At 44.7% G+C, this 60,948-nt stretch overlaps 5 protein-coding genes and 1 pseudogene across 8 annotated transcripts; 4 read left to right on the top strand and 2 right to left on the bottom strand.

The window, feature by feature from the left end:
- Positions 1-431: 431 nt before the first annotated feature.
- LOC133902882 (uncharacterized) lies at positions 432-3,967 on the bottom strand. 2 transcript variants are annotated; one of them, XM_062344204.1, is made up of 3 exons: positions 1,883-3,967; positions 1,005-1,338; positions 432-867 (listed from the first exon to the last, which is right to left on the bottom strand). In XM_062344204.1, the coding sequence occupies exon 1, from the start codon at positions 3,695-3,697 to the stop codon at positions 2,810-2,812; it is 888 nt and encodes a 295-aa protein (XP_062200188.1). In that variant the 5' UTR covers positions 3,698-3,967; the 3' UTR covers positions 432-867; positions 1,005-1,338; positions 1,883-2,809. The 2 variants fall into 2 exon arrangements, with proteins under 2 accessions (XP_062200188.1, XP_062200187.1); XM_062344203.1 differs by having other exon boundaries at positions 1,883-2,812.
- A 12,083-nt stretch (positions 3,968-16,050) lies between these two features.
- Positions 16,051-19,659, top strand: LOC133903852 (probable protein-S-isoprenylcysteine O-methyltransferase). 2 transcript variants are annotated; one of them, XM_062345321.1, is made up of 5 exons: positions 16,051-16,526; positions 17,674-17,917; positions 18,032-18,160; positions 18,341-18,449; positions 19,204-19,659. In XM_062345321.1, exons 1-4 carry the CDS (start codon positions 16,307-16,309, stop codon positions 18,429-18,431), a joined length of 684 nt encoding a protein of 227 aa, XP_062201305.1. In that variant the 5' UTR covers positions 16,051-16,306; the 3' UTR covers positions 18,432-18,449; positions 19,204-19,659. The 2 variants fall into 2 exon arrangements, with proteins under 2 accessions (XP_062201305.1, XP_062201304.1); XM_062345320.1 differs by having other exon boundaries at positions 16,054-16,526; positions 19,252-19,659.
- Positions 19,660-22,945: 3,286 nt separating this feature from the next.
- On the top strand, positions 22,946-26,496 carry LOC133904035 (putative glucose-6-phosphate 1-epimerase; annotated as a pseudogene).
- A 141-nt stretch (positions 26,497-26,637) lies between these two features.
- Positions 26,638-29,652, top strand: LOC133902902 (uncharacterized). 2 transcript variants are annotated; one of them, XM_062344224.1, is made up of 2 exons: positions 26,638-27,423; positions 28,137-29,652. In XM_062344224.1, exons 1-2 carry the CDS (start codon positions 26,985-26,987, stop codon positions 29,369-29,371), a joined length of 1,674 nt encoding a protein of 557 aa, XP_062200208.1. In that variant the 5' UTR covers positions 26,638-26,984; the 3' UTR covers positions 29,372-29,652. The 2 variants fall into 2 exon arrangements, with proteins under 2 accessions (XP_062200208.1, XP_062200210.1); XM_062344226.1 differs by having other exon boundaries at positions 28,130-29,652.
- A 5,086-nt stretch (positions 29,653-34,738) lies between these two features.
- LOC133904034 (uncharacterized) lies at positions 34,739-36,079 on the bottom strand. The gene has a single exon (XM_062345517.1). It carries the CDS (start codon positions 35,852-35,854, stop codon positions 34,739-34,741), a length of 1,116 nt encoding a protein of 371 aa, XP_062201501.1. The 5' UTR covers positions 35,855-36,079.
- Positions 36,080-43,027: 6,948 nt separating this feature from the next.
- Positions 43,028-48,643, top strand: LOC133904033 (uncharacterized). The gene is made up of 5 exons (XM_062345516.1): positions 43,028-43,032; positions 43,270-43,291; positions 44,360-44,692; positions 47,152-47,244; positions 48,178-48,643. Exons 1-5 carry the CDS (start codon positions 43,028-43,030, stop codon positions 48,358-48,360), a joined length of 636 nt encoding a protein of 211 aa, XP_062201500.1. The 3' UTR covers positions 48,361-48,643.
- The last annotated feature ends 12,305 nt before the right edge of the window (positions 48,644-60,948 follow it).

The following is a 60,948-nucleotide window of genomic DNA, read 5'->3' as shown; positions in this document are numbered from 1 at the left end:
TTTGAACTGATAAAACTGGCCATTGGAGGAAGGTTGACCATGGTCAGTGCAATTACTAACTGTTTTACTCTTTACTCTTGCGCAAGTGATTCATGACTAGCCCATGGTAGGCCATGTTTAGTGCAGTAGCAGCTTGGAACACCGGAGCCGTAAAGCTAGGGCGTAATGGACATTAGGAAGCGAAACAACTTGCTTGTTATCAAGCTCCAGCACAGGTTCTACATTGGAATAAGTGGGAGTCCACTGGTCAAAAAATTTGTGGCACAGATACTACGAGAACTCGGTGCTACATGCTACTGTGCAGAGACGTTACAAAACCATTGTAAATTTTCAGGACAATCATTATAGATTTTCGGTAGATAGTCGTTGCAATACCAGCAGTTGGTAATGAAAAAAATATCAGACAAACGAAACCAACACATTCCGACATATAAAATACCATACCTCCCATCATAATATGGTTTAATGGTCTCATAAGGCCACACAAAAACAAAGACAGCAGTAGTAGTATGGAGTCCATGAGTACCTCTCCACCAATGCGACTGATTACATTAATGAGTCTACCTTTGGCACAATGCAAACAACTTCAGTAGTCAGTTCCTCCACCTAATTAGGACTAGCGGATGATCAGCTTCTTCTCCTCCAAAGAGCGGCCGTCATTGAGAACTTTTGCAAAGTTGGTGTCCCTAAGGCAATCAAAGTAGACAAAATCTGACTCCGTTATGCTATCCGCAGCAGAAGGAATTGTATCACGCAAATTCAAATATTCTAACTGTTCTCCAAGTTGACTGTAGTCTGCCCCAATATGGTTCCCAGATGGTGGATGCACGATCTTACTCAAAATAGGCTCACAGATGTAGCAACGCCCTGCATGTTTATAAAAGGAGATTAAGACATGCATGAGGCAGGCCTAGCAATGATCTCAACTCGTTATAATCGATTCATTAAAGAAAATCAATCCAAAATTATATTCCAGGAAGTTTAGAAGACAGAAATGCACTTACCAAGGTATGGATGATCCGGACTGTAATAAGGTAGCGGACAGCAAAATGAAGTTTCCGATTCCTTTCGACTAGATTTACAGTAAACCTTGACGAACTGTGCACTAGATTCAACTCGGCGACCATTTCTAGTACATGGCACGGGAACCACATTCACAGATGTGTTAGGTTCTGATCGTTTGGCCTGAAAGCTTGACTCCCACACTTCAGCAAAAAAGAGCACACGGGCTGAAGCAACATCATCATAATACACCAAGAAATTGACATGGTAGGACTTTGAATGTCCGCGGTCGTTTTTCTTCACACCACAAATAACATCTAGCCTTGGAACAGGTTCCTACAGCAATCAATTTAAGCTAAGTGAGGTAAGGTAAGGTTACAATTTGTAGAATCTATCCAAATAAGCAATCAAGAGATAGCATGTGCTCCTAAAGCAAGCACCTTTTTTTTGCGAACAAAAAACAAGCAATTCGAAAACAATTTTTGAACAAGAATCTGTAGAAACTAGACTAATGGAGATGAAATATATTCCTACAAGAAGCAATTCAAGCAAGCTTTTCTATGAATAGATTTTGTCCAAGCTTAATTCAGATGAAACAAGAAGTTCAAGCAAACTTTTCTAAGAATAGACTTTGTCCAAGCTTAATTGAGATGGAATATATACTCCAACAAGAAGCAATTCAAGCAAGTTTTTTCTAAAAAAAACTTTGTCCAAGCTTAATTCAGATGACATACATTCCTGTTGTCCAAGGTACTACAACAAGCAATCAAGATCTCACAACGGTTGTTGTAATCTTTCCAATGTATTTTTTTCTCTTCTTAATGCAATGATACGCATCTCTCCTGCGTATTCGAGAAAAAAAGAGCTGAATTATAATTACCCAAGGATGATGATTTGAGTAGTCAAGCAGCAATTCTTCCAAGGCTTGACCAAGGAACTTCTGCTTCTGCACGAAGTCATCCTTCCTAGATCCCAGCATCTTCCAGGCCGATGGGCATAGCCTAGGATGACCAACTGATGGTGAAGTGGATGAGCTTTGATCTTCCATTATTTTGTACACTTGCTCCAGAACTGCATCAGAAATGACATAGCCTTTTCTCGTTGCTTCGTTGGTCAGCAGGGACCTCAAGTCTTGCAGGACATTACGGGCCATGGACATAAGAAATGATGCCAGCTCCAAATGCTTGGGGTGTTTTCCAGCTTGGCCTGCACAATCACAGGCTTTATGACATACCTCCTTTGTTGCCATCTGAAACACCACAGATAGGTCACATTGCTTGTAGCAAAGGTATTCCACGGCCATGTGCTCTGAAAAACCAGTGGCTGTGCAGACCATGGCAACAAGGCTGTCAAGGGAGCGGGTCTCCATGCGAAGCATAGATTGGCTGTCGAGAATGTCCGGCTCAATCTCAGCATCCATCTCCAGCAGAGGGAATACACTGTCATACCAGATGGCATTGAGAATTATGTTGGACACGGGGTCCATGGGGCCATAGCAATGCCCAGCAACCAGGATACCACGGAGATGCTTGTGGAGCGCCTTGTGCGGCATGCAGCAGGGACACTGCCTTGATGTAGAGAGCGTGGATGGTATCGGCGAGGCACATCTTCAGATACCTGGTGTGCTCACACTCGCATGCGGTGGTGGAGGGTGCAGCAGTAATAAGATCCCTTCTCATGTGTGGAGGACTGTACTCGCCAATCGTGGTGGCAGCAACGTCCAGACAGTTAAATAGCATTTGCTTCATCTCTCTCGGAGTCCGCAAGTCTCAGATGCTAGATACAGGTCCATCATAGCGTGAGACGACTACATCGGCGATGTGGTTTTCACCAAAGACACAGGAGAAGTGGGCAGGTCGCCGACGCTGAGAGACCGCCCTTTCTGCAGCACAGCAGCGAGAGGCTTGTGATCTTTGAAGGGGACCAGCGACTTTGCGAGCCGCGCCAGATCGTCGGGCACGGGGTGCCCTGCTATGGCCGCGGCGACCTTGAGGGCAAACTGGGTCCTGCCGCAGCAGAGGTCGGGGGCTCCAGTGGTGTGACGGTCCTCCGGAGCGAACTGCTGGTGCTCGCCGAGCTGGACAGCGACGGCGAGGTCGGCACCAGCCAGGCGGAGGTAGCGCATGGCCTGCCCCTTGGATAGGTACCGGAAGTAGGTCTGCATGAAGGCAATGAGGCCCGTGTAGGAACGAGAAGCTATAATAACCCAGGAAGGCTCGGTGGGCGGCGCCTTCTCCTTCTCCTCCTTCCTCTTGCTGCTGCTGCTGCTGACTTGCACCGCGCAAGGTCGCTTCACCTTCCTGTTCCTGCTGCTGCTGGTCTGCACAGAGCCCCCGCCGCATTTGCGACGGCACAGGAGATTGAGGGCGTTGAAGATGATGTTGGACACTGGATCGAGGAGGCCGATGCAGTGGCCGCCGCGGATGACGCAGGCCAAAACCTCCGGCATGTCGGCGATAGGAAGCCTGCTGAACGCCTCCTCATAGAAGTCCATTATGTCCTTCAGCATCGGCTTCCCCAACTCAGCGAGGATGGACGCCTCCCCCTCGGCGCCGGCGTCGTGGAAGCACGACAACCGCAACTTCTTGGGGGGCTCCTCGCCGATTGTGAGAGACATGAGGCCGGAAGTAATTGTCCTCGACACCATGGGCGTCGGCGGCAAATCCTCCGTCGGCTCGCTGGGCGATTCGCCCATTCTTCGCTGGATGGAGGGTTCAACTTCGGCTGCGGCGGCCGCGGCGGCTAGGGTCGTGGTCCGGATGGCTCTGGGTGAGAATGCTGAACGGATCTACGTGTCGGGGGACCGAGTGCGCCACGTACTGATGAGGGCGGGCGGCCGCGTGGGCAACGAATCAGTTCTCCAATCTCCATGCCTCAGAAATCAATTAAATTTCTACAAACAAAGAAATCGATTATTAAATTCTGCTCTCAGTTCAATTCTCCTCCCTCATCTCATAAAATTTGTCTTCCATATCCCAAAATCTACATGTTAGAATCGCTTTATAACGGTAGTTTCGAATGATACATGTCTTATCTAACAGAGCTCTAGCTCCGATATTTATATAAAATTTAGAGTTTGTAAGATAAATTAAAATGGTTTAGAACTCTTAAGTCTAAAATAGAAATAAAATAACTTAACTAAAGAGTTTCGATCTGCCAATGGTTTAAGTTCCAAGAATTTTTAAAGTTAGAGATGACCAATCTTAAAAATTCCTGAATCTAGAGCTTGCTAAATAGGGCCATAACAACTGCCTCATAAATTTTTTTAAGATAAACTAAAGTGGTTTAGACCTCTATTTTATTATATTAAAATAAAAATAAAAATAAGATGATTTAACTAAAGACCTTCGGTCTGTCTATAGCTCGAGTTAAAAAAAATTAAAACTAGAGATAATCAACTTTAAAAATTCCTGAATCTAAAGCTTACTAAATAAGACCATAATAACCGCTCATCATTTTTTTCATGCCACATATGATCCCACGTGTTAATAGCATTGTCTTTGTCTCTTCCTCTTAAGCACTTGCTCTCAGATAAACCCATCCCTCGCGAAACTTCTTTTGGAGCATGTAGTTGGAGCGTACAGGTCTTCTTCGGACTCTCTCTCGTGCTCTGCAAGATTTAAAGTATTAGATCAACCCTAAGGGTTTTATTTTAGATTCAGATTTCTATCGTAAAGAAATTTTTGTTTTATTTAGCGTTTCAACGATTTTTTTATAGTTTTTATTATGAAGGGATTTTTAAGATCATTCCCTTCAGGACGAGATTATCTCTCTTTTTCCTTCGCGGTTTTCCTCGAAGGAAAGCTGTTTGGGATGAGAGAAAATAAAGAAAATAAGAACGTGGAAGGAAATCGGGAAGGAAACAAAATGAAGAGAATATAGTTGGAGATGGTCTTAGAGGAGTTAGAGGGGCTATTGAATGGTTATGAATGAGTTTGTCTCGAGTTAGTTCAGCAGGAAATGAAGAAGTGGGTAAGAGAGGTATTTAAATCCAACCCCTAAAACTAGTCGTTACAGTACCTTTTGTACTGACTCGGAGTATCCGAGTTCACCGGAGAGACTTCGATTTGACACTTAGAACATGCAACCGAGAGCTTTGTCCGGAGTCTTACCCGAAGTGTCCGGACCAACTACAGAACCCGGAGACTCCGGTTGGGCACTCAAGCCCAAACCGAGAGCTCGGCTCGGAGTCTAACTCGGAGACTCCGGCTACTATCCAGAATTGGGTTCAGACAACTTTTGCAACTATCCCGGTGTTCGTGTGTAATTATGTCTCTCAACCTGTAGGTTTAAAAAGGTACTTTGAGCACTGAGACACCTTTAAGACTATTAACACGCATCTCTCTTGATAGAACGGTATTCCTAAACTCAAATTTAAAAATAAAATAAATTTAAACCTATGAGTAACTACATGTCGCTTCTCTTTTCCTTTTGAGGGACGCCAACGCCTTTTAACTTCATTGATAGGACTAAAACCTGTATATAACCTCAATAAAATCTTTAGTCCCTTAATCATTTGTCATCAATTATCCAAAACACACGTAGAGGGTTTAGATGCACTTTCAATCTTTCCCTTTTTGGTGATTGATGACAATATGATTGGAGCTTACAAAATATATTTGAAATAAAGATTTTGAATTTTAAGATATATGTGAGCTCCGCCTAAATGTGTGCATTAGATAAATTTGAATTTGAGATCAAATGCACATATTTAAAATAATTTTTGCGAGAGCTCCCCCTATATCTTAGCATCTATGTAGTGCAAAAAGTGTGAGTGAACATGATAATATGTGATGCGTATGGTATGGTATATCACATAATAAAAGAAAGAGAGAAACAAATATTATACCAAACATCTCATAGCATCATACTAACATACTTAAGTTCTTACAAATTAAAGATCAACGACAAGCACACCACATAGTTCATCACACAATATTACAATAGTCTTACATATCCAACGGAAGTGATAAAGAGTTTCTCAAATGAGTATGAATTGTTTTTTGTCTCTTCTCAATCTTCCTCAATCTCAAATTTATCTTGTCTTTGTGTTCCTTTATCTTCACAGTATTGTGGGTACAAACATTGAAAATATCCTTAAGGGCACTCTTGGTAAAGGATGGTGAGCCATTAGAGGAAGATGCACACCTCGGTGCTACCCTTTGTGCTGTGCTAGGAGCTGACCTTGGAGAAGAGGGTGGCATAGATGAAGTTGATTTTGAGCTAACCAATATTACCCTATAAGGCTTATGCTTTACTTCTTTGAAGAAATTCTTTTTTTGACTTTCTCGATTATGAACATAATATACGGAGCATAAGAACAACTTCTACTAGGTGTGTGTGAAGTAATATGTATTTATTCCCAAAGAAAACTCACCACACTTAAAGATTCACTCTCATTGGACATCCTACCAAGTAGGTTACTTGTTATACCTTGGACAGTAGTGGCATCGCCACTTTTAGGGATTAAAGTAGCACGGAACAAGAAGTTGATGCATTTGTAGAAATGTCTCATGCCTTTGGTTGTGCCAAAAGTCATTTCACCTTGGTTCATATACATGAACTCAATTTCTTCAGAAGAGAGTTGTTGCTCAATATGGATTTTGGTTTTGCTAGTGTCACGGACATCAAATCCAAACAAGTGACCAAAATTTCTATACTTGATCTGATATCTTTCTCCTTCTATCATCTAATGTATTGTTTGGTTCTCCTCATGATCATAGTGGAGTGTGACATAAAATTGGGTTATGACCTCAACACTCCAGTCATACTTCAAACCCATGATTCTTTTGACCCTTTTGTCCTTACAAGCTGCTATGACCTCATTGAAGGTAGGATCATACTTGTTGGCTATATAGTCTCAATCAATCCATTGCATAGGAGTGATCAGCTTCTTCTTCTGGAGAATCATGCTTTCATAGAAATTCGCTTGAAATTCATTCCAAAAAAGATGATCCGTCGTACTCTTCTCATATTCAAAGGGATCTTCATATATCTCCTTCTTGACCCTGCCAGCATTTTTCATGTAATCTACCATTTTTCTGGGCATCTGAGTTAATAGGTTTGTCCTGTATAGTTTGTGAAGTTTTAATGGTCCCAAGACAGGAATATCTTCCTGTTCATCCACATCCTCTTCTATCTCCTCATTTTATGCCCTTGAGCCAGATACAACTGTTTTGCCTTTGCCTCTTCTTGTCCCTGCTGCACTCCTTCCTCCCCTAGGTGGCAAAGCACTACCACGAGGCGTATTGAATGCTTGAGCTGCCTTATCAATGTGGATTCCGCCTGAAGAGGCCCGCACTTTCCGAACAACTTTGCGAACACGGCCTTGGCCACCACCGTTGCCACTGTCGCTGCCACTGTCTCCAGACTCAGTTAGCTGTGGAGAAACGTTGCTTTGAGCTTGTGGATCAAACTTAGCTTTTGTCCTCCTTTGATAGGTTTGAGAGTCAAACTTGTCACAACCCATCTTGATTTTTCTGAGATAGATAAGAATAACATACTTGAGATGCAAGAAGGATTTGCATAAGAATTTGAAAGAATGAGCAAAGACTTGATGAACTGATGCTGGACACCTCGGAGTGTTCTGGTCAACCCGGACACTCCGGGTTGCCCGACTCTGGGGCAAAAAGGCTAGGGTTTAAGGATATATCCAAAGCATTGCAAAACCCTTGTGAGACATGATTCTAAGATGGATAAGCATCATCTTTGCCAAATGGATTCGACTCTAAAAGCACGACTGTCGGTGAAATAGGATCGGGGGGTCCCCGACTCCCGGGGCCAGGTCAGCAGCAGTGCCATGTGGCGCCATGCCTTAGGGGTCGCCTCCTCGGGAGGCCCCCGAGGGCCCAAGGAGGGCAAATTCTGGGAGAGGGTGCTCGAGGCCTGGGTCAGTGGCCCCCGAGTGCTCGGAGTCCCCCGAAGACCCGACATGAACAGTACCGGGAGAGAGTGCTCGGGGCCAGGAGCGGTGGCCCCCGAGCACTCGGTTCCCCGAGGACCCAATCACACAGTACCGGGAGAGAGTGCTCGGGGCCAGGAGCGGTGGCCCCCGAACACTCGGTTCCCCGAGGACCCAATCACACCTCGGGGCTGTGAATAGTGGCCCCCGAGCACTCGGTTCCCCGACGGCCCAGGAAGCCCCCCGTCAGTGGCCCCCACAGGGGTCCAGCGATGAGGTGTCAGTCAGTGAAAGGCCCGATGCCGTATTTAAGAGCGCGCGTGGCCTGTCACCTCCAACTGCTTCCGGACGCTCGGTGTCAGTCCCTGCCATATTCTGGCAGAAGGGCGTGGGGACATTTAATGCACGGGTCCCATCCCGTGTCATTCGGCGCGCCTCGGGATAGCATCGCGAGGCCCGAGGCGCCCCGTCTGCCGCCTTGCTGTGGCAGGCGTACAAGACAGAACGGGCACGTCGGGCGGGCCCTCTCCACGGTGCCCGTTGCCATCGCCATTATGATGACCGAAGACCGGACGGGGGGCGCGTTTTCAACCCCCCTGTCACTTCGCACAGAGGCCATGATGACACCCTTTCCATTTATGGCGCCTTGAAACTCGTGCCCTCCCTCTCAGGGCACGCTACTGCTGGCGGGTATTTAAGGCAGCCGGCCGGCACAGAGGAAAGGAGACCGAAAAAAGAGAGTGAATCCCAGACGACGGAGATCCAGAGATCGGAAGCTCAGACAAGCACGCACAAGCCTACAGAAGGACTTAGAACAGAGGGCGCTCGAACTCTCAGACTCGCTCCGAGATTGAAGAGCCCGAAGCTCTAGGATAGACAGACATTCTTGTAACTAGCACATTCCTGAGAGTCATTCTCAGAGCATTTATAGCATCCACACAGGAGTAGGGTGTTACGCGCAGTACGGCCCGAACCTGTCTAAAATCCCTCCAGTGCATTTACTCCTCTCTGCATTAGATCATTCCACCTCACCTGCCATCGCATTTATATCCATTTATTTCTCACGCAAACATATTCAGAATCATCCCCCCGACCGAATCTCTAAAAAGGGGTTCCTCAGGATCCCTGCGATAGGAGTTAACCCTCCGACAGCTGGCGCGCCAGGTAGGGGAAAACGGGGCCCAGGGAGGGGCCCCAACTCCGGCTCATACTCAACAGCAACAACAGTTGGACAGGCGGGCCGTCAAACCCACAGCAAGCGACAGACGCACCTACCGCAAGATCGACATCAGGACAACGCCAGGCGCCGGCACGGCGCAGGCCCAGCTTCGGCAACGCCAGTCCTGGGAGTGCTTTGCTTGCAGCGCAAGCACTCCCGGGGCATTCGCCTGTCCAGGCGGTGGAGCAGATGCCAGGCTTCGACGGAAGGCTGACAACAGTCCTGTGAGTGATCACTCGTTATTTATCACTTCAGTATGAGTCTTTTTCCATATGTCTATAGCACTCTAGTTCCAAATTTTATTTCTTCTGGAATCCATATGTTTAATATGTCTGGTGAGATGCTTGATTGTGCGAGAAAAACTTGCTCTCTCATTTCCCCCGTTAATAAAAAGAATCCCGATCGGTATGCGCGCAGGCAGTTGCCGCTGACCTATGTCTGTCGTGGTAGGCTGTGGTGTTCGGTGCCGTGGCAGTGCCCCAGGCATCACCGAGCCCCTGGGGTCCTCGGGTAATCCTATCGCTCGAGCAAAGAGTAGTCTGGAGCCCAGGCCCCAGGGGCGGGCTGTCGGTGCTCGGTCTGGTCTGTCATGCCCGGGCGCCACGAAGCCATAGGACCTCTGGGTTATGCCCCTGCCTATATAGTGCACCGGTCCGGGTATTCGAGAGGTCTCGGGCTGAAAACGAGAGCAGTCTATAATGAGTACCACACTAACAGAGCGCACTAAGCAAAGAGTATTTGCCTATCTTTAAGCTTGCAGAGAAACACCTGAGCCTCCGGGGTCCTCGGGTAATTCTACCGCTCGAGCATGAGTGGTCGGGACCGCCTAGCCCCTGGCTCCACCATCAAAATTGCAATACTCAGGTGCCAAAAAGGATGTCCCAAGGGCTTAAGAGCCCTGTGCAAGGGAATCCGTGCTCTTGGGCGCCCAACCACCGACTCAGTGAGTCACTAAAGTTATGATTTTCCTTTCGTACATTCGCAATAAACTTTTGTTCCCGAGTTGCTCCTCGGAACCCTTGTATTCTAATCTGTTCAGTGAGGCAATCTCCTCGCACGCAAAAACCCCACCTTCATGTTCGCTTTTTCGGAACGATAAGAACAAATAGTAGTCGGTGTACCGCACAGGCGACGATCGCTTACATAAGTCCTTCATGGTGGACGTGGTGTCCGGCTGTCGTGGCAGTACCCCGAGCACCACTGAGCCTCTGGGGTTCTCGGGTAATCCTATTGCTCGAGCAAAGAGTAATCCGGAGCCCAGGCCACAGGGGCGGGCTGTCGGTGCTCGGCCTGGTCCGTCCTCCTCCGGGCACCACCAGACCGTGGGGGACTCAGGGTGGTTTTTCCATCTGCGCGTGTCTCCGGTCTATTCGTTTGAGAGGTCGCAGGGTGAAAAGCGTTCACAAGTCATGGCGTGTACCGTGCCAGGTGGATTTGTTTCCTAGGCAAAAAGATTTTTCTTTCTGTGTATTTTTGATTCAGCAGCATCATTCCGGCGAGCGCCCGGGGGCTGCGCGCCCCTGGCACTGGATTCTCAGCGCAAGCTCGGGGGCTGGGGCGAGGCCCCACCCCCGGCGTGGCGGCAGTCGGAGCTCGCCGGACGCAGCGACCGGCGTACCTCGTCGACGACACCTTCCAAAGCTCTCTACATCATCAAAACAACAGAAGGTCACGTGGCACCCATGCTGAAGTCGGCTTCGAAGAAATAAAGGCCCCATCCGCAGACTCCGAAGCCATCGAACACAAATGAGCCCGGGGGCTGCTGTCGGTGAAATAGGATCGAGGGTCCCCGACTCCCGGGGCCAGGTCAGCAGCAGTGCCACGTGGCGCCATGCCTTAGGGGTCGCCTCCTCGGGAGGCCCCCGAGGGCCAAGGAGGGCAAGTTCCGGGAGAGGGTGCTTGGGGCCCGGGTCAGTGGCCCCCGAGTGCTCGGAGTCCCCCGAAGACCTGACATGAACAGTACCGGGAGAGAGTGCTCGGGGCTATGAATAGTGGCCCCCGAGCACTCGGTTCCCCGACGGCCCAGGAAGCCCCCCGTCAATGGCCCCCACAGGGGTCCAGCGATGAGGTATCAGTCAGTGAAAGGCCTGATACCGCATTTAAGAGCGCGCGTGGCCTGTCACCTCCAACTGCTCCCGCACGCTCGGTGTCAGTCCCTGCCATATTCTGGCAGAATGGCGTGGGGACATTTAATGCACGGGTCTTATCCCGCGTCATCCGACGCGCCTCGGGATAGCATCACGAGGCCCGAGGCGCCCCGTCTGCCGCCCTGCTGTGGCTGGCATACAAGACAGAACGGGCACACCGGGTGGGCCCTCTCCACGGCGCCCGTTGCCATCACCATTATGATGACCGAAGACCGGACGGGGGGCGCGTTTTCAACCCCCTGTCACTTCGCGCAGAGGCCATGATGACGCCCTTTCCATTTATAGCGCCTTGGAACTCGTGCCCTCCCTCTCAGAGCACGCTACCGTCGGTGGGTATTTAAGGCAGCCGGCCGGCACAGAGGAAAGGAGACCAAAAAAAGAGACCGAATCCCAGATGACGGAGATCCAGAGATCGGAAGCTCAGACAAGCACGCACAAGCCGACATAATGACTTAGAACAGAGGGCGCTCGAACTCTCATACTCGCTCCGAGATTGAAGAGTCCGAAGCTCTAGGATAGACAGACATTCTTGTAACTAGCACATTCCTGAGAGTCATTCTCAGAGTATTTATAGCATCCACATAGGAGTAGGGTGTTACGCGCAGTGCGGCCCGAACCAGTCTAAAATTCCTCCAGTGCATTTACTCCTCTCTGCATTAGATCATTCCACCCCACCTGCCATCGCATTTATATCCATTTATTTCTCACGCAAACATATTCAGAATCATCCCCCCCCCGGCCAAATCTCTAAAAAGGGGTCCCTCAGGATCCTTGCGATAGAAGTTAACCCTCCGACAACGACATTAAGAGATCGGATGAATCGGTCTTGAGATGTACCTTACGTCAAACGAAGCACCTGGAGACGATCCGGAGGGTGGGCTGGAGAATCTGACCAAGAGATGAGGTCACTTGATGAAAAGCTTGGAAATCCCACGGTGGAAACCCTAGATCGCCGGAGCGGAGGTGTCCACGTTGAGAGGAAGAGAGAGGAGTGAAAGAGATAGAATGAGATGTAACTCCTCAGGGTGGAAGTTAAAGCCTAGATAACCCGGAGTATCCGGGTGGACCCGCAAACTCTGGGTTGGAATTTAAATCCAAACCGAGAGGCTCTCCTGGAGGGGAACTCGGACACTTTTGGTTGAGTGACAGAATCTGGAGTATCCAGGTGAACCTAGAGACTCCGGGTTCTGTCAACTCGACAGAACAGGATAGAGACTAAGGGCCTCTAGAATCCGGATACTCGGGGCTAGGCTGGACACTCCGAGTTCTGGAGAAAGCCAGAACTGATTTTAAAGATGAGATTCGATGCGGATCCTTTGAAGATTGGGTAGTTAGACATATAAGACACTTTCATCACTTGTGATCAACCAACAAACAACAATACATAATTATGATCACAAGTAGCAAAATATGATCAAAAGATCAAAGAACCAAATCTTTTGAAAAATAACACTAAAATGACATTTTTGCAAACTTTTAGCTACCAAAGCTATAAAACTAAAACAATCAATTGTATGCAACATATCAAGCCATGTTGTGAGAATCTAGGATATTTAGTTCACTTCTCAACTTGCAAAACCTTTGCTCATCTAGTGGCTTATTGAGGATATCGGCTAGTTGTTTTTTGTTCTCACATGATGAATATCGATATCCCCTTTGGTTGAGTGATCTCTCAAGAAATGGTGTCGAATACCTATATGTTTGGTTCTTGAGTGTTGCACGGGATTATTGGTTATTTTTATGGCACTCTTATTGTCACACAAAAATAAGACTTTGGTCATGTTATAGCTATAGTCTCTCAAGGTTTGCCTTATCAAAAGTAGCTGAGAACAACAAGCGCCCGTGGCAATATACTTAGCTTCGGCAGTAGATAGGGCTATAAAATTTTGTTTCTTTGAGAACCAAGACACCAAAGACCTACCCAAGAATTGACAAGTCCTCGAGATACTCTTTTGATCCACTTTGCAACCGGCATAATCAGAATCTGAATAGCCGATAAGGTCAAATGTTGAATCTTTAGGATATCATAAACTAAGGTAAAGGGTATGAACCAAATATCTAAAAATTCTCTTAACGACCACTAAATAGCACTATTTTAGAGCGGCTTGAAATCTTGCACATATGCACACACTAAACATAATATTGAGTCTAGATGCGCAAAGGTAAAGTAAAGAGCCAATCATGGAGTGATATACTTTTTGATCCACAGCCCTTCCATTTTCATTGAGATCGAGATGTCCATTTACTTGCATGGGAGTCTTGATAGGTTTGGCATTCTCTATGTCAAACTTCTTGAGCATATTCAACAGCGCAGGAACAAGGCGAGAGCGGCGACGCCGTGGGCGACAGGACGCCGTCCAGCGTGCGATGGAATCGGGGGCATGGCAGCGGTCGTGCACATGTGGCTCGAAGCGGCGGATCTAGGGCTACGACCTGGCAGCGGCAGCGGTTTCCAACAGAGGACAGAGAGAGGTCGTGGTTTCCGCGGGTGCGCCGTGCGCGGCGGGTATTTTGGACGTGGGAGGTTCTGGTGCGCGAGGAGAGGAGGGAACAGGTGAGGGGGCTGCCTGTCTTAACAGTATTATTAGGTATTTTTTAAATAGTAAAGATATTAATAAAGATAGAGATAAAGATAAGATTGGTCTTCAATTTTTTCTCATTGTCCTCTGGCCGGACCACAACCAAATTACGAGAGGGTCCTTCCTCCTCTTGGCAGTGGCAGTATGTTTGAAGTAGCATTTCGTGAACCAGACGGTAATTACCTGTTAAATTTACATGTTGCAGCTATTTATATAAGGGACACGGCTAATGCTTGCACGTGTATTCTAAGGTCATTCCGTCCGCACACACCAAATCAGGAAAATAACTTAATTAGGCCCATTCCTAATCTGATAAACTACCTGAAAAGCACCCCACACGAGAGCGCACCCGTGCCAGCGCTAGCGCAAACACCCCACCTCACGAAGCGAGCTCATCTGCTCATTGCAGTTGAAATGCATGGACCAGTGCATCCCATAGTCCATCACAATAAGCATACTTGAGACATAACAAGTGTTTATTTCAGGGAGACGGGAAAATTGAATTGACAAAAGTAAATCATTATCACTTGAAAAGCATTTAAATTAATTCAGTGAGCAAATTAGAACAACTTTAAAAGCAAATTAGATTGTGTATGCCATTAGCTCTCACAGCGAGATACGATCTGACAAAAAAGTCAATTGTTAAGCAATTTTTATCATCACTTGAAAAGCATTCTTATTAATTCTGAGAGCCATGCGGCGGTGGCAGCGGCATAGCGAAGAACACAGCAAGGTGGGGGAGAACCACTCTCGTGTCCATCTTGTCCGTGTGTGAAAAAAAAGAAAACAAACAAAAATCAAACCTGAGAAATTTTGGGGAGCAAAATCAGGATATTTAGAAAAGACAAATAAAATGGTCCTAAAAAGCAAATATAGGTATAGTTTAAAAAGGCAAATTAAGATCTCAGAAAGAGCAAATTGGTTTAAAATTTATGAACAAATCACATCGAAACATTTGAATAAATCACGATCACATGATGAGCAAATTGATTGAACAAATCAAATCTACATAACATTTGAACGTAAATAGTTGATTTCAAAAACCAAATTAGGATTACTACAAGCCAAATAAAAAATCAATTTGATTTTTTTTGCTCAGCACATTTGACTCTGTGTATAGGCAAAATTGGCTCTGTAGATAGGCAAATTTGACTATGTATATAAGCAAAATCAATATGAACCCAGAAAAGGCATATTTGTTTTAAATGAATAGCAAAATCAACTAAACCGAGACAGCAAATTTGTTTCAAATTACAAGCAATTTTGCATGCTATCGCCGGAATTCCACTGATTTTGCTTATAGCATGGAAAAAAAAAGGTGGCTCACCACTCCACAATGGACTCGCCGCCTGCCTCCCGCTGGTCGAGGCCTCAACGCATCGCCGCAGGGCTTGCTGCCCCATCGTGGCCTCGCTGTGCTGCTGCTGATGTCGTCTCCCCGCCATGGCCTCGTCGCTGCGGTCCGCTCGCCGAGGCCTCGACGTGTATCCGCAGGCTGGCTGCTGCACCACCGCGGGCTCGCAGCTCGCTGCCACGGGCTTGCAACCCCGTCGAGGCCTTGCCGCGCCACCACGGGGTCACCACCCCACAATGGCCTTGCCGGTTGCAGATCACTTGTCGAGGCCTCGACGCATTGCTGTGGGCTCGGGTCACTGTGCGGCCGCAGGGTCACCACCCGACAGTAGCCTCGCCATGACATTTCAACAGAGAAGAGCGAGAGATGAGAGAGGAGAGAGATAGCCGAGATGGAGGATGCTTCAATGGGAAAATCGAAGTGCGTTGAAGATAAGCCTTGGGTAGTGGACCCCACCAAACATCTGGAGCCTTCCGTTTCACATCAGTGCATCATAGGCAGCGTGAAGTGAATTTTGCAATGGGACGCACATGTTTCTCGAATTTAGATCGGGCAGTCCACGATATGTGCATGCTGAAAGATAAACGTAGGCACGGTGGAAAACTAGTCTTTACTTATATAAGTTATGTAACAGTATGTAACTCGTGAACTGAATGTACCTGAATCATTCTGCCTTTTACTCGCTACTTGAGTATCTCCAACTTTTTTAGGAGACTATCTGCATTTTGGTATCTAGATGACCATTTTCCATTATTTTTTTATCGTTTAACCCACATGGAATTTTCCATCAATTTTCTACCTACCATTGCTATCAGGTCCGGTCCAGCCAAGTTTGGGCACCAGCCGCACCCAACTGGCCTGGCCCCGGCCTCCCCGAGCCCTCTTCTTCTCCATTGCAGTGGGCCCATCTCCAACAGCGCCGCGAACCTGGCGCCTTCGCCGCCGCCGCCGTCTCTCAGTAGCACCGGTACGCGGCGGCGCTCACCCGCGCTGCCCGCTGCCGCGGTACGAGAAGCCCAGACGCCGGCTCCAGCTTCGCTTTTCCCGTACAGGCGCGTGGCGAAAAGCCGCCACCCGCATACCTTTGGTCTAAAAGGCCCCCGCATGCGGCATCCCCTCCTTGACACACCTCGCGGCGAAGCATCTCCTCCTAGCACAACAGCCCCCCTGAGCCCTAGCGCAACCCTCGGGCTCCAGATCCCCGCTCTGGCCATGTCGGCCCGGAGACAGGCGTGGCAATTCGCGGCCGCTTTGGTCTTCTTCCACGGCACCGAGTACGTCCTCGCCGCCGCTTTCCACGGCCGCCAGAACGTCACCGCCACCTGTGAGTGAGCCATGGCCCCATCTCTCTTGCGATTTGAGCGCGGCTTGGACTGTGCTCGTGAAATTTTGGTGGATTTGAATGTGGTATTGTGCAAATCCTAAATTGCAACGCAGTTTTGTTACTAGATTCTAGCGCTGCACTGAGAAGTTGAAGCAAATCGCTGCGTGAGTAAAGATGTGCCAATTAAACTGTGCTCGTCAAATTTACTAGATTTGAAAGTGGTATTGAGCGATTCCTAAATTGCAACTCAGTCTCGTTACTTGATTCTAGAGCGCCACTGAGTAGTTGAAGCAAATCGCCGCATGAGTAAAGATGTGCCAATATGTCTTGGCAATTTCTCTCTTGGGTTTGAACTGACATTTGGCCTAGCCAGAGTATTTATTGTACGCTTTTGTAGTCTGTATTCTGTAAACTGCTTTTGCTGTCTGATCTATGACAACTTTAGCAACTATCTAGAAACAAGCTACCAAGTCTTAACCCTAATGAATTTAGAAAATAAGGAACGTTTCGCAATGGGCCAGGATTTTTGAGTTGAAAGCACCAAAATTAGAAAGTATGATCAAAGTTCATCAATGGAGTGGGTTTTGACAAATGAAAATTAACTAATTAATTGCTTCATAAATCATTAGATGTGTTTAGTTGTATGAATTGAATAGTTAATTTTAACTGGGCTTGGGCAGCTTGCATTTGGCCAGCTCATGTAGTATGGGATCAAACCATAGTTTCCTACCAAAACAGGGACTAGGTTGAACCGAAGTTTACGGTATTCCCATTTCAAAACACTATGACGTACAGAAATAATTCCTGAAACATAACTTAGTGTGATGCTGGTTTTGTTTTAAACTGTCGATTCTTTAAATTCTGGTTCCGATGGCAATAATGAATATAGCAAGAGTTCTCAAAGTTTTGCTGATCTTTTGCGGACAAAATGTCCAACCCACCAAAACCGTAGGATGAATCGATATATTCAAAGTATTCAAACAAAAGCCTAAAACCTCTATTTAGCAACTGGGTACTGACCAAACATCATATGAAAAAGTATCTGTCATGACTATGTTGATACTAGTGGTTGTTAGGTTTTTTTGGTCCTTAATTCTTACAATTTAGATTGGCAGTGTTTTTAGTAATAAAGTTGCTTCTCATGCAGCACTTCTTATTAGCAAGCAGTATGTATTGGCAATGGGTTTTGCAATGCTGGAACACCTGACAGAAATTCTTATCTTCCCGGAAGTAAAGGAGTACTGGTTTGTCAGTAATATTGGCCTTCTAATGGTGCTTATCGGTGAAATTATCCGTAAAGTTTCTGTTGTGACAGCTGGACGCGCCTTCACGCACGTTATAAGAACTTATTATGAAGATCAGCATCAGTTGATTACCCATGGAGTGTATAGGTAAACGATTCTTTACTTTTTTCAAGAGTTCCAAACTTACTGAGTTACTGCTCTACATTTGCACTACAACTATTCAAAAGTTTCATTTGCTAAATATTCTGCTTAATTATACAGGTTTATGCGCCATCCTGGGTATTCTGGCTTTCTTATATGGGCAGTAGGAACCCAGGTTATGTTGTGTAATCCAGTATCAACAGTTGCATTCACATTGGTGCTGTGGCGATTCTTTTCAAAACGGATACCGTATCCTGCTGAAAGAACATTTTATTTTTCCCTCCTTTATGTTGTAGTCTCTCCGTCTCGATTATTGACCTTTCCAAAGCATACCTCTTTAAGTGTTTTCATCACCTGTTGAATATGAACATCTTCGTGAAAAGAGTAAAATTAGTTTTTTTTTTCTTGTGATTCCTTCACTCAGAGCAGGTATGAAGAATTTTTCTTGAGGCAGTTCTTTGGCTCTGAATACGAAGAATACGCACAGAGAGTGCACTCTGGATTACCATTTATTAAGTGAAAGTATCGCACTTGCAAAGTATGCCCTTGAATCCTTGACTTTTAAGTTTTCATTTGATACCATGTGCTTCTAAGATTTAACTAACTGCTCTATCATGTTTTCTTTAATTGTCAAACCTTGAGGTAGTGCTATAATAAAACTGATGGATACATGCTTTCTCATAAAAGAAAGAGAAGTCGAACAATAATAATCTCATAACTTGTTTCTTTTCTCATAGTTACATGTGTAGTTTGAATATTTGATTCCTGACCCAGAACCATAGCTCTGTTTGTCCACAATAACTTCTCACAACTATTTTTTTCACATTTAAAGCGCTTTTTGGCACTATATTGGAAAGTATGTATGGTTCATAATCAAACCTGGCCTTGTGGCCCGACATCTCACATTTTACTTACACATTGTGTTACCCGGACACCCGTGTCCAAAATTTTTTGCCGAGTCGGACACTCGCGTATCCGTGTCGGATTCCAAGTGGTATTTGGCGTGTCCCAATTTTTTTTGCCGAATCGGACGCCCCGACACCCGCACCCGTGTCCATGTAACACAGCTTACACATGGCTTGCTGAGCAGATGTGGCTCATTTTATTTTGCTACATTTATTTCTACTTTGTGAAAGAAAAATATTTTCAGGATCCACCAATAAGATTGCAAATATACTATTACTTGAATGAATGTGGCATGACCAGCGCTTCAATAAACATGTTTTGCAGTCTGCGTGTACTGTGGTGACTAGCGAAACGGACGTTCTTGTTCTTTTTTTTTTTAAATGCAGCACAAATCTGGAGACGGGATATTCATATTATGCTTGGTTTTGCTATAGGTATGTCAAAGTAAAGCACCAAACAATATGAAATCAAGAGATAACAAAGAAAGGAGCCTTTTGATGGATTGCATACAATACAAGACAAATTGGAAATTTTATAGTCTGTAGTCAAGCAGATGAGTTATTCATCAGTTCATTGATCTTGTGCAAATTTGAGCAACTTTGCATTGGTCATTTGATGTAAAGCTCAAGCTTTTTTTTCACCCTCATAGTGATGTTCACTCACAGCTGAACTTGTGGAAGCGCTCCATTCATTAGATTTGAGCTGAATGGTTTCGAGGTAATGTTTACTAGCTCGAGGTTCCTTGTGACGAAGCATTTCTTAACACAAGTACACAACTTTGTCTGGTGTGTCAAGCATATACTTGGAATCAGCATGCTTGCGTCTGGACGGACATGTCGAAACCTCTTGTTCCATGGAATGTTGCAGTGTTTTTCCTGTGGCGCACAGCAAAGTCTGCCCAAATCTAACTGTGTAGTCAGCAAATATAGAGCCTTGGAATGTCATCAATCTGGAGAGTGCCTTATTCTGCCTATAGAAACTCGTCCAAGTTACCTGACTGTTGGAAGAATCCTATTCTCTGAAGCGATAAAAAAAATTGAAATTGCGTCGGTCTCCGGAAGTGAGCACCAGGAGACTTTTTTTTTTTTTAAGGAAAGGCTGCTACCTGCTAGGCTTTGGTTTGGTCGAAAAGCACTCGTGCATCCATCTTATCAGCCCGGTCCACACTGAAGTTTACAGCCACAATGTTTGTGCTGAACACTCGGTTTGGACTGATCCAAGTTTGTGTCGAAATAACTAAAATTCGAACGGATTTGTTCTAATTTCGTACTATGACGGTGTAGATGGTAGGAATTTGGCCCATATCCCATAGTTCCATTCTTAATCTGCACCTCCAACCAGATATTCGATAAGAATGCCATTTCTTTAAAGAAAAAGCTAAGATGATAATTCATAAAACTTTTTTAGACCCTTAACTTCGTATAACTAACCTCCTCGGATCCCTCCAAATCAACAAGCTACTCTTCTTCCTCCTAGGCTCGCTTATAAATAGTTCTCCTCCCACCTCGCACATCTTTCCTCTCTTCTTCACTCCACTCCCGCTCCGACGCTCACTCCTTGCTGTTGTGTAAAAACGAGCTCGCCGCAGCGTGAGCCAGTGGGGACAAGGCCGCCGCATTGTCGTCGTCATCTCCGCCAACACCGCCCCCATCATCTGTGGAGCGCACGAAGGGCCCCACCGGCCTCGAGAAGCTCGTCCTCCGCGAGTCGCGCAGCTGGTCTGCGGAGGTAACGAACTCGATCACCTCCCACTCCCTACTTTTCCGGGTCAATTTGGGGGCACATTTGCGCGAATTCCATGGGGGGGGGGGGGGTTTCTGCATAGGGTGTGTGGATTTTTCAATGAGGGGGTTGAGCGTTCGGGGTTCGCCTGATTTGGTGCGTACGGGTTGGCGCATTGCGCGATCTAATTCACCGGTCCGGTTAATTGGAGACGTGCCGGCGTCTGGCGTTTCAACATTTTAACCTTGCGTGAAGAAGCGATCGGTGCTTTGTTTTCTGGTTGGCTATCTGTTGTTTTTCTCACTTTTTAATTCGATGAATTAGCGGTGCTGTCCGTCTAGTTGGAGGTTCGATCATTAGAAAGTGTTTCTATGGTTAATTTTCGCGATCTATTCCACAGAGAAAAAAGGTGGTACAAGTAGTTTTGGTCTTGCGTCGCTAATACATTTACGACTCGATAGGTCCGCGGTGAAAAAGTGATGGTGAAAGACTTCAAATATTATGTGGACAATGCTCTGCTTGTTGGAATCTAGTGGCGTGCGACTATGCAACTTGAAAGGGAAAGGGCCTAGGTTATACCCTTTCGTTGTCAAGATGGATGATCATCAGGTTGTTGGAATTTGGTCCGGTACACATTTGATGGCCTGTAGGATAGGTGCTAGCCTCCTTGAACCGCGGTGAATTTGTGTTTTTAGTTCTAGCATGTTTGGTTGAGCGGGCCTTAGACCATAAGACCATATCTAACTAATATGGATATGATTATGTACCACCCTATTTTACAACTAAACATATATTAGCTAAATATTCAAATTTTGACAACATCTTCTTTGTAATTACGATATAACTGGCAACACAATCACATGCAAAATATATAGGATATAAACGACGTATTAAAATTCTCACAACACAACCAAAACATACATCTTTCTACCTCATGTACAAGTTTACTTCTCCAAACGCAAAATTTATTGCAGCACCATGATAACTATCAAAAATATAGTTTCAAAACACGAGTTGGATTATTAATATCATAGTGAAGTGATACGTGTAGCTACCAAGTTTCATACCCAAAAGGCACGTCAACAGCCTAAGCGTACCTGAAAAAGAGTTAACGGGGGTGAGATAAGGTCAGCAAGTGACGGCTATGTATATAAACATATCTCACCTAGTTAAAGAGTATTTTTGGAAACAACCGTATTTCTCATAAAGAAAAGCCAAAACACATGAATTTGAAGAAAATATCATATCAGATGACAGAATATTTGTCAACAGAACAATAATGATAATCTCCAACACGGTCTCCCATGTATCATGGCATTAAACTTTCTAGGATTCTGTATTCTTTAAATATTGTATAAAATGTATGAATGCCTTGCAACTCCATTTGAGAGTTTTACGCTGGACGATGCCAACCTCTCATGCAACTCTATGTACCGGTACGAGTTATGCATGATGGTAGTGATCGGCCTTTATCATCATATGAAATGCATAAGTGCATATGTATGCATGTGAATTAACGTCAATTCTTATATTTTTCTTTTGATGACTCATGATAGATAACACTGCAACTGCTTCATGACGCCAACGACATAATCCAAATCAATGAGAATAGCATGGATTTAATTCGTCAAATGCAACATCATCCATAATTTGAATAAATTAGAAAATGTCATATACTTCAATTTATTTGCAAAAGAAGTAAGACGTGAATATAAACATAACACTGAATTTCACCCCTACATTACTTGCCTTTTACCGAAGGCAGCGAAAGAACCTCGCTTAGGTACGCTCGGAAGTACTACCACCTGCACAAGTACATTTTTATTACTAAAGCACATTGAAACACATATAGTACAAAAGCGTTCTTCCTACGTCTGAAAACGTCGCATACAAGTCGTTACTTCAAAACATGCTAAACAGAAATACTCATATAGCATGAACCGATGTGACATCACCACCTTAAGGTCAAATTAGACTTATCTTACTAATTAGACCTTGATTAATAAAAAAGAAAAGATATTTCACTTTGGTGTCACGTCTTCAATTCAACAACGATTATTGTAAACAAATTAGATTACCGATCACATGTCCAATGGAAATCAACTGATCCAATTCAACTACAAATGTCTAGGGATTACATAGGAATCATCTTCGAAGGATTGACGATAAAACCGACAAAATCAAGAAATTTCCAACCTTTCCCCTTTGTCTCCCTTTCTTCTTCTTTCTTTTCCTTCCTCTTTTCTTTTCTTTTCTCTTCTTTCTTTTCTCTCCTTTCCTTTCTTCTCTGTTTCTTTCTTCTGAACCTTGCCTTTCTCTCTCGGTCTCTCGGTTAGCACACACAGAGAGAGGGAGAGAGCAGAGAGCAGAGAGGGGAGGAGGCATGGTGACTGGCGGCAACAGGCGATGACGGGCGGCGGTGCGCGGTGGGGAGACAGCGACCTGGCACGCATAGTGGTGTGGCAGGTGCGGCGGCGGGCGGTGACCAACGGCGAGCGAGTGGAGGCGGGCCAGCGGGGAGGCGAGTGGAGGGGGTGCGACGACGAGTGGCGGCAGGCGGCGGGGAGTCGGGACGAAGAGCTGACTCGGGAGACGTCTGGATGGATCGGGTTGAGGACCAATCCATCCACATTTTATCTCTTCCCTTTTTTTAAATCAATCAACAGTCTAAGTTTATTGGACTTGCCACGGGTCACAGGTGTCCGAAACTGACGTTTAAATATTAAAATGGGTTCATCTCGACGAGATCTACCCACGGTTTTTTTTAATCAATCAACGGTTTATTGCCACAGGTCACAAGGTGTCCGAAACTGACGTTTAAATATTAAAATGGGTTTGTCGCGAGATCTACATGACTGCGGTCTCTGAGCAATGGATTTAAAAGTCAATTACTTGCTCAACTCTCTCTTTTTCCTTTTTGAATATTTGGTATTACAGATTATTTGTTATGTTTGTATTAGTGAAGTTGCCCAACTGCATCCAGGTACATAAAAAAAATTTGTTGTGGGCTGTGGAAGGTGCATTGCAGAGAAGCTAATGTCAGTTGTGGGTGCTTGAGTTGTACCATACACATGATGAGTAGGTAAGTTTTTAGTGTTATCCAGCTGTTTAGATGAATCCTTTTTTATTCTTGACACACTAGTTAGTTAACTCTGTTAGTCTAAGTAGGCTCTAAACTTGTGTCAGTGGGTGTCAAATGTCATTCTTGCATGCAACTAGGATTAGATGTCCTATTTTAAAATTTGCTGCGTTCTTCCTGGTTTTTCTTTTCCATCTTTATTTTTTATCCAAGTTGGAAAGCGTACCGATATGCCGAAAGGCAAATCCTTAGCGCATGCAGGGCCTGGTACCTGCATGAAAATTGTAATCGTGTGTCCTTGTGTTAGATCAAGCTTTAGCTCCTGTAGTTGATCAATTATCTTGTCTTTTGCAAGGTCCATCTATATGGAGGTCAAGTAACCTCTTGGAAGAATGACCATGGAGATGAGTTGCTTTTTGTCAGCAGCAAGGTATATAGAAGCATTCAAGATGTCATGGATGACGTCATTGGTTAACTTCTTAATCCGTTAGTGCATGAGAAGCATGGGCGCTGCATCCCTGTCATCTCTGTCATCCTTGTAACCAATAACTAACCCAGCCGTTGGTATGGCTTTGTAATCGGACAGTTCTTTATTTTAATATAGTGACACGTAGTTCTCCTGCACATTCGAGAAAAAAAATACCAAAATAAATTTATTCATTAACTAGATTTGATCTGAACATATATCATATGCTTTGTTGTCTGTCCCTACTTCATCATATTCTTAGTTCAAGAGTCCTTTTGAAATAGCAACAAACTGCTGCTTCATTTTCCCATGACCCTAGCCCTTTTATTTTCTTGTTGTTTCTTTTCTAGAAATGGAAGTTTAACTCAACTAAGTATGACACTCAAGGCTCCTCATTTATTTATCTGTATGTTACTGCATCAATCATGGCACCTCTTAAACATGGTTTTGAATTGAAGTTCTTCCTTTTCAGGCCATTTTCAAGCCTCCAAAAGCAATCCGTGGTGGAATACCTATTTGCTTTCCCCAAGTATGGTAACTTCATTTTTATTTCATAAATTCAAGCTAAAAAATTGCCTGCTCCAATCATCCGAAAGAACCATATATATGCAGTTTGGAACACAAGGAAATCTTGAGAAACATGGATTTGCAAGAAACCGTTTTGGGGCTATTGATGATAATCCTCCACCTTTCCTAGTAAACACTGCTATAAAAACTTTTGCTGATCTCATTCTGAAGCCTTCTGAAGAAGATCTCAAGATTTGGCCTCACAGGTTCGTGTTAGAGACCATGCTGTGATCATGTCCATGCTTGATTCTGCTCCTTATCTATCTTTGAATAAATTATGGTTTGCAGCTTTGAATTTCGATTCAGAGTTGCTGTTGCGCCTGGAGGAGATTTGATTCTCACTTCTCGAATCAGAAACACAAATATTGATGGAAGATCTTTCTCATTTACTTTTGCATATCATACATACTTCTCGGTATCTGACATAAGGTATGCATGCTTTTTGAATCAATTCATCCCCCCTCTTTTCTCAGATTTCCATTAAGATATTGTAACCTGAAACTTCTCCAAGAGTCTGGAATTGGAATTGTGGACCTTTCTTGCATGACTTTCCAGTTATATGTGCTCAGTTTACTTGTTAATGCCTTCAATAGGCTGATATGTATTATGTTTGTGACATTGGTATTAAACCAAGCTGGCTAATGCAACACAAATTTTAGATGCCGCTGGCAAGCATGATGGTTTTATACTGTATTTTTAATGCAGGTACATGCCAAACTTTTAGACCACAGGACACGGGTCATGCACTTTAGTTGTATGGGTAAGGAGGGAGCTGAAAGTTGGAGAGAATAGGCATTAACAGATGTTTAATATCATGTACTTTTTCTCAATTCAAGCACATACCTGTTCAAACAGTCAGGAATTCAAATTGTTTTTGCTTACTTACTCAAGCCGCAAATGTCCCCAGTAAGTACGTGTTGAAGGGCTCGAGACCTTGGACTACCTTGACAACCTTAATGCAAAAGAGCGATTCACGGAGCAAGGGGATGCAATTGTGTTTGAAGCAGAGGTAACCAAGCCAGTTCAATGTCACATATGAAACTATGATTGCTGATTTGTCAACTTTTTCTTGTGGTGAAGATTGACAAAATATATTTAGACGCGCCGTCAAAAATTGCAATAATTGATCATGAGAAGAAAATAACATATGTCTTAAGGAAAGATGGGCTTCCAGATACTGGTAAGTTTACCCGATAGTTGATTTTATTCTTATCAGCATTCATTTAGCTTGTTACAACATGCATATTTCCATTACCCTTTTCCCCCTTGTAGTTTTATGGAACCCGTGGGATAAGAAGTCAAAAATCATGCAAGATTTGGGGGATGAAGAATACAAACACATGCTGTGCGTGGAGCCTGCAGCTGTTGAGAAACCCATTACCTTGAAGCCTGGTGAAGAGTGGAAAGGAAGGATGGAGCTCACACAGCCGTTCCTTCCAGTTACTGTAGTGGGCAGTTAGATCCAGAGAAGGTTCTTCAGGGTTGTTTGAATCCTCCACGCTGTCCTCCAAAGACGAAAGCCTCCCTGAAGGCCACTTGTGTACCTCGCCATGAATCCAGAAATTAATCCTTCAGTAGGCACCTGGTCTCTTGTTATCTGCTCAACTAGCAACAGATCATCGTCACTCCGCTTCAAATTCCTCCTGGTATTTCCACTGGTATCCTCTGTGCACACTGTCAGCACCTGCATTTGCACCTTCATCGATCTGCTTTTGTTATCCGCAAAGCTGCCCGATGCATGCGACGGCCTTGAGATTGATCGACTACTACTCGATCGGGGAGCTAGCACTGAATCCATTCAGTGATGTTGAGTTGCTCTCCATATTCAACGACCGCTTTCTTGATGCATTGCCGTTTTCGCTACGTACGGGAGCTTCCCGCTTCCTTGATGATGCTGTCTACTGCTCCCGTTGTAATTTGTACTGACGTACGGGAGCTTCCCGCTTCCTTGATGATGCTGTGGTACTGACGTCCAGACCAGCTTACTTGATGATGCTGTCTACTGCTCCCGTTGTAATTTGTAAATAGTCTCCTCTTCCCAGCTCTGCTGTATGGAACACCACCATGAGTCCATGACTGCTCGCTCTTTTACCCTCCACGGCTCCACACAGCACCAACTCCACTGCCCTCCTCCACCAGGTGGAACCAGCGTCAGGTCGGCCACTGCATCTGATTGCTGCCACGGTGCCACCTCTCTCGATCACAATCAGAATTCAGAAGGGCAGAGGATAACCATTTTTTGAGAGAGAGGGGGGGGGGGGGGGGGAGAGAGAACTAGAAGCGGCGGCAGTGACCGGGCTGTGGTACTGACGTCCAGACCAGATGTGGACCAGATGGGCGTGGGCCTTGGTACTGTAACTTCATGTAAGCCCACCCGTGGCAGCCGGCCCAACTCGTGCACAGGCTGGGATTTTATTGTGCTTTGGTCCCCACCTTCAAGCGAGCCGCCCTCTCCGCGCCCCGTTTTGATAAGCGAGGCCTCCCCACCTCGGATCGGAGCCCGAGGCGGCGAAATCGAATCCGACTCCGATGTCGCTGGCCCTGGCCCCGGCGCCGGCGCCGGAGACGAAGGCCCCGATGGCGACCCCGATTGCTCCGACCCAGACGCTGAAGCCGTCATCCCCGACTCCGGCGACGAAGGCCCCGATGGAAACACCGATTGCTCCGACTCTGGCGCTGAAGCCGTCGGCCCCGACTCCGACGCCGACGGCCCTGATGTCATCGCCTACTACACTGACGGCTCCGAGTCCGGGCTCCGAACGCTCCGATCAGGTACTTGTTCCTCCTTGTCTCCAACTCTCCATGTGGTTTTATTCGTGAGCGTGAAGGATCCTCGCTGGTGGCCTAGGTATCTGCATTGATGAGCGCTTGTACTTTCCTCTGTCTACGGATTTGGCTACTGTTCCAATAGGAGATGAGATATTGATCCGTCCTCCCTCGTTCTAGGGTTTCATTCTGCAACATAGATATTGATCCGTCCTCCCTCGTTCTAGGGTTTCATTCCGCAACATTAAGTTTTTGTTTGTGTTCAATTCAACGATATACTTTCGCTTGTTCTGTTCATGAATTGCTAAGCAGTCATGGCAATGTTTAAATTGTTCCTCTCAAATTTAATCTGCACCTATGATCTACCTCAATGTAAATTGTGCAGTGAACTCAAAGCTTCTGGTTATTGTTAATGTTTAAATCTCATTATGAAATTTGAGTGAATATAAGTGTGATTGTTCTGTTCATAGATAGTTAAGCATTCAAGGCAATGTTCAGATTGTTCTGCTCAACTTTAATCACTCAAAACTTCTGGTTTTTGTTAATGTTCAAATCTCAACATGAAACTTGAGTGTAATTGGCACAATATTGTTAAAATTCAGATATTATATGATGTTTCATTACTATATTTGTTGAAATAACTCCGACCTTTAACTTTTGATCTGTATGTTCTAATTTAAAACTTCTTGTGCTCAAACCTTGCACTTGTTAGTCTGCAGAGTTGTCGAAGAAAGACGACGAAATTGAAATTCTCAGAGCTCGTTTGTATGAAGCAGAGCTTCTGAATGCAAAACTGCAGAAGGATTTAGAGGAAGCCTATGACCTCTTAAGGCAGCAAGCTGTCACGGAAAAAGGAACAGATAAAAATTCAAACAAAGCTCATGATCTCCCAAGGCATCTTTCTGGTAGGGAGAAGGTTCCTGATAAAAGGTCAAAAAAAGCACATTCTGATCGAGAGAAAGTGCCACAGAAGTGGTCAAAAGGTAGATCAAGAATCCGATCAAGAATTGCGAGGTGCCATGATATTATCCTGTGTGAGAATGAAGTAGGTGCTTTACAAGTTCTGGATCTCTTAGGTCGTCCTAAATATAAGATTTTACATGAAGTGGATGTACCTGGTGTATTGCCAGATCCTTATGATAAGGATAAACCAAAGAAAAAGCTCGAGGCACTGACTCCTTTTGGGAAAATCCTGTTCTTGGGGATGATAGACGATCTTTACCGTCTGCACAGGGCTGGCCTAAGCCTGGATGGAAAATTCACTCTGATGGATTTCTGTTGGCTAAAAAATAAGAAAGTGAAGCTTGGCGCTGATCTGAAGGATCATATGTTGAGAAGATCGCGAAAGAGGATAAATAGAGATTATCGGAGACTTTGCGAGTTGATGAGGCTTATGTTAGCACAGTGTGAAGTTCAAATTCCAGTTGACCTACAGTTCTTGCTCAGTCTTATGGAATCAGATGATCCAGTGAGCGAACAATTTCTCATAAGGTACAACATATGCCTGATGGATGAAATATCCAAAAGAACTTACACGCTGACGTTATACGACAGATTGGACCAGTTAGATGTTGAGGACGCAGTTAAGTTCGGACAGAAGAACAAAGAAAAATACAGATCTGCAGCTGTGTATGACTATATCATAGCCGGAGATGAGGATTGGTCCAACTCTATGACGCAGAACATGTTTGTTAACTTGATATATGGTCGGTGGTGTAGAGACAAAGGCAGTGGCCCGTATCATACACGCAGGCAATTAGTGAAACTGTTGCGTCACTGTTTGGTTCGTCTTCCGCAGAAGGCATATTATCATAATAAGATACGATACACAGATGCGAGTGTTGTTGGAATGCTCGAGATGCTTACTCCAGGAGTGTTCAGCCAATTTCAAGCGGGGATGTACGCCATCAAACAACTCGCTTATCCCCATCTTATGCATGTGATGAGGGTTTAATACACCCGCAGGGAGAAAAATTATATGGTAAGTTGATGACTTCCCATGAATTGTATGCACCAAACTTTCTTTTTTTTCTTCCTGTATACTGCATGCTAACGAAAAACGCATTCCATACTCTGTAACCGGTTTGATTTTTGTCGTTTACTATGTTAGCTGGTTTGATTATAGCTGTGTTACATGTTAATTTGCTAGTAACTTTCAATCATGTTCACTTCAGAACAGCACAGTAAAACATGATTACCTAGTGCAGTTTGAGCCATGCCATCTGCACGAGCAAGGCCACCAATATGACACCACTGTTAGTATGATATACATGTTGCTTTTATTTCTCTTTATGCTTATTCTCATAACTTTGTGGAGAAACGCTCAAGTATATACACATTTCCGTGAGCCGCTTCCTGAAGCCGGGTTAAACAGGTGTTGATCCTAAGCGCGAGTAAGAAAAGGTCGAAGTTTAGCATCCGGGATGGAAGAGGAAAGATGGAGAGGAGCTCAGGGTAGATATCAGAACATTTTGTTGATTCACCAAGTCCAAGAACATTCTAGATAAGAAGGAAAAGGTTTTACTCATAACTGGACCTTGCATGACCATAACAAATTAGAAATTACAATTGAAACGGTGTACAACCTAGCCCATGGGTATACGCTGCATGCGTGTGGAAGCTTGCCTGAGTACGTCACCGATTACAACTTTACAAGCACCAATGGTGATCAAAACCATAGGGAGGTCTCATCAGCACTACTGACACGGACGAAGCACAAAAAATGCTGCAGCAAAGCCTGGCCGACATCTGCTTCAGGGCGAGGCCGCTGCCTGCCCTGGGCAAGCTTGTTCATGTCCTTGTTCGAGAAGCCACAAGCTTTCCCTATCTCCCTCGCAGGGTTGCTGGTCGCTGCAGGAGGATGCTAGCGTTTAAGCCAGATTTACCAATAGCAGCATATCATAAGGATAGCCTTGCTCGTCAATTGCCATGTCTTGGTACACATAAAAATCAACATTTTGGATATACTGTTTCAACATTTCACATAAAATGTTGAACTAATTTATCCGAAATGTTGAAATACGTATAAATGTATAAAATCATAATCCAATAAACACGATTAGTTATAAAGATTGGAACAAAAAATAAAAACAAACGAAAAGGAGAAATTAGCTTGCACCTATGTGTGGGCTGCAATAACTGGGCCAAGTAGGCTATTGGACTGTACGATGTGTAAGCAAACTATATCTTTCACAGACTGCATAGGAATTGCGAGCTACTTGCACCTCAAAACTGTCAAAACAGTCAGGGTGCGCATGCGCCAAGTAGCTCGCAAGTCGCAATTGCCGCATGGAAAAGGAGTCAAAACGGTCAAAACAGTCAGGGTCAATACACCAGCCATTGCCTATCTAATCGAGAATAGACGCATGGAAGAGGAGTCAAAACAGTCAGGGTCAAATACAGCAGCCATTGCCTATCTTATCGAACGCATGTTCGACACGCCAAGGGGTTCAAGCGGAAAATCTGTAGTATCCACCTCGGCACATAATGCTCCAGGTAATCAGGTATTCAGGTTCGTCGGGGCGCGGGTAAGGGCCAAGTAGGCATCCCCTCTACCTGATAAGAGAACAAGGCATCCCCTCTGCCTAGCTCCGGCGTTTATGCATGCCTACGCCTGTAACTCCCTACGCCCACGGGCTTTACTTGTTCAATCTAATTTCAAGCGGGCGTTTTGTCCTCCGCCACTCAGGATTCAACTTACCGTTTGCCGGTCGGTTATCGAGGTCGAGCGGTAATCGAAAATTCACGATAACCGTCGCTTGAAATTTGAATAAAATTCGGATAAAATTCGTTTGATAAAATTTAAAATTTAGGGGGAAAAATCGTAAAATTGATCTCTCGGTTACCGAGCGATTTTCTCGATTTATCAAGCGGTTTTCAAGAATTTTTCGTATTGTCGGTAACCGCTCGATTTATCGAGCGGTTTTCTCGATTTTCAGTGAAGTTCAACAAAAAAAACCTAAAAATTATCTTAATTTTGTAAAATCAATAACTAATTCATCTTAGCTTCAAATCAAGTGAAACAAATTTTGTTGGTTTCCTTATAACATGATCTACATGATAAAAGTAATTATACTCATAAAAAAGTTCAAAATTTTCTGTGAGAAAATGTATTTGTTAAACCAAGTTAAATGCATAGCTTACTCTTTGCTAATCAAAAATCATAAAACTAATTTTGTTAGTCTTCTTACAAGATCCTATGTCTTTTAAAAATACATAAACTTATGAATTAGTTATTGTAACATACAGGATTATGTAAATATGTTGCGACTAGATTAATTCATAATTGACTCATCACACCTCAAAAATTAGTGAAACCACTTTTATTAGTTTATTTATACTACAATTTATGTGGAAAAAATAATAGTAGACATGAAAAAGTTAATTACAATGTTGTTTCTTAACATATTCACTTTATGCTTGTGAACTTTGTAAAAATCATAGAGAAATTAATAAAACTCTAAATAAAGTGAAATCAATTTTAAAGATCCTCTTAAGATACGTTCTAAAAAAATGTGTTTGCATGTGAAGCTTTTCCTTAACATGAGTTAATAACTGAGCCGTACGCTTCAACTTTTTTCATTTTTTAAAAACTTTCTCCCTATATAATATGATGCAAACGACATTATTTTTGAATTTTTTTTCACATAAGGTCTTAGAATTGTGTCTAGCTTTTTTTAGGATTTTTTGAATTTTTTTTGAATTTTTTTAATTCAAATTTGGTTACCGTTCGGTTTCTGAAACCGAGCCGGACCGAGATGCCCAGTTATCACGCATTTTGGTCAGTTACTGATGAATTTTTGAACCCTGCCACCACTTCCAAAAGAAAGTGTTATCAGCTGATTTTTTTAGACTAGTATGCTCCACGTACTTTGTACGTCAGACGCGGAAACGCACGCAATCCACGTGGGAGGGTGTGTAAAGCTGCGGGAGCGCGTGTGACTTAGAGCAGAGCACGCGGGATGCCATGAGATCCACATGTATTTTTTTCTATTTTAGTATAAAAGACAAATTATTTTGTTCAAGTCATAGACGCCCTTGAGCACCAAGTTTCCCTAAGGTATCATGTCCCTTAGTAGATCCAACAATGCTTCAAAACTCTTGTCAGTCCAACCATAGGTTGCCTTCAGTTATAGAAGCTTTAGTTTTTCAAATATCCGTGTGTACTTCTCCTTACAATCGGGATAAAAGGGCATATTGGAATCCGGCACAAATTCTAGAAATTTAGTAAACTCACTATTGTTATACTCGTTGTGCCGCTCGACATCCCGCACCATTTGATACACATTCTCCACAAAATCCTTATGATTATTATCATTGAAATCTAATATGTCATTGTCCCTGAGATCATGATCAATTTCACCGGGGTAAGTCCTTGATCCACATCGTTGGCATGGAGGGCCCGATATATCTCTCCCTTGTTAAGTCCTTCCTCGCTATGTTTGTTCCAACATGTATAATTCTCTTTAAATCCACGTATGACCAAGTGTGTATGTATATTGTTTGGTTTCAAAAACTTCTTATCATTCCTACAGTCGTGACATGGATAATACATTACCGTTTTATCACGATCTTTTATATCCGCCAAGACAGCACTCATAAAATGCTTCACCCCGCTCAGGTACTTTGAACAAGTCCAAATCTCAAGATACATCCAACTTCTATCTGTCATCTACAATTAATGTAAAAATATTCATTCTTCATTAACAACTACCTTAATCTCCTGGTTAAGCATGCGATTAAAAATTCCACACAAATACACTAGATCTGCGTCATCTCGTGATAGATCGAGCAAATCTAGTACCAAATCTAACATAAATACAACTCACTTGTACTAAGATTTTGGATAAATATGCAAAACAGTCGATTATAACTTAAAGCACAACAAATCTACCAATTAAGATTTAGAGGAAAAGAGGAAATGGGGAGATGCAAACATTCAAAGACCTAGTACCAATTCAAACTTCAAGTCAACAAGATATTAGAGAATCACAGAGCTAATGAAAATCGCCAGCTACTGTGCGAGCAACACTGTTGAGTAACTGTTGGCCCGCACAGTGGCTAGCCAGCTCTTAAAACAGACCTAAGTAGTGACAGGTGATAAAATTACCCGTCACTTATTACTTCTCATGAGTGACGGGTCATATTACGACCTGTCACTTATGACTGATCCAGGGAGATCTGTCGCTTATGACTTGGCATAGGTGAGGGATCGTAATATGATCCGTCACTTATGATTGGTGCAGGGAAATTCGTCACTTATAATCAAGTTATACGTGACGGGTTTAGTCATTACCTGTCACTTATATCATATGGTCCGTCACTTATGATATGTTATCTGTGACGGTTATATACCCTGTTCCGACCTGAGACAACATAAGTGACGGATTGGGTCATAACTCATTACTAAATTATGTCTGCTTTATCGGAACCTTTCTCCTACTCTAGACTGGCTTCTGAACATGCTTGCTTCCCTTCAGAAGCTTCATTTGTCTTCTATCAATCTTCCATCACTGATATGCATCCTCTATCCTAATCCAACTTTACAGTTTTTAGTGAAATTAATTTCAACCTAAGTTCGACCTTTCCATATTGGTTAACCGATATACAGACTTTGTCATACATTAGCTTGATCTCCCGTGAGCTTCATGGGTCGATTCCTGAAGCTGTGGGAAATTTAACTGCCTTCACAGACCTTTATCCATAGGTAGATTGTGCACATGCTGATCCTAGATTTTTTTTCCAAAAACAATCTTGTTGGTTATATTAACAACTTGGGGAAAGCCATGGCTGGCTGCATGAAGGAGCTATTTCTGATCAACTTGGAGAGTAATAATCTATCTGGGTGCCTCGAGTCCTTCAAGAAATTCTTCTCAGTTGACCTCAGCCATAATTCACTATCAGGTCCAGTACCTTACACTATCAATCAGCTCAGAAACTTAAAGGAGCTGGACATTTCTTACAGTCTGCTCCAAGGCATCTTGTCTGAAGAACACCTAACCAATCTATCCTGGGTACAAACTGGATGCCACCTTTTCAGCTATATGAACTCAGACTACGTTCTTGCCCGCTAAAATCACGATTGTCGTAGTGGCTCCAGGCACACATTAGTATGGCAACATTAGATTTGCACAGCACATGAATTATGAGCCCTTTGCCTGTGTCTTTGGACTTGATTCACGGTTCTTGCTAGCTTCAATCTCTCCAACATCCTGCTCACGGGCAAGCTACCAACCTCTCTTTGTGCAGATGAAATCACTGCTTTCCTTTGGGTCCGTTGTACAATTTGTTTCTTTCCACAAACAATCACATGACCTATCTGTTACATCCAGAATGCTACAGGGTTTGATATTGGTTGACCAAACTCATAAGCGCTCTGGTGGTACGACATGGATGCATAAGCCCGATGATGTGCGGTTCGCAGGTCTCCCTCCTTACTGTACTTGAGCACAAAAGAGTCCATAGCGAGCACACGGAGGCTCGGGTACAAGTTGTAATCCTTGTGATGCCGGCACTCGACCAGGCAGAACCTGCTGTCACCCATATACACCAGCGTGGCGCCCACGTGCGTCTCAGAGTTCATGTCGAAGAACAAGTCGTTGCCGAGCTTCCAGGCGGGCATGGTCTCGCACCCGGCAGCGGGTGGGACGTCGCAGCTGCAGACGTGCCCGACACCTTCCTTGTAGAGGCAGAGGCCGACCCAGGCGTCCAGCTCGCGGTCGTAGTAGGCTCGATCCTTGAACGGCAGCAGCCACTCGCCCAGGTAGGTCCACTCGAGGCTTTCCGTGTCCAAGGTGAAGGTGCTATTCCGTTGGCCCCGAAAGGAGAGCGTTTGATCGGGGTTGGGCTGCCAGCCCTTCACGGACATGAAGATTGTGCGCCCATCGGGGTGCAATGCGTAGCTGCTGACGAGGCAGGACGCGAACGGCGCGACCGGTTCGACGCTGGTCCAAGACCACGGCATTTCGGTCTCGATGGGTGGCAGCGGCGGCGGCTCGGGGCCGAGCACCTCGAGGTGGGGGAAAACAAACGCCACGAGCCTGTCGCCGACGGAGGCGTACACGGGTTTATAGGCTCTGATGGCATAGCGGCTCCGCGGATACGGGTATACTGTCACTCCCAGGGTCTCGGTGTCGAACACGGGGATGCCCGGGCTGGAGTCGGAGGGGTACATCGCCAAGATCTTGCTGCCGTGAGCCGCCAAGGCCCACGGGTACGGATGGTGCGCCTCGATGCGGACCACCGGGGACTTGGCGGGCCGCAGATCGTCCACGCCGGCGTCGGCGTCCGAGTCGAAGTCGTCCTCACCAACCTTGTGGATGCTGTACCCCTTCTCCCAGTCGTCCACCACCAGGTAGAGATGCTTCTGCTGCCGCTGCTGCGCCGGCCGCTTGGCCGCGCGGCCAGAGCAGTTACCCAACGAAGGCCGCTTCGACATGCCAAATTCAGTCAGGCGGCGATCTCACCGGAGATCGGCGCAAACCTCGTCGCCGGCGGCTCTCGGGACTCGGCCGAACGGGTGCTCCGGTGGACGGGAAGCGAGGGCGAGGGGACGGGAGTGCTCAGCGGATGATGGCGAAGCTTGTGAGTGGGTCGGCGATGACAAAACGCGGCGGATTCGCTGCGGCGTCGAGCTCGGGTGGTCGACAAAGGCGGTGCCGGCGCTAGGGTTTCGGGTGCACCAAAAATAGGGCGTCTCGGCCTCTATTTATAGGGGCGTTTCGGCTTGGGGATCAAACTAGGCCGGCGGCGTGATTCGGTTCCGAGCCGGACTCGACAGGCGGCGCGGAGGTCCCCGGGTCGGAGACGGACCCGTCTGGCGGTGGCGCGCGGAGGGAGACAGGGAGACGGCGCGGTGCGCCACTAGGCCGAGGTGCGACCCAGAGGGAAAGAAGGAGAGGCCTGCGGCTGGCTTGGGCTGGGCTCGGGGAAAAGAAGAGAGAGAGGATGGGCTGGGCCTGGGGTAGGGTTAGGTAGTTTAGGTTTTCTTTATTTAGGAATTGCCAGAAAATAGATAAAATAAATAAAATCCAAATAAAAACTAAAGGTCAAATTAAAACCTAAATACCTATTATTCAGCATGAATACATTCAAACCGCTATAACCTTATTCAAATTTGAATTTGAAATTTAGAAAAAAAAGGTTTTTTCTATTCTAATTATTTACTTATAATCTAGTTTTGAATTTTTTTAGAAATTTGTTAAAATTGAAAATCAGAGTGTGACAGATGAATAATCAATACTGATTTAGTTTGGTTGATTACTTAACCTTGTAGGCGATGTCTCAAGAATAATCTAATGGAAAATTTGCCCTTATACTATTATATTAGACAACTTAGGTGGCAATTTCCCTAATCTAATTACTGATCGCTCAACAAGGAACTCACAACAAGTGAAGAACCTAGGTGAGCTGGCCGTAGCCGGGGTGGTGGGTTGTGCTGGGTGGCTCCATTCTCACCAGGCACCATTCGCGCGGCACTGAGCACACCACAGCGCATCGTCGCACCGGAGAGGCAGAGTGCAGACGTCGAGGGCTCCTCTTCTCTATAGCCGCGGGTGCAAGCCACGCAGTTGTGGCGGTTCTCGTCTGCCGACGCTTGCCGCTCTTCGGTGGAATCCGAGCACGACTGCGGTGTATGACGTCACGGGCTCACGGCGGTGCTCGGAAGCCGGTGCAGCAGCACTTCGGTGGAGTCCGGAGGCGGATCCAGGTCCAGGCAGGCGGAGGCCAGAGCGGGAGCCGGTGAATTTGAATTTGATATTTTCCGCGTTTTCAATCGGGAGCCCACACGTGGACGGCACTAGCTGGGTTAGGAACGCTGAGGCGACGCGCGTCCCGCACCGAGCAAGGCTCGGTAAAAATCGTGAGCCGCCACGTAACTCCGCCCGCGAGCGAACGACAGTCGGACGATTCGTCGATCGGACGGCAAAAAGAAAACGGGCGACGTGGACCGGCTGAAAGCGCAGCTATTCGACGCCGAATAAAGAAGGCCTGTTTGGTTTAAGGCCTCAACAGGCTAAGACAAATTTTGATCTCGCCCGGCTATTTTACTCTTCGTTTGGTTTGCTACACTCAAAAAAAAAATTGGCACCTCAGTTCATACGCGACACTAAATTTTGGCTCAGGCTCGGGCGACAAAAACGGAGATCCCAATTTTGGTTTGGCCGGCTGACATACTGTGCTGAGGTGGTACTGACCATTGGTTAGCATAAATACCTACTTTTTAGATTTAGCAAGGTTCAACAAACTTTATTTCTTAAACTGTAATTCCGATTTCTAATCTGCTTGTATTGTTATACTCTTATAATTAAATCTATAAATCAAAACCCATGTTGATTATATTTTGAAGCTAAAATAAATAAATTAGATGTGAATCTCACCTGTCATATACTTACAGCTTTCATAAATTTTAGTACGGCTATAATCCAAACGCCCTCTTCTAATTTTAGTTTTGTTGCTACCCTAACTTTAACTTGATCATAAATAAAAAACATTTTTTACTAAATTTTAATACTGCTCCAAATTTATTTATAGCCAAAATTTAATTTAGCCTGTTAGGGGCGAAAAAAAACCAAACAGCCCCGAAGATACCCGATGCTGACCTAGTTCAGGAAACGACAGCAATGCTGGTAAGCCTACGCCGGTGTGTTCCTGCTGTGGATCAACAGATCGAAGGAGCGGTCCATCTGGCAAATGGTGCAAACACCTTTGTTTGGTCTATGCTTCAAACACTGTACATAACGGGACCTGGGTACTAGAATTCATAGGTCTTTTTGGATAAGTTTATTTTTAGCTTTTCTTTGAAAAAAGCTAAAAACTATCTAAACAGTGGTTTTTTCGATCTGTGCTGCCTTTTGATTGTCCGAAGAAACAGTTGTGGTTAAAATGAACTAAAAACTGAAAAGCAGGTTCTAACTAATTTTTAGGTGTACTGAGAAGCTAAATGTTTATTGTAAAAGTCAACAATCAAAATTCAACAGCGACAATAGCTTCTTCAGCTAACCAGAAACTCCAAACCACCGTTTATCCAAACGCAGCCTTAGATAGGTGCCGCTACCACCTACATAGGACAACTAATCCAAGAAAAAACGTGTAAACAATCTGACTGCAACTGTTCCTCGAATGAGCGTGTAAACGGTGTGATATATCTTATATCCTGTTTGTTTTATGCTTCTGATTCAAATTCTACTGTTGTTAGAAGCTAAAAGCTAGAAGCTAGAATAAACAAGATTCTGGAGAAGTGGTTTCTGGAGAAACCAAAAGTTTGCTTCTGAGGAAAATGAAATAAAGCTAAGAAACTCGCTGAGAGATATTTTTTCTGAAAAGCTATGCGCGGAGAAGAAAAAAATTATTATAGAAGTGAGACAGCCTATTTCCGAAAATAATTTTTCAGACAAGACAAAAACACAACTTTTTAGAAAATCTTAAAAGTAGAAGTCCAAATAAATAGGCCCTTTATACCCTGTTTGTTTCCTGCTTCTGGTTCTGCTTCTGCTGCCGCCAGAAGCTAGAAACGAGAACAAACGGAGTTCTGAAAAAGTACTTTCTGGAAAAGCCAAAAGTCTATTTTTAAAAAAATAAACTAAAGTTGAGAAGCTCGCTGAGAGACGCTTTTCTAAGAAACCACATGCTAAGAAGCTAAAAAATTATTATAAAAATCAACAGCCTATTTTAAAAATAGTTTTTTAAACAATTTAAAATCGCAACTTTTAAAAATATAAAAAACAGAGACCTAAATAAACAGACGTTAATACCCTTTAATTTTCAAGATGATGATATATCATAATATCCTTGGGAAACTGTGTGATGATGACTCTGTGAAGAATGCGTCTGAATCATGTTATGTTCGTCTATCACAGAGATGCCTGCGGGTAGGCTCTTCGCATCTGTTGATAGATGTTAGAACCAAGTACAAAAATTTTGGGAAAACTAGAGAAATAGGAAGTACTTTCCTATTCATCTGTTCTTTCTCTTTTTTTTAGACAATATTCGTCTGTTCTGTTCATCGTTCCCTGGACTGCCTGTTGAGCTTTATTCGCCACCTGGGCCTGGCCATCTGTCAACCAGGCCGACTGAATTCAATGCCCACTAGCCGTCGGTCCTCCTGCGAGCTTTTTTATATATTTTTTTATTAAAAAATTAAATAAATAGATTTTTCATAAAATTTTTTGTAAAACTAGACGTCTGCAGCACACTGAGAGGGTTGCAGTTCTCTGAGAGGGTGGTTAGGCTTGCTTATTGCCCCTGGAAGGGCGGGTGGTCTAACCGCCCCCTCAGAGGGCGGCAAGGGTGCTAATCGCCCTCTCAAGGGGCGCTAGGGCCTGGGAGGGCGGTTAGCAGCCTAGCCGCTCTCTAAGGGGGTGGTAATGACATTTTTTTGTTAAAAATTGTAAAATTTTGTGTTTTTCGTCGAAATTTAAAATAGGGAATTTACAAAATTTGAAATTAAAAAGATTGAAGAGGAGTGAAAACGGTATAGTTAGGAAGCGAGAATTTGGAGTAGGTTATGTAAGAGAATAAAAAATCAGTATTTATGAACAAATTGTATATGTGAAGCACTCGTAGCATATTACGCGGGTATGAGGTTGTGAACGGTGACAAACATAATATTAAATATACGGTGAAAAATATTACATGAGACTGTAACCACGACGACACGATGAGGAAAAGAAGGTGTCATGTACGGTTCGCACTAAGACCTACTTATTAGTGCGTCGCTCCTAATCATAGCATGCCTTAGAAAGTGAAGTATGTCAGATTACATTAGGTACTCTCTACTGAGTGTATCTAGGATATTTTCCCTTTCAGAGGGCATCGGGACATACCGCATTAGCACGGCGGGCTCTCTCCCGCTTCCTTGCCCTCTTAGCCTCCCGAGCCTGAGCCACAGTATGGTCGTGCGCCTCCTTCCTCATGTGCTCTTCTTTCTTCCGCTTTAGGCGAAGTTCCTCTTGCTGTTGCTCGTACTCCCGATGTGCGTAAGCTTCCCTTCTCCACCTCATGTTCATGTCAACCCACTGCTTCTATTCCTCATTTTGCTCATTATCGAGCCATTGAATAAAATCACAGAGCAGTGGAGGGGACTGAAGAAATAGAACAAGATGAGCGGTTAGTAAAACAGGGTGCGAAATCGGTAAAGATATGACTGATATTTATTGCTATACCGGTGGATGATAGAATGTAGTGTGTGGTCATGTCGGATTAAGAAAATGCAACTAGCATGCCATCACATTAGAATAAGAAATGCAGTTACGACATGCTAAGTGGACCATAAAGATTACACGCGTCTGAATACGTAAGAGTATATCGCGAATCGAATATGCATATGTAAGTTACAAAAACAAATGTAAAATCCTACTGTTGTCTCCCTCGCTGCCGTCGGCCGTGCCCCCCATCGTGGTCCCGATGCCGCTGGTTGACTCTCACGTGGCCCCTAGAGTAGGTGAGGGGGTCGGGTGGACCGACCTGTCTGGTAGGCCTAGTAGGGAGCACCGGTGTCTAGGTCTCGTCCTGCATGGGCTGTGTTCGAAGTGGAGCACTGGGTACCTGGGACCGCTGGAGGACGTCGTAGTCAGGTGTGATGTCGGAGGGTGAACTCCTCAAGCGGGGATCCGAAGGGACCCCCTTTGAGATTCGGCTAGGGGGATGATTCTGAATCCGCTTCGTAGGTGGAATAAATGGGAGTAAATGAGATGCAGGTGGAGGTGGAATGATCGGATGCAGGAAGGAGTAAATGCTCAAGGGATTTTTAGACAGGTTCGGGCCGCACTGAGCGTAACACCCTACTCCTGTGTGTACGCTATAAATGCTCTAAGAATGTCTCTCAGAGTATCTGCTGGGTTACAAGAATATTTGTCTAGTCTAGAGCTTCGTGCTCCTTGTTCTTCGGCTGATTTATCTTCTATGCTTCGGTGTTCGTCCTCTGTTGTCTTGATCTCCACCCAGCTCCGACTTCAACTCCGGTCGAACTAAACTGTCTTTCTCCGGGGAGCCCGCCTCGCTTATATACTCGTCGGGGCGATAGCGTGCCCAGAAAGGATGGCGCGAGTTCCAAGGCGCCATAAATGTAAAGCAACCATCATGGGCTGGTGCGCAAGGTGACGGGGAGGGTTAAAAACGCGCCCCCATCCGGTCTTGTTCGTCATCATGCCGCTTTTCAACGGACGCCGCGGGGAGGGCCCACCGGGCAGCCACCGAGCAGCCCGGCGTGCCCGCCCGGTCAGAGCAGGCCTGACACAGTAGGGCGGCAGGGGGCGCCTCGAGCTCTGCGACGTTATCCCGAGGCGCGCCGGATGACACGCGATGGGACCCGTGCATTAAATGTCCCCACGCCTCCCTGCTAGGCCGTGGCAGGGACTGACAGCAAGCGTGGGAGGAGCAGTTGGAAGTGACAGGCCATGCACTCTCTTAAATGCAGCATCGGGCCTCTCACCAGTTGACACCTCACCGCTGGGCATCTGTGAGGACCACCGGTGAAGGACTTCTCAGGCCCTCGGGGAACCAACTTCTCGGGGGCCACTATTTGCAGCCCCGAGCACTCTCTCTCGGATATGCCCTTTCTTGATCCTCGGGGAACCGAGTGCTCGGGGGCCACTGTTCACGGCCCCGAGCACTCTCTCCCGGAACTGACTGTTTGAGTCCTCGGGGAACCGAGTGCTCGGGGGCCACTGTTCATGACCCCGAGCACTCTCTCCTGGAATTTGGCTTTTCTTGTCGTCGGGGGACACTGTTCGCAGCCCCGATCACTCTCTTCCCTGTACTTGGCCTTCTTAGGTCATCGGAGAACACGGGTACTCGAGGAGCACTGTTTGTGGCCCCGAACACCCTCTCCCGGAACTTGGTCTTCTCGTACCTCGGGAGATAACCCCCGAGGGAGGGCGTCACGTGGCACTCTACTGTTCTGGCCTCAGGACTCGGAGACTCCTGGTTCCTGTGTCACCGACATGTGCCCTCGAAAAAGTCCCGAACGAGGTCGTACGCGGGGTCTGGGCCAGCCTCGTCCTCCTGACTAGGGTACGAGGATTGTGAAGGATGTGCTGGCGTCCATGTGTATTGGTTGGAGGGGCCTACGAACAAATAATTATATTCGATATGGACAATGTGAAAATGAAACTAGTAGTAAAAAATGCACAATTGTACTTGCGTGGTATGCTGGTGCAGCAGAAGATGGCCAGGCAGGCATGGCGTAGTATGGATCGAACGGTGCTGGTGGGATAGGGTGTGGGGCAGCTGAGGACGGGTGGGCCTCATCACCGAAATAACCTGTGGACAACATTAGATGAATTGCTGAATATATTGAATACGGGGATGACGTGGCGCCCAGTACCTGAGGGTGGACGCACAGGGCTCGGTCTACGAGGTTGCGTCAAGGCTTGTGTAGGTACACCTAATATTTGTTTAATAATCATTGCACCAGTAAGAAACGAATAATTTCAACGCCGTGCGAAATAAAAATTCGTACCTATTTGCTCCGAGGCTGCATGACGTGGTAAAAGGAGTCGTGTGGGTGCCAACACCGATGAACGGCGGTGCACATCTAACCTCCGGGACGACTCGACATGGGCCCCACTAGACCTGGGAGGCGCTCCAGCTACATCTGTGGTGGACCGGCATGAGGTAAGCTTCAATACTCGCACGGTCTTGTCGAAAACCTGTTTGACGAAGCCCACGACATTTGACGCACTGAGGTGTACCCCTTGCCTGAGGCGGTCCATGGTAACAGCTGCATCCCTATGGACATCGTAAATGATATCGGCATGCGGATACGAACAAGAAAAGAACAATTTAAATGTACAGTTTTTGTTCCTCGAGTATGGATTATTGACTTGTAAGTAAAACATACCGCCAATGCAGCGTCCTCGTCCCAATAGACCAGGTACGCCTCCGTAGTCGACGCGACGTGGGGCCAGACACACTGAGGGGTGTAGGTGACCCGTGTGCGTGTACGTGGAACGTACCACCGTAGGTAGTCGTTGAAGCTCCGCTTGTCGAAGTGACGCGCCTTCTCCACAACATCCTATAGCGTTTGGGCCCATGCTGAGACGTATGGGGCCAAGCGATCTGCCCAGAGGTCCAGAAGCTCAGGGGTCGCAGGGTCCGCCATATCTGCATTTGAAAGACATGTAAATTAATTCATTGCTAGATGTAGACAGTAATAATATACATTGAATGTAAATTCACTTTACAACTATATGCAACATGAATATATTGTGACATGTATTTAAAAATGAAGGTTCAAATGCTAGAATGCGAAGTACAATTTAAGACAGCAAGCTACGCTAAATACAATCACACTACAAAGCGTCGTAGTATTCACCTAGACAACAGGTGCATTTTTAGGACAATACTTGTACGTGTGACCTGTTTCATTACACTGATTGCATCTTTTGACCCTAGGAACAGTCTCGGATTCATCCATATCGTTGCAAATCCGACGAGTTTGTTGGCGGCTAGGTGCGTTCTTTATCTTTTCCAAATCAGGCACATAGATTCGTGAAGACCCTGTATTACTTGTAAAAGTGTTAACAATGTTGTAACCATACAGTTCATGATTTCAAATGTTCAGTATTTGATCATTCATGAAGTATTTTGAAACATATTACCGTACCCGCCCTCTTAGTGGGCGGTAAGGGGTTGGCTCAGGCGGGCACCCCCTTGCCGCCCTCTGAGGGGGCGGTTAGGCCACCCGCCCTCCCCGGGGCGATAAGGGGTTGGCTCGGGCGGGCACCCTCTTGCCGCCCTCTAAGGGGGCGGTTAGGCTACCCGTCCTCCCGGGAGCGGTAAGGGGGTTTAACCGTCCTCTCAGAGAGCTGCAGCTTTCTCAGTGGGCTGCAGACGTCTAATTTTGTAATTTTTTTCACGAGGCATCTATTTATTTAAATTTTTAATCGAAAAAATAAAAAATAAAAAAACTCTCCTCCTGCTACCTGGACACGCCCACCAGCGCGCATCACGTTTCGGCCTAGCGACGCCCGGCCCGCAACACAACCACGCCCACCAACCAAACCAGCACCTGAGCTCCAGCCGGCCCTTAGCGCGGAAGCCCACCGCCTCACTCCACGCCCACGAACGGCTCGTGGTGCAGCGTGACGTGCCACTGCCATCCCCAACCCACGGCCAGCGCGCACGCCGGCGAGCGCCCCTCGCTCCGCTTACTTCGCGAACCCCTTTCCGCTCGGCTCGATTCGGAGGGCCGGGGAGGAAGGGAGGGAACGCCGCCGGTCTCCACATTTATCAGCGGCGCGCGAGGCAGCCGCCGCCGTTACGGACGGTACAGGTACTCTCTGCTCGCGTTGCGCTGTGTGTTGTGAGGTGATTAATTCATCTGTCTCTGGATCATCATGCGGTTCACCCTTTTTTGTTGTGATTGATGGATGGCTTTGGCTAGCTTTGTTGCGTTGTGGGCTCGGCGGCGTTACTGTTATTTGTGCCTGTGCTTGTTCTTGATTGCCCCTACATTTTTACTGCCTTGCAGCCAGATTAGTTCAGGAGTAAATTGTTCTGCTGGAGCATGATTATTGGCTGAGCCTATGGGTAGAAGGTTGTAGGATTCGTCCATGGTGTATTTCTAAGGGAAGCCGCAGGTTATGTACAACGGGAGTGTGCCAAGTGACACTTGTGTTTACATACTGGGCCTGAGGAAAATATTAGCTAAAGAATGGATACAAACATAGTTGGTGCGAAAACAGCATGCATCGTTTCCTGTTTGTTTATCTCGATACTTTGTTCACCTGCTTACCATATTGTTACTTGAAAACTTATCTCAACGAGGTACATGTGACATTGTTTATCTGCTTGTTTACGTGGACTGGGGGCTAATCACCAGCTAACAGTTGCTTATCTTTGCCACATTGGCTATGATATGCTGAAACTTTTTAGTATGCTGTGATATCTGTACAATTATATTCAAACAGTTCATCAATGCTATCCATCTCAAATAACTGAAGTTGTCCAACTATTCATCGTTGTAACTTTTGTTTGGTGATGACAGTATCACAATAACCTGCCATTGTGAAAGCTCTGTCTCTAAATTATTTTTTTCGTTTGCGATTGTGGCAATTATTTTGTTATCGGTATATGCATGAGAGTTCAAAGTCGTAACAAACTTTTTGATAATTATGCAGTGAGCTCCATATGAGTTGTCCCGTATCAACATTTCGCAAAGTATAGAACAGTCAAATTGGATAATAGGTCTCATCTAAAAAAAAGCTACGAAAAGAAGCAGTACAAGCAAGTACCATGGTACAGCATCATCTGACCCAAATATCATGGTATTGATGCTCAACTTCTGTAGTAACCGTGGAAGCTCCTTATGTATTCCCACAGCAGGGCCTTGGTTTACTGCTGGGGCAAGCATATACCGTCCAATATGTGGTGGTTAATCTGGAAGGATTTCTCAAAAAAGGATTGTGGAAAATTAATTAAACAAGGTACTAATTCAATTTGTTTTATAGTTTAGACACAAACCATTCTTCATTCAAGTTTATAAGGACCTTTGTCCAAATGTCAACACAGTTTAATGTTGCTCCTTTAGATGAATGGTGAAGTACATAGTGTTGCCATGCTGTTCCTCCCTAATGGAGTAAGCATTTGAGTTTGAGTCAATGAGTTATCCATTCCATGGTCTTTTGGCAGTCGAAGTCATGTTTGGTCCTAGTGTTTTGCAACTTTCGCTCAGTACATCTCGCTCTGGACATATTTTCTGCTGAACTGAATAAAATGTTTCCCTCAATTAAGGAACGAGAAAAATATGCTTAGGAACTTATCAGAAGTAATAAGTAGTGGGCAGGGGTGTGTGTTCTATGAAGGGTTCAGTGGAAGAAGAATTTAGTTGCTACTCAGTATCATTCTTCAGGGTAATATCCCTGATTTGCGAATCTACGCAAAGCATTGAAAACAATGACATGTCTCTGCATGAACTCTACAAAATGTTAGGAACTCTTTCTGAGATGGTGATTAACGACATTGATGTGAGTGATTTATTATTCTGTTCCTGCGGTCATCAACTCATCATAACTAGCTTGCAGCATATCTCGTCCAACATTATTTAGGTCAGTAGTCAAATTGCTATAGGACATGTAAGTTTTATTTCCTTCTTTTGTAAAGCAGCTTATGTCAGGTGAAGCAATGATAATTTATTTGAAGAGATATCCTTTTTGACTATGATTGAAGGGTGGGCTGTATTGTTTTATGTGACATATCTCTAACATAGGATAAGGAGGATGACTATGTGAAACTCAAGTATAATAGTTTCTGGACTTCGATCCTTATCCAGCAAGTGGAGTGACTAGAGGTCCTGTGCTTACTTGTGATCTCGTCAATACATTAAAAAGAAAAAAAAGCCTTGCTATCTCTACTGATTCCATTAAAGACAATTGTAAGTTCTCCATGGTAGAATGGTGCTCATTGCTTCCAATATTTGGCTTCCAAATGCGAAGCATCTGGTGCAAAACTCAGGGTACACCAGACCTGTAAAGAGTCAAGACAGATAAATGTAATGATACACCAAACCTTTTTCTCGACCTTTATTGCAGTGCCTTCGGATTGTCTCTACCCCTAGGTCGAGTTTTTTTTTTTAATAAAAATGTAATGAGTTTTTTCCTATAAATGTAATGATCGAATAATAAATTATCCTCTATTATCTGATGCTATCATTACAACAATGGTTCTTTTCTATTTCATTTGTTCTAATGAACTGAGCTTATACTTCATTGATTTGTTTTCAAATTATTTCAGGTGAAGAATCTTAAGACTGGCATCTTCTGTTTGAGCAGCTGTTTGGCTCATATTATCAGAACTCCGCTATATCAATCAATGAGGACCAACTTGGTGAGAATCTTCCTGTTTTGGGCTATGCAGTGATGATCAAAAGGTTTCCTTTAATGGCTATATGGGAGCTCGATGATTTCTTATCTAGCTTGTAATTTACATTATCACAATCAAAGTTGTCCGACTGTAAGTATGACCTGTGAAAACGACCCCTCAAAGGCCAACCCACTCGTATGGCTGGAAAGTTGCAGGAATTTTTTATGCTCATACGTTCCTATCAGTGAACAGTAAGGTTGCGATATTTTTATGGCATCAATATTATTTATCGCAGTTCTTACTGTATTATTCAATTCCCTTCTGGGCTCAAGCCAACCTTGGAGTTAGCTAATTAATCACCTGGCCCGCTAAACCGAATACTTTTGTCATATCCTACTAAATGATAGAATGACACCTCCAAGATTGGCCTGAATGAAAGATGGTGTAGATAGGATAGGCATCAAAGTGAAATGATAAAACATGTTGCTTTCTAAAGAATTGGGACTCCACCAGTATGGAATATTCATCTTCAACATCAGCTGTGGACTTGCTGAACTCAAAGTCCTGCACGTGGTGCAGGATGCCCATTAAAGATTCCCTGATCTTGCAATTCTATGTCATTTTTAGCACCTATGGATTTGCTTGGAACTTTTGTGTCCTTAGCTGAGATCCTTTGCTGTTCATAACCTAGTTAGTGCAAGCAATAATTCATGAAAGCCTCTGATTGGATGCCCTCGTGAATTTATTTTGTTTTTAGGGTAATATAGTAAGACCTGGACTATGAAATTGGTGAGAACCGGTATCGAGTGAGGCTCGAATGCGGTGACGCGGGCGTAACAACGTGCTCTAGCCAACTGCACTAGGCGCGTAGCTTCTCACGAATTTCTTTTGTTATTGTAGAGATATTGCCACGCAATACCATACTTTAAAATTAAATAAAGCACTGTTTGGATACAGAAGTTTAGGTACAAAGCAACGGAGAAAGGAAGGAAGGTGGTGATGATTATCCTGTATGGGAAGGAGGTCCCATGGCCCATGGGAGCTGGTTTGGTTCCAAGGCCATGTGCAACGGGAGGGCTCAAGTGGGGAACAGGGTTTGCACGGGATAACATGGGAGCCATGTCTCTCCATGTTGCCTAGTGTGTATTTGTACATAGCTTTCACTGTTGGCTGGACTCCTCTGGCACCAGCAACTCATCGTAATCCCAGCACTTCAGCTTTGCATCTCCTACCCTTTTCCTAACTCTATTAGCAACCAGAAGAAATGGAAGCTTTACTATTTCTTCTTTTTTTCCATTTTACTTCTGCAGATCCTGTTCCGATTGGCGGTCATTCTCTCTTTTTTATAAGTGAAACTTTATTGACTCTTAATGTCACATTAATATGATACAACTAACAAGAGTACACTTTCGGTCTCTACATAGTCAAGATGCTCATAGCTAAATTGAGGATCAAGTTGAATGTGTCTTTATTTACTTGTGATGAGTGATTGACATTGGTATTTATTTAGTTTGATGATCTTCTGTTTTGCATGAGCATTGATGTGATTTAAATTGATTTGTGATTTCATTTGAGTATATTGATTATGGATTAACTAGAATTGGAGTTGGAGATATGTGTTTGCTTGTCTCATAGTGTGCACGTGATGGATGCAACTTGGCGATCGACGGCGAGATGATCGGGGCCAAACAAAGTGCTTAGTGCTGGATGATCAAGGGGGCCGGACGGAGTCAAGTATGATTCTAGCTGAACACGTGGAGGTCAAGCAGAGCATGAAAGGTGAATGGAGACAGCGTGTTGACAAAATCAAGCGAAGTGGATGCCGGTACAAGTGACAAGACGGTCTGAGGGATCGGGAACGGGAGAGACTTACCGGCAGTCAGGATCGCATGACGGAGTACACGTGTTGACATCGAAGCGCTTGCTTAAGGTGTAAGCAAGGCGGCGAGTCACGCTTTGAGAAGCGTACATGCAGTTTCGCAGTTAGATCTTAAAACCGTGGGAGGACTGGAGGAGTACGTGGCACCATCGCAAAGCTTGCGTCGAGGCGAAGCTAAGTCATGAAAGTGCCGCGACGGTCCAATGAATGGAGAAGAAAATAGATCAAAATATCTTCGGTGGTAAGTAGGAATGTACTACAATAGATGGGTATTTTGGGAAAAAACTAGAAAACTTAGGGGTTAAATTTTCTAAGCCTATAAATAGAGAGATAGGACTATTAGAGAGTTTGAACCAGCCATTTGAGCCCACTTGTGCCACCCATTTGAGAGCTTAGAGTTCAGGTTTTAAAATAGAGAAGGATAAGTGCTTAGTCTATGTAACATGTGAGAGTTTTGAGAGATAAATCTTTGTAATGCTTCTAAAATAGGGTTGACCTTTTTAAGTAATGAAGTTTATATTTTTTCATATGCTTGAATTCACTTATTTTTAGTTTTCCTCTATTGTTTCCCTTGTAAGTTTGCAAGTTTTTCGATTTTCGGTTTTGATTTTCGTTTTGATTTTTGGGCTGAAATTTCAACACCTTGTGAGGTCATTCTTCTTGTTGCTAGAGGTATAAAATTCACATATACACGTTTGTGTGATGGGGTCTTAAATTCCATTACCTCTAGACAATCAAATTAGAGAGTTTCGTTGCTCGGTGTTCATCTTTTCTTGTTTCTTTGCAAGTTGTGATCTTTCAAATACTAAGACACATGTACTGATCTTAAATGGAACCTATGATTCATATAACATCCGTGGAGTTGTATTGTCTCAATTTTCTCTAGTTAAAAATTCTCTCTATTTTTGCTTTCGCTTGAGTTTTAAGGTGCGTTGTGTGATTTAAATAGGAGAAAGCCATCGATTTCACAAGAAATTTGTTGAGACGTCTATTCACCTTTCTCTAGTTGTTAATTTCATTCCTACAATTGGTATCAGAGCTGATTTGATCACTTGTTGACCTTAACCGTCTTTATGATCCATAGGCGATATGGAGAGAAATAAGAAGATTCTGCTATTTGATGACTGTAATTTTTCGTACTGGAATATGTGCATGGAGGCTTATCTCTTAAGCTAAGGAAGTGCAATTTGGGAAGTAGTTGATTCCAACTACGAGATCCCTGCTGGTCGCACGACTCAGGTTCAAATCGAATAGTATGAGGCCAACAACAAGGTCAGAAATTTTTTGTTCACAAGCTTGAGTCGAAATGAGTTTGATAGGGTTCAGCACCTCCGTACTACGTGGGAGATCTGGACTACTCTAAGTGTCTTTCATAAAGACACTAATCAGATTAAGGCTAGACGCCAAAGCACATATAACAAAAAATATCAAATATTTGTGCAATGCCCTGGAGTGTCTTTGGATGCCATATTTGCTTGCTTTGATGTAATTGTTAGCAATCTTCGATCAATTGTTGTTTTGCACTATTCTGACCACGAGAGAGCGATCAAGCTTCTTTATACTCTGGATCGTAGCATATGGGAAGTGAAGATCTCGAATATTAAAGAGTCATCAAGTTACGACACGTTAATTTGTGATGAACTTTTCAGCAAGCTCAAGTCCATCAAGATAGCCAAGGCGGCTCGGATTGATCTCGAAAATCCCCTATCTTAGAATATGGTGTTGATTTTCAGACCTAGCGATGGCAAACAGTCTGGAGTTTGTGTTTCTTATGTTAACACTTTATCTGGTAGATTTGTTTGGTTTTCCTTGGTCTATATCACAGAGGAGCAGATGGATGTGTTTAATGACGAGGATTTTGCACTGATCGTGAAGAAATTCACCTGTTTCTACAACAACCACCGAGACCGGAGGAGGGGCAGTTCTCGTACCTGCTTTGAGTGTGGTGACACCACCTACTTCATGGCGGACTGCCCAAGCTCAAGAAGAAGGAAGACCACGATCACGACTACGACAAGCACAAAAACAAGAACAAAAAGCTCTTTTTCAAAAAGAATCGCAATAAGATGGTAAAAAAGACAGCTAAAATGGCTTCTAGGGTGTTCGTGGCAGCTCTCAGTGACATCGACACCTCTTCAAGCGAGGAGGAGAGCTTGTAGGAGGATGAACCACAAGTGAAGAGCAAGAAGAAGGCCAAGGAGCTCACCGGCCCTGTCGGTGACATGGGAATCAGGAGTCCCCGAGTCCTGAGGCCAGGACAGTAGAGTGCCACGTGGCGCCCTCCCTCGGGGGTTATCTCCCTAAGGCCCGAGAAGATCAAGTTCCGGGAGAGGGTGCTCGGGGTCATGAACATTGCCCCCCCCGAGTACCCGAGTTCCCCGATGACCCGAGAAGGCCAAGTTCCGGAAGAGAGTGCTCGGAGACATGAACAGTGGTCCCCGAGCATCCGAGTTCCCCGAGAGCAGTCAAGTTCCGGGAGAGGCTGCTCAGGGTTGTGAACAGTGGTCCTCGAGCACCCGAGTTCCCCGAGGACCAAGAGAGGGCATATCCGGCAGAGAGTGCTCGGGGCTGTGAACAGTAGTCCCCAAGCACTCATAGTTCCCCGAGGGCCTGAGAAGTCCTTCGCCGGTGGTCCCCACAAGGGCTCGGCGGTGAGGTGTCCAATGGTGAGAGGTCTGATGCTGCATTTAAGAGGGCGTGTGGCCTGTCACTTCCAACCACTCCCCCACACCTGCTGTCAGTCCCTGTCACGGTCTGGCAGGGATGCGTGGGGACATTTAATGCGCGGGTCCCATTGCGCGTCATCCGGCACGCCTCGGGATAACGTCGCAGGGCTTGAGGCGGAACGCCTGCCGCCCTGCTGTGTTAGACTCGCTCTGACCGGACGGGCACGCGGGGCTGCTCAGTGGCTGCCCGGCGGGCCCTCCCCGCTGCACCCGTTAAAAAGCGGAATGATGACGACAAAGACCGGACAGGGACGCGTTTTCAACTCTCCCCGTCACCTCAAGTTGCAGCCCATGATGATTGCTTTCTATTTATGACGCTTTGGAACTTGCGCCATTTTTTCTGGGCATGCTACCCGTCCCGATGGGTATAAAAGAGGGGCGGGCTCCCCGGAGAAGAGGAAGAGTCTGGAGAACACATCGGACAGAGCACATTTGACGAACTCTGGACGACGACGGAAGAAGCACGAAGCTCTAGACTTAGACAAATATTCTTGTAACACAGCAGATCCTCAGAGAGACATTCTCAGAGCATTTATAGCATACACACAGGAGTAGTGTATTACGCTCAGTGCGGCCTGAACCTGTCTAAAAATCCCCTAAGCATTTACTTCCTCCTGCATCCGATCATCCACTTCACCTGCATCTCATTTACTCCCATTTATTTCACGTACGATGCGGACTCAGAATCATCCCCCGGTCGAATCTCAAAGGGGGTCCCTCCGGATCCCTGCTTGTGGAGTTCACCCTCCTACAGAGTACATACATCGACATCGAAGCGCTTGCTTAAGGTGTAAGCAAGACGACGAGTCACGCTTTAAGAAGCGTGCAAGCGGTTTCGCGGTTTGGCCTTAAAACTGTGGGAGCACTGGAGGATTACGTGGCACCATTGCGAAGCTTGCATCGAGACGAAGCTAAGTCGTGAAGGCGTCGCGGCCGTCCGATGAATGGAGAAGAAAATAGACTAAAATACTCTCGGTGGTAGGTAGGAGTGTATTATAAGAGATGTGTATTTTGGGAAAAAAAAATATAAAACTTAGGGATCAAGTTTCCTAGATCTATAAATAGAAGGGTAAGGCTATAAGAGAGTTTGAATCAGCCACTTGAGCCCCTTGTACCACCCATTGGAGAGCTTAGAGCTAGTGTTTTAGATGAGAGAATAATGAGTGCTTAACTTATGTAATAGGTGATAGTTTTGTAATCCGTCTAAAATAGGACTGGTCTCTTTGAGTAATGAAATTTATGTTTTTGCTTATGCTTGAATTCCACTTTTTCTAGTTTCGCTCTATTGGTTTCTCTTGTAAGTTTCCAAGTTTTTTGGTTTTTGGTTTTAATTTTTGTTTTATTTTTTTAGCTGAAATTTTAACACCTTGTGAGGTCATTTTTCTTGTTGCTAGAGGTATAAAATTCACATATACACATTTGTGTGATGTGGTCTTGAATTCCCTTGCCTCTAGATAATCAACTTAGAGAGTTTCGTTGCTTGGTGTTTATCTTTTCTTGTTCTTTTGCAAATTATGATCTTTCGAGTGCTAAGACATATGGATTGATCTTAAATGGAACTTATGGTTCATATATCATCCGTGGAGTCATATTATCTCGATTTTCTCTTGTTAAAACTTCTCTTTATTTTTATTTCTGCTTGAGTTTTGAGGTACGTTAGGTGATCCAAATAGGAAAAGTCCATCACTTTTGTAAGAGATTTCACCCCCTCTTCTAGTTGTCAATCTCGTTCCTAAGTAAATAAAAACAAAAATCGAATGAAAGCAAATCTAAATAATCTGGAATACACTTCCAAGCAGGTATAGGTAGGTTGGTGTATCGTCGATCCGTAGTCTATACTGCCACCCAAAACGGGTAAAGAGCACCCTGACCACCGCTCAAGTATGTGTGTACTGTAGCTACTATCTCCGGACGACCCTATCGCTGCAGAATATCTCTGAGATGTGATACTTTTATTGAGCCTGGGCTTTTGACAAAGAGAATCAAACTGGTTCCTCAAAAGGTACCAGGTAGTCAGCTCTGAGTTTGAAGTATTTGGCCAACTTGTCGTCCTATTATTTCCTACCGAACCTAGATGGAGTTGCAGGGCAGGCCTTGCGTGCTATGGCCATGGAGAAGATCGTGCATGTTGCCAGCGACTTTTACTCATTGCTTAAAGTTTCTGCATCGATCCAACGAAGTGGATATCTGGATGAGTTTCTCAATGCACTAAAGCTTTGTTTTGCTCACTGAATCATGCATGAGGCATGACAGGTAACCAGAAATATTCACCTCACTCTCCGGGTAACTGACACTGAGCATGTTCAGGTGAAATGGACTTCTGACTGGCACTAGGACGTTTTGGTCGCATTCTATTGCTCTGTGAGGACAATCGATCTCACTCAAGTATGTGCTTTAGGTGATAGTGCCTGTGGGGAATCTTTGCAGTAAAACCATGATGATAACGTTGAACGATGGCACTCTAACCTAACCAGAAAGAAGCTTGCAGCTCTGATTGTCACAGCTTATCTGAGTATGGCTAGATTTTGTCATTCTGAAAGTTCAGAGGTGTCAAAGAGAGCAACCACTTGGAGCTCAAAGCCGATCTGCAAGCTTGATGATTGCTTTGGTCCAACTCAGATATACTTGTGCATCAGTGTCTGGTTAGCTCCCAGGCCAATGGTCAGCTCTTCAATTTCCTCACTGTCACCTAGTGGCACCTTTCCGAGAAACGTTGTGCGAGGTGCATCAACATTTCTATGCAGGATTGCTATCTCCGTGTTGCGTCCACTCTGCTTCCCCGGTTAGTGGTGGCGCCAGATATTGGAGTGTAAACATATATAATCTGATGGCATCAGGAGACCAGTGCTATCGCGTGCAAGTCACACAGGGACAACCAAATTGACCGGCTATCTTTCATTGTGGCCGTTGAAGCATTGTTGTCGTCGACAGTTGGTCCTAACTTTCACTTGTTGGGTAGGTGCATGCTGCTTAAAAAGGCTAATGTAGCGCACCATATAGCTTTGCACAGATGCACACCACACAAGGCCAGATGATTATAGAGGGCCCAACAGTTGGCGGCGAAGGTTAGCATGCATGTCGAGTCAAGAACACAAAAATTTCACTAGGACATACGGACACATAGCTTATCATCACCATTCATTTGCGTTGAGATTCATGCTAGAGAGGTAAGTGAAAAAATCATAAGGGAGATAAGAGAATTAACGAATGGATGAATATCAGATGGGAGAGATAGACGACCGAGATAGTCCATACTTGCAAGGACATGCAGAGTTGCATTTTCCGTCCGAGCCAATGACAGCTCTTATGTATCTTCAAAGTTTGCTAGAGCAGAAATGGTCCTCGTCATCCCAGGCACAGCCCGAAGCCAGTGGAGTCTCTTCTCCGAAGAAAGAAGCTTCCTTTCTCTCCGATAACGCCAGAATAATCTGCTGTTAACCACGCGCTTGGGCGGGTAAGATAAGATCTGGAGAGGCTCGATCAAGGACAGGGAGGGAATATGAACTACGAATCCATCCAGGGCTCTGATCGATTTATTTGCTGGGATCGATGCTGTTCCTTCTGATTATTCTGCGAGCTTTGGAGTCACATCTCGGCATGTGATTCGATCGGATGGAGGTTTATGGCTATCTCTGGTACGTACGTGGTCCAGCTACATGCGCAAGCTAGCTAGATTTGTGATTTATCTTGCAATCATGGATGCTTCTGTTCGATTAGTGTTACTTGCAAACTTGAAGACGACAAAGGGAAAAAAAAAAGCTTGAAGAGGACGAAGAGATGCATGGTCTCCAGCAACACGGGACCATCTGTGTGTTTTGCTGGACCACCATCGATCGCCGCGGCTCACAGCCACGCAGTAGGTGCTGGTGGACCATATATGATTACTACTCCCTCTAGTGTGTGAAAAATCGGTGTGCTATTTTAGAAATGGGAGTTGCTAATTTTCAATTTATTCAAAACAAGTATATGTTTCATTCGACAAACAGTAACCGTTGGATGAAGATATAATGATTGACAAAAAAAAACTGATTCAACGATGAATAATATTTTTCTATAGTAGATACATACAATTTTTCTGTGTATGATAGATAAATTTTTTATTAAGTACAAATCAAATGATAAACACGTGATTGGATTGACAAATAACACGTCGAGTGAAACAAAGTCTTAATTTCAGTTGATTGAAGCCTAGTAAATCCGTTTAGAAATAGCTTGCTATGTGAAGGTGGAGGCAAATTTGCTACTAATTTATATTAGAGTCGTCGGTTCGTAAATATTATGAAAGATTTTTATGGATAATTTTCAGTGTTGCTTTCACTCGGTCAATCTAAATCAATACACTTGCTTGTACCAGTGGCCAAAGTTTGGAAAGTCCAGTTGTAACTTGTTTGCTATACGGTTCTATTTGGGTTTCCACCTGTCTTGACTTTTGATCAGGGATGAGAAATAAATATCATCTAGGCCGTTGAAAACTCTTCAGATAATCATATAGAGGAAAAAATGGTATCACCCACCATAGTAGCGGGCTTGTAATATATGGGATTGCAAGGGCGGATCTACAGGGACTGACTGACTGAAAACTTCATTAAAGATTAGAGGTATAGGAGGATGAAGGAGAAGAAAAAGATAAAGATGAGGTAGAGGTGATGAACGAAGAAGAGAGAGCTCACTACCCATCGGGTCTGCGTTCGCCGCTCCGGACTGATAAATACTGCTATTTATCATTGGCATGAATGATTATGTTATTTCACCCACTTTTCTGTCCATGAAATACACTTCAAGATTCGTTCTTTTGGTATGTACTGTTATACAATTGTAAAATATCTTATTAATCTACATCTACATCCTTATTAATCCACTTTTCTGGCCGAGAAATATAATTAATTCGTTCTCTTTGTTTTTAATTTCTTGATTGGTGCATGATTTTTTTTTTAGGGCTTTCGCTGGTCACTACGTACCATGCGACAGGCCTTTAAAGGGTAAACCGAAATGTTCGTTTCAAAGGCTTCTTTTGGTAAAATTCTTGGTGAAAGATGATGTTGCCATGCATGCACAAGTAATCTATCTCAGCCTTGCATGCTGCTTTGTGCGACGCTGACACCACAGAACACGACACACATAGCTCGATCCGGGCGTCGGAGTCGGAGGGGAACCTTTTATTTCCTTTTTTTCTCTCTTTCACTGCCCCTTTATTTGCTGTGCTGCAATGGAAAAGCCACGTGGAATGCCCACAACTTTCTAGAGTCTTATTTATTTTTTGATAATAAAAATATAATTTCTAGTCTGCAGTCTTATTTACAGCGTGTCAGTATAATACTGAAGCGATAAATTAAGAAAAAAGTTATATATAATTAAAAGCAGATCAAAAGAAACTGGCACATCATGGTGTCGCCATCAGGCGGCGTAACAAAAAGCCATTAAGAAATTCAGGCTTGCTCACACTTGTACCAGCTTCCATGTATCTCCTAGTTCCTGCTTTGGTTTGATCTTATCATTTGCGTCGCGACCCAATCATTTTAACATCACCTTTTCTTGCACTAGGGACGATGCCTTTTTCTCTTTACCGGTATGTCACCCTAGGACGCATGATGTGTTCTTGATTCCTCCCCCAGTTTGTACACCACTCCTTCGGCTGTTCTCGCGCCGACATGCGTATGCATGCGTGTGTCGTGTTATATTAGATTGTATCTGGTTTGTGTGCGTTTGGCAAGAAACGTTTTGGGTTCTGACTAGAATAAGAGGAATTTATGCCAAACGGTGTTTTTAATTAGTGATTTAAATTCAAAAATGGAGAAATGTTTCTCTTTGTTTACACTATGAAAGAGAAACAGGTAAAATTTATCTTGTTTCTAAATCACTCAATTCTTATTTACGACCATCATGCACTCTCGAGAGTCAAAATCTATCCAACTAGCCAAACGATTGTATAAGTTGATTCTAATTCATCATAGAAATGTTCCAAAAAAACTAGAACTGAAAAAGTTTCGCAAAAAATCCGAAACCCAACCACCATCAGATTTTTGTGAAGATACGACACAGGAACATCGATCATAATTTGAAAATGAGATAGCAAAACGTCCACGCAGATACACATAATTCCTACAAGAATCCAATCTTACAAAATTCTTTATTTAAGCCTGACATGCTAATAGTACAACTGATATGACATAGGAGCACCTTTTCATTTGCACACTTGCAGACACTAACATTTTGTTTCTGCAAGAGAAGAAGGTTTTATACTGCTCCAAGTTGGATGGAAATTTGAACTACCATTCTTTGTGAATTAAATGGATATGTGCTCGCTAGTCTCGCGAGAGGACCAATTATAGATTTCAACAAAATGCTAGTACGTCGTGCTAATAACCTAGCGATAATATATGCAATCATATGGGTGTCGTTTTCAGTTAACTAGCTGTGAGGCATTATTAAACAATGCAGACATCACTTGGTATGGCTGCAGACATCCATGTATTAACTAAATCGATGACTCTAATTATTTCAGAAGCTCTGTGTTCATTCACCCGCTTGACTGCTCGAGTCCGAGTGGACATGGTGCTCACAGGGGCATAGCTTGAGCAAAGTGGTAAGAGATGTACTTTTTCCTTCCTTGCTGAGTGCTTCCTCTCCAGTTTGTTCTTGCATCAATTTGACAAAACCAAGATCATAACTTCCATCAAAAGCCCCAGCAAACTCCTCATCCTCATCTTTATCATTGTGTCTATCAAATTTGGAGGGAGGGTTGTTAGGAGTAAAGATACCCAAATGGGCCGTGCCTACTGGGTCGGCCTGAGGCACGACACTGTAGGCACGGCCCGAGTCGAGACGGGCCGGGCCGGCACGGCATGAGGCCACGGGTCGTGGCTGGGTCGAGCGCGCGGCACGGCGGGCCGACACAGCACGGCCCCACCGAGTCGGGCAGGCACGGGCACGACCCAGCCCAGGCCAACACAGGTCCGGCACGGCCCGGCACGCATAGGTCCGGTTATTTTCTATTATATATATATATATATTTAATTTTGTAGCTATTTTTTTTATCTATTTTTATATTTTTATCTATTTTCTATCTTTTTTTTAATTTTGTAGCTATTTTTTATGTTTTCGGGCTGACTGTGCCAACGAGCTGCCCGTGGCACCGTGCCCGCCGGGCCGAAATCGTGCCCGGGCTGGCCCGGCACGGCACAGTGACCGACAGGGTGTGCCGTGGGCCGAGGGGGAGGCACACGGGCCGACACGGTACGACACAGCCCGTTACAGTAGCTGGGTCGTGTCGAGCCGGGCCCGTGCCGGACCGGCCTGAATGGCCCATTTGGCCATCTCTGGTTAGGAGGAATGGGATGTTTACCAAACATATCTACTTACCAAGTGATCTTATGACCTTCTCCATTTATAAACACTTCTATTTCTCCTCTAATATGAGAAGAGTTTCTACATGCCAGCTTCACCTTAACAAGATCAGATCCCTTCAAGGATTGTTCATCTATCTCCAAGGGGTCACCAGCAAGGTAAGCTTTTTCAGTGACTGCTTCTTCAGTCTTAGCATAAGTAGGAATGCCAAAAGCCTTAACCCATATCACCTCTAGAACACTAGAAGCATCAACAGACATTTCTGTAGACTTGACATTAGCTTTAATCACTATTTTTTTTCAATGTCTGGAACTCAAATCCCTTGAATTTAGTGAGCTAATACTTCATATCATCATCAAGAAGGTGATCATAAATTCATTTTCTGCCATTTGTCTAATCTTTCACCCTTTCTTGCCTCTAAAAAGGTGAATCAACTCTTTGTCAATTGTATCCACAGTAGCCTTACCTCTTTCAATAGTCATCACCCCCAACACCTCCTTCTTGTTACCAGCTTGTTTCCCAAGAGGAAGATGGAGACTGTAAAAACCCATACCAAGGAAAACAAAACCATAAACCCTAAGACCTCTTTTTCAAGGCGAGTTGTGGCTTTATGTCGAGTTCTCTTACAGTTATAGCAAAGAGTTGGCTTAGTGCACTGAGCTCTATGATGTCCAGTTTCATTACAATTATAGCAATACATCTCAGAAGAAGAGGCTCAGCAATTCTAATATTACCATCCTGCCCAACATCTATTTGAGATTTAGAGAAATCTAGGTCACCCTTTCTTGCCTGGGCTGGGTGCAGGCCGTGCTCATGCAGACTGGACTTTGCCCAAAATTTGACCGGTCCAAGTTACGAATTTCCTCATAGCCTATATAGAGGTACAGATGTGAGTCGGGGCGGAGCCCAGACGGGTGCCCAGGGTTGCCGGGCCTTAGGTCCACCATTGACCTGGTGTAGTCATGATCCAGACCCATGCATCATGTGGTTTACAAACATCACCTTGAGTATATCCAAGAGTTAGCTACTAGCATCGATGCTTGGAAAAGGGCTCAAAGTCTTTGCATGCGTGAGCACAAACAATCGTACTTCTACTGCTATATATGTATCTGCTCTCTCTATACCTGAATCAGCACTCAAGATAGAGTATCGTATACGGTTGTGATGTTTGCATTAGGTAGCTGGTGCAAATATTTCTATTTTTTTAAGAATTCCATTCGGCATGGCTGAAACTTCGTGAATTACTCGCGATAGGCCTGTGTAACGCTGTGGTGTTCACGTAGCCAAGTTCCTCGAGGCTTCAGTACCACTGCCCCGGCCCTCGAGCAACAGCGCCTCGTGAACCGTGGACGTTGCCGCACATGCTGCCGCCCGGTGAATTCGTACGCCGTGCTTTTTCACCTTTTACCCTGGACGCTCGCCCCATTTTTACTGCTACTATCATTCACGCAGTCATACCTCAAGAGAATCTTCTCTCTCTCATCTCAAGAGAATCTTCTGCATGAGAGTTTGCCTTTGTCATGCACAACTCTCAGTGTGTGTGGCTGTTACAGATGGAAGTGAGAAAAAGGGAAATTTTATTGGGCTCGGAACGTCACTCGCTCAGTCCTTGTGGTTTGTGTGCATGCCTTAAGCTCTGGCCTGGCTAGCTTTTTTAATCATTAGAAAAGCTGCCAGGTGCCAGCGTTTGTTATCACTGAGAGGTAAGGCTACTGTGTGCAATGGTACTGATGTGTACCACTGCTACTCTAGTTCTATACCCTACCACTCCGTGAAAAT

Source organism: Phragmites australis, chromosome 21, assembly GCF_958298935.1.
Source record: "Phragmites australis chromosome 21, lpPhrAust1.1, whole genome shotgun sequence".
NCBI lineage: Eukaryota > Viridiplantae > Streptophyta > Magnoliopsida > Poales > Poaceae > Phragmites > Phragmites australis.
This window is presented reverse-complemented; position numbering and strand designations above follow the sequence as displayed.

What these genes read in the sequence shown, in the direction of transcription:
- LOC133904034 (XM_062345517.1), bottom strand. Translation starts at nt 35,854, where the DNA reads ATGTCGAAGCGGCCTTCGTTGGGTAACTGCTCTGGCCGCGCGGCCAAG.
- LOC133904033 (XM_062345516.1), top strand. An exon ending in TCCTCGTCCCAATAGACCAG is followed by an intron (nt 43,292 to 44,359) that starts GTACGCCTCCGT and finishes CACGCCCACCAG; the next exon opens with CGCGCATCACGTTTCGGCCT. An exon ending in AATCAATGAGGACCAACTTG is followed by an intron (nt 47,245 to 48,177) that starts GTGAGAATCTTC and finishes GTTTGGATACAG; the next exon opens with AAGTTTAGGTACAAAGCAAC.
- LOC133902902 (XM_062344224.1), top strand. Translation starts at nt 26,985, where the DNA reads ATGGGCGTGGGCCTTGGTACTGTAACTTCATGTAAGCCCACCCGTGGC. An exon ending in GCTCCGAACGCTCCGATCAG is followed by an intron (nt 27,424 to 28,136) that starts GTACTTGTTCCT and finishes GTTAGTCTGCAG; the next exon opens with AGTTGTCGAAGAAAGACGAC.
- LOC133903852 (XM_062345321.1), top strand. Translation starts at nt 16,307, where the DNA reads ATGCGGCATCCCCTCCTTGACACACCTCGCGGCGAAGCATCTCCTCCT. An exon ending in CCAGAACGTCACCGCCACCT is followed by an intron (nt 16,527 to 17,673) that starts GTGAGTGAGCCA and finishes CTTCTCATGCAG; the next exon opens with CACTTCTTATTAGCAAGCAG. An exon ending in TTCTTTTCAAAACGGATACC is followed by an intron (nt 18,161 to 18,340) that starts GTATCCTGCTGA and finishes CACTCAGAGCAG; the next exon opens with GTATGAAGAATTTTTCTTGA.
- LOC133902882 (XM_062344203.1), bottom strand. Translation starts at nt 2,554, where the DNA reads ATGCCGCACAAGGCGCTCCACAAGCATCTCCGTGGTATCCTGGTTGCT. An exon ending in ACTCAAATCATCATCCTTGG is followed by an intron (nt 1,339 to 1,882) that starts GTAATTATAATT and finishes TGATTGCTGTAG; the next exon opens with GAACCTGTTCCAAGGCTAGA. An exon ending in TCCGGATCATCCATACCTTG is followed by an intron (nt 868 to 1,004) that starts GTAAGTGCATTT and finishes ATAAACATGCAG; the next exon opens with GGCGTTGCTACATCTGTGAG.